The sequence below is a fragment of the Mixophyes fleayi genome, chromosome 4 (assembly GCF_038048845.1).
Source record: "Mixophyes fleayi isolate aMixFle1 chromosome 4, aMixFle1.hap1, whole genome shotgun sequence".
Lineage (NCBI taxonomy): Eukaryota > Metazoa > Chordata > Amphibia > Anura > Limnodynastidae > Mixophyes > Mixophyes fleayi.
The window spans coordinates 29,121,514-29,193,602 of NC_134405.1; the positions used below are offsets into that span (position 1 = coordinate 29,121,514).

Sequence of the window (72,089 nt, forward strand, 5' to 3'; positions counted from 1 at the left end):
AGAATTCATTTTTCGGTCAAGGTACCAATGGTTCCCTAGGTGTTGTGAATCTACAAGCCCCAGCATGCTTTGCCAATAGCTCTGCCAGCTCTTAGCTGGCATGGAGAGCCACAGATTGTCCATGTCTTGTAGAGGCAACACAGCATATTGTTACACAAGATTCCCGGGGCAACTGGAAGCACGTAACAATATCCAGCAACAGGACATGATCACCAACCAATAAATTCAGTAGAAAATGGTACACAACGCGTTTCAGAGCTTCAGATCTTTCATCAGACATAATAGTCCATTACAGCAACCATTAAAGTACTAACAGTTCAATTAATCAAATAAAACAAATGCATAGTAATAAAACATCATTTAAAAACAATAAACCTAACAAAAATGGGAGAGATGGCATGTAAAACATACAGGTAGAAAATCTGTAAAATAAGTATTTAAATAGTATATATGTTTTCCTTTTTTGCCCTTTTGTTAATTCAAAACGGACAAATCAAGTACCCAGTTTAAACCTTTATGGGACACGGTCTCAGCAAAAAAGTCCTTAAAGATTCCCTTTGCATAGTTTTTGAAGCAGGAATGAGCATCATGTTTATTGGAATTATGTTTGATCTCCACTAAGTTATGGAGCTTGGATCTGCCTACATTTTCTATTACAGAGCTACATCTTAATAAATAATTAACAAAGTGTGTGCTATAATTTATTTTTATTTAATTTATAAACATTACTATTTTATTTCCAATTTATTTGCACATGCAACTTCCCTTGTACCACACGTATTGCAACAATTAAGATGGGCACTGAGCCAAGATATACATACAGGTTTTTCCCTAAGAAGCATCAGTTTGCTGGGTGAGTGTTTGCTTTTAGCAAATGAATACTGCAGAAATTCATCATAGGTCAAGATATTCCATGGTCTAGCAATAATAGCCTGAAATAATATAGCAGAGTTAAGTCAAATGTTACAACTCAATTATTTTTTTAAAGCAGCAGTTACGTGACAAAAATCAGGTATGTAAATCACTGTGACAAGCTGTAAGAAGAATATTGATATTTGCCGTGTCCCCCTTGTTTTTCCCTTCAGGCTACTGTTAAAGGTTTATGATTCTTGGTATCATGGCAACCACAGTCACATTGCACTTGAGCAGAGAGGCGTTAGAACATCCCTTTTAGGTCTATCTGCACTATAACATCTTTCTCCCTCCCTTTGTCATCACATGACATGTTGAGATCTTTGAGTTTGTGTCTGTGCAAAGAGCTTTTGAAGAGGAAAAAATGATTTGTTGGAGAATAACTAAAAAAAATAATTCAGATACTTTTATTGCTTCTTAAACATTAGCATGCATATCTTTGATATAAACAAATCACAAAGGGATCTGTGGATTACCTGTTGTGCCCCATCAAAAAAAGAAGGTTACTAACGCGTTTCTGTTCTGCTGCATTGTCATTGATGGCATTAAGATATTACAAATATTTTTAGTATATTGAAAATTAGATTGGATATGCTACTAAGTTTTGTAATGAATAAAGATTGCTGTGGAACATCATCTATTGTTACACTTATGCCCTATGTGATATCTGTGCCTTCCCAAGTGCATTTGAAATTAGATACTCTGGGTATCTCATTTCATTTTAACATACCTTTCCACTGAACTTCAAAGTCTACAGTTGAAAAAGACATTGGTATTTTACTTAATTGACCAAAGGGTATTTTTAAACATAATTAAATATTAAATATGACTACCTAAATACGTGATTGTCCAGTTCGATCGCTGTGGTTTCAAAGCCCAAATACTATTTATTAAGATTTGAGGGGATCACACACTCAAAACAAACAGATTTTCCAATACTAATCAAATTACAAGAAAAAATGGTAAAATAAACAGAACAAAAATATCACCTAGACTGGTATGCGTAGCTAGTTAGCACAAGAGTTTCACAAGGATACTCTGTCTTCCAATGGGTGAGAGTAGTACAAATATTAACTGAGATAATGTCATAAATTATATTATTGCCAGCATCAGGTTTCAGGTACACAGGTCATACAAGGATGATGGTCATTGTTACAATGTTGGTTTTAGGATAAGAAGTAGGGAATTTAGCACAGACACAGACAATGAGAATAGTTTACTAACCAAGTCCAATGTTGAATGTAGAATAGTGAGAGGCAATAGAGAATGTTTGAAATCCAAAGGCAATGTTGAATCTGGACAAAGACTCAGTAAATGAATATTGGTACAGCTTAAGTATATCTAATGTCTATGTTAGTATTGCCTTGGTATTGATTGTTTTTGAGTAATTACCACATTCAATGCAAGAGCAATTCTCACTGTCCTCAGACCTCTTTGATGAATGGGAACCTTGTTATTAGTAATGCCTATGCATAGTCTATTGTAAAAGGAGTCTCTATTGGAATATGATGGAACAGTGATATTAATACAACAAGCAATGCAGTTATCTCACTGCTGCGAAGCAATTACCCACGACTGCATTAGAACTGATATGCAATCGATGGTCTCCTCAAATTGCAATCACATCGCACACAGGGAAAACAATTTATAAGCAATTCATATTGATTGATTTGACCGATATTTTAATTTATCTTTAGCAATCTTTTGTAAGTTTCTTATCTTTCCACTTAGTGATTTAATTTTGAAAGGTGGCAACATGTTGTCGTATTCTTTTATCCCACCTAGCAAACACTGCATAAACCTTTCAAACTCATTTTGTACAGAGTTAGAGGTAGATCTTGCAGAGGGCTGCTTTTGGTGTGAACACCGCCACACATCAGATGCATTTTCAGTTCCGGAGGACCATCAACAGTGGCATTACTAATCAGATATGGATTAGGGGTACTTCTATTTATTTATGTAACTGCAATTTATCACTGGAGGAACCACTGTCTTGTGGCACTATAAGTGCAAGAATGCACCTTTGACCATGTTCCACAAGGGCGTACACTTTATTACTGTGACAGGATGAACCACCTATGCCACCCTGTCTGTTGTGTTGCTGGGGACTGGTTGGGCTTGCCTTGACATCGTCCCCTTTCTTTATCCCTCTCTGTATGTGTGTGTGTAAATTAGGGAATTTGGACTGTAAGCTCCAAAATGCAGGGACTGATGTGAGTGAGTTCTCTGTACAGTGCTGCGGAATTAGTGGCACTATATAAATAGCTGATGATTCATAAATATAAATATATACACACTGACAATCTCATAAATACTAAATATACCCATTCTGGCATATACTCACAAAGTCAGTCACTCACATATATACACAACATAAAGTAACTGATACACACTCATTTACTCGGATTCAACACTTTACACACAGACATTCATGCTGTACACATAAACACTGATACACACAACCACAAATGCTTACTATACACACACAGCCACTGACATACACTCTCACTCTTCCCACTCTTCCTATTGGAAAATTCCCCTTTCTGTAAGTAACTAACTAAATTCCCCTAACTGTAAGGCCCGGAGAGGATGAGACGCTTAGTTTTTCATTTTGTTTAAAATTACTCTTTTTAAAATGTAAAGTGTTAGAAAGGTATACTGTGCAAAATGTACAACAATGATACATTTCATTCACTGTCACAGCAAAGTAGCTAAACTTCAGAATGAATGATTAACCCATAATAGTTGTGTGTACATTCTTTTTCAATTTCCAGGCTTGCATTATAACATTTCCTTAGCTTACCGTAGTTTAGGGCCTCAGTGACTGAGAAAGCTTCATGAAAATTTGTTCGCAAACTACAAAATAACAGTGTGCCTAAAATATATTTAATTGATGAAGAATCCTCTGCTTAGTTTGGTTTTCAGTGAGCAATGTTTGCCATTATATTTTCTTACAAAGGTCCAAGCTGATTTAACATCAATTTAAAGGTACATAAAGCCAACAAGTCTTTAGCAGAAAGTCTTTTATTAGTAAATTGCACAGCAATGTCTAGCCTCTGTCGTACAATTACTGCTAGCAAGCAAGACAAATTGAACAAGGCTGCACACCAATGGCTGAAGACGATAATCCTTTTGTGTTCAATTGCTTTCATTGCTGGTTACGGTTGAACAAGATTTTGACTGTTATTGGTTAATTCTGAACACAACTACATCTCCATTATTAAAGGACTTGCATGCTTTTGCAACCGTGGTACTGTAGGTTTTTATTTTCACTTTTTCCTAAGAAAAAAATAATCTATTTTTCACTTGAATTTTGTTAGTTGCAAGGTCACATTAACTGCAATTTTAATAAGGGGGTATAAGTTCATTTTAGTCACTGTATACAACTTCAACAAATACACACATGTGCATCAATTAAACAGCTTTGGAAAAATCTACATTAAAAATTTGCTATGACTGCATTACTATACCATAAACAAGAATTTACTAACATAAAAACACTAGCATACTGGATATCAGAATAAAATATAGTGACAAGCTAGCAAAGACGGTGAATCTATTTAGTGCAGAGCTATATAAAGCATACTTAAACCAGATGGCAACTATAAAACTATATTTATAATATGGATTGGCATGATTTTCACTTTTATCAGCTGACACCATCATTTAAAAGAGTGATTTTTTTTTATATGTACATATTATTAGTTCACTTAAATCATAAAGTAATATAACAAACCTTCAATCTGTCAAATTGATAACCCTGTAAAACGTGATCTAGAGTTTAAAAGCACATGACTCCGTCAACACAATAATTAACCCTATTTATCCCAACAAAGGTCATGCTGTCTAACAAGATCAGATTGCTTCATGGCTGTGATCAGTGTAGCCTTCCGTTAACAAATGCATGCGCATCAATTAAGCAACTTGGGCATATATACACATAAATAAGTAGCTATAGTTACTATTATAATCATAAACAGGTATATGCTAATGCTTTGTTATGATTAACTAATACTTCATCATCATCACCATCTTCATTTATTTATATAGCGCCACTGATTCCGCAGCGCTGTACAGAGAACCCACTCACATCAGTCCCTGCCCCATTGGGGCTTACAGTCTAAATTCCCTAACATGCACACACAGACAGAAAAAGACTAGGGTCAATTTTAATAGCAGCCAATTAACCTACCAGTATGTTCTTGGAGTTTGGGAGGAAACCGGAGCACCCGAAGGAAACTCATGCAAACACGGGGAGAACATACAAACTCCTCACAGATAAGTCGATGGTCGGGAATTGAACTCATGACCCCACTGCTGTAAGGCGGAAGTGCTAGCCACTGAGCCACCGTGTTGCCTGCTCTCCGGAATTTCGGGGAGTCCTCCTAGACTCCCTGAATAGTAGGCAAACCTCCCAAAATTCACTGCATGGAATAGCGGGAGTGGGGCTTAATCACGTCATTAAGCCCTGCTCCCGCTATTTAATACCGTGCATGATCTGTACTCCGATCTCCCGGAGTACAGATTTTAAAATTTGGCAAGTATGGATTAACTGTGTAACAACTGATAAGAAGACGGAAGGAAGTGAAAAATGTTACAGTTTATTTATGTTTGAAGATACAGAAAAGGGAGAAGTAGTGGAGCACAGCAAATACAATGGTTAACAGTATATACAGTCCAGGCTATCATAGGAATAGTGGAATAGCTTCGATAGTGCAGGTGTAATCTTTGGTAGCAGTATAATAAAAACACAAAGTAGCACAATAAGGATATAGCGGGTAGGATATCCATAAGATCTGAAGAGCAGGTAATACACAATGATCAGCAGGAAAGATCAAAGGAGCAGCCAGACACAATGCTGGAAGTTTGGTATCTCAGGTTTAATGGATAATAAGTAGAGATGGTCACTGACCCCCGTGTTTTGGTTTTGTATTCGGTTTTGGATCTGGATAACCTTCGTGTTTTGGTTTTGGTTTTGCAAAACCGCCCTTTCGTGTTTTGGTTTTGGTTTTGTTTGGTTTTGTTTTGCTATTTTTGAAAAAAATAAAAAAATTTTGGTCTAAAATAACCTAATTTAGTGCTCCACCAGTTTCTTAGATAAGTGAGGTAATTCTAAAGCTAATAAATTATGAAAAAAACTGTTTAATCCCAGGTAGGCCGTCCTTAATTCGAACACTTGTCTGCAAATTATACAGACAAACCTGGTTGTCTACCTCCTCCATCTTTGATTATTGGCAATGTAGCCATCGTCTTTGGGTGTATATTACACCCTCCACTTGTAGTTGAATATTAAAAAAAGCAGCCTGCACAGACTGTGGAACTAGAAAGTAAAATTAAATGGACCACGGTAGTTTGGTGGCTATCTATGCCCCCCCCCCCCCTCCCCGCCCTCAACTTGTAGTTGAATATAAAAAAAGCAGCCTGCACAGACTGTAGAACTAGAGATTCGAATATACAAAGAAATGGACAAGGCCATCTGTCTGCATCAGACCCCCCTTCCCCTTCCACTTGTAGTAAAATAGAAAAAAAAGCAGCCTGCATTGACTCTAGAACTAGAAATTTGAATATACAAAGAAATGGACAAAGGCAGTTTGGTATCTGTCTGCATCAGATCCCCTCTCCACTAGGAGTAAAATAGAAAACTATTCAGCCATTATATAATCTAGAATATAAATAGAAATTGAGAAAGGCAATTTGGTATCTGTCTGCATCATAATCATCAACATCCTCATTAGCGCCCTCGTCACCTCCACAAATCTCCCCCTCATCCTCTTCTATTTTCAAAGTGGCAACCTCAATTTGTGTATCATCGGCTACACTCGGGCTGTTAAGGCACACATCAGCAGAACTGCTGAAAGGGCCTTTCTTTATGGGTACACTAACAGAATGCTCATGATTAGACATACCACTGTTGGATGGACTCTCCACAGGGATTGGTGTCATTTGTGTTTCAGAGCAAACATTACCCTCTAATGCCTTACTGTTCTCTTGCAGCTCGGCTTTGACCAATAACAGTGGTTGTGCACCAATTGTAGGCTCGGTAACTTTTTGGGATCTGCCACTAATAGCCAAAGGTGAAGGCCTCATTCTCTCTTTGCTTAGCACTGGGGAGTGCTAAAAATTAGTTGGTAGATACTGCTGACAAACAGTAATTTTGACAGCCAGAAATATTTATGCACAATTATGGGGGACACCCCAAAAGCACTGGGGAGTGCTAAAAATTAGTTGGTAGAGACTGCTGACAGATAGTAATTTTGACAGCCAGAAATATTTATGCACAATTATGGTGGACACCCCAAAAGCACTGGGGAGTGGCAAATATTGAAAAGAAAAAAACATGTATCCTGCTCTCTTCTCTAGCGATTTTTGTTACAACAATTGGAATCAGAATATTGGATTCTCTGTCCCTGCTCTAATCAGCCTGTGACTACACCCTGCTCTCTCCCTCTGTCAAATGGCGATGGATTGCTGTGGAGGCGTGTATTTATAATCTTGAAGTATCGCGAGAACTGAGCCCCGAGATCCGACGACGCCACAATGACGTTCGGCCTCGATTTGGATTCGGAGCGAGCGGGAGAGTACCGAGCTACTCAGCTCGGTACTCGGATACCCAAAGTTCGGGTGGGTTCGGTTCTCGGGGAACCGGACCCGCCCATCTCTAATAATAAGGTTGCTGGAGAAAATACCTCATGCTGGAAGTTGCAGACCAATTCTGAACTTTTGATCACAGGAACACAAGGGAAGCAGAATACTGAAATGCAGAATGTCCACAACACAGGAACACAGACAGGAATAGCTGGAGGCTGGGTCTAACAGCATGACACTGTTCTCAGGTAATGATCAATGACCAGCACAGCACAGCGTGAGAGATAGGAATATAAAGCCATAGAAGCAGGTAATTAGGAAAGGGAAGGAGTTTATCTTCAACAGATAGTGTTACAAAGTCCACAACTGCAGCACCTCTGGTAGAACAGAGAAAATGCAAGAACGACACAATAAAGTAATAAAATACTAACACATAAAAAAAGGAATAACTATAATATATCAAAATATAATAAAAAAAAACAACAAACTGTGCAAATCATTAATTCTAAAAATCACCTTTATTTGGTTAATGGAGACTGCTGTAAGGTGGCTTCTACCAGTATATAACTGTGAAGGGCAGCATGGTGGCTTAGTGGTTAGCACTTCTGCCTCAGAGCACTGGGGTCATGAGTTCGATAAACTGCATAACCACAGTAAATTAGAAACCACATCAAAGGGAGAACATAGCTGCAACATGAATAAGCGATAAGGACAGTTAGTTTATTTAGTGCACAAATATTGACATTTTAAATACGTCAGTAAAACTTACTTTAAACAAATGACAACTATAAAACTGTATGTTTATAAAATACAGGGGCATAAGTGTCAATTTTTATGGTTGACTGCATTTCAAAAGCATAGTTGCTGTTTTTTCTTCGCTCCAAAAAATCGATTCACCGTGAATCGCGTCATGGAGGCACCCGTCCTGCCCACTTTACTAGGAAGTGGGCACAATGCAGGAGAATTGCCTGCTCCCCCGGGAGTCCGTGTAACCTATCCGGAATCTGGGAGTGTCCTGGATTTTCCGGGAGAGTGGGCAAGTGATATATCAAGCCAATAATCTGTCAAATGCATACTTTTGCAGAGGGAAGGTCATGTTGTGACAGGGGTATAAGAGGGGCGTGGTGCATCAACGAGGGCCCACCCCCTGCTAGGAAATAGCCAAATTAATAACATTTATTTATTAGCAATGCAAATTTGCATCATTAAGCCCCGCTCCCCAAATTTGGGAGCCTCCTGGAAATTCCTAAAGAGTAGACAAGTATGGTCCAATGTGATCACCCAAACAGTAAAAATCTACTGCAATTCATTGTGACAGTAGCACAATCAGTTCTGTATAATTCCAATTCAAATACCACTATGGTCTAAACCACTGGCGTAAAAAAAAAAAAATCTAATAGACTGGAGGATTTTATTGAGTGCGGTACCAGTGCTAATATCATGACAGTGACCCCCCAGCTTCAAAACAATATTGTGATATTGGGCATAGGTATGTGTAATTTGATGAGCACAATCAGTTATAAAATATTGGATATATAATAGAATAATGTGATGGGCAAAAACTGATGAAAGTTGTTCTTCAAGTTCCTGCGTGTTCTGGCAGGCATGAGTATCCTGACGCTTGGAGATCTACAAGCGTCACCATACCGTAACACTTAATATTAGGACTTGCAGTCACCTGTAGTTTACAGCAACAAAACACTTTGATCTTCATTATTTTATTAACCCACACTCACTGCACCAAGGGTGTGGTAAGATCCCTAGTATTTTCAACATAGGACTGGGTAGGGGTGAATCTTTTTTTTGGGTGTGGGGGGGATTTTCCAAGGGAATTCAGCCCTGTGCTGAGCAAGCTAGCACTGGTTGACATTATGGTAGGTGGACCCCAAACTGTGGGTTTCCCTGCTATAGTGTAACCAGCGCTACCTGTAATAATAACGGACTGCTAGCAGTGGCTTTTTTGGGTAGACCTCACAATGGTTGTTCCCCCCAATTTCGCTGCTACCAGCCCCTTTGGGATCAATCTAGATTTCTCATCACCCGCAAATCCACGATCAGTCTGATAGAGTTGACTGAAAATTGTAATGTTTTCAGCGGCGCGAATGTTTATATTCTGAGTTCGCAAGGATATAATGTTGAAAACAATTATTCATTGGTACATTCTCCCTCAGAGAGTTAATACAATTCAAAATACAGTTTATACAATTATGACCAGAATATATCCTAAATTTGCACATGTGATTCAAGGTTTCATATATCAATCATGCAAACCTCTTTAATTCTATAGTTCAATATAGTCCAAACTATTTAAATAGAGTCCAGTACTGGAAAAAGTCAGTCCTTTTATACGTGGATAAGTGGTGAAATGCTATTATATTCTGTTCAAATTAAGTGAATGTTGGTTCCATAATAGCATTCTTTGAAATCCCTTTAGATCCTAGGTGTCGACGGTATGCACAAATTTCCAGAAAACAACTCAGGAACATGCACTTACAGTTTGCTGTCAGATCAAGTTTTATTCCCTTCTGCCATTCTTCCTCTTACCTCCCCTGTAGCAGTCGGGGGACGAAGTGTCATCAATTTAGAAGTTGTGTAGTCCGTGTCTCAAAGTGCTGTCTTTACTGATGCACAGTCCGTCCGTTCTCGTTCCAGCTGTTCTTTCAGACAGAGCAGTAGCCCTTTGAGTTTTAGGATCTGCATAAATATGTAGCAGTACTGGGTTTGAATGCTAGTGACATCTTAGGTAAATCTTTATTGTCTTTTTACATTTTTTTATGTAATTTGTCAACATGTTTCGCCCTTATAAATAATGGGCCTTCCTCAGGTAAATGTTACCTGAATAGAATAACCTTTAGTATACGAACTGCTGGCAGCATTTGAAGGAATGATATATCAGTCAAAACCAACATATTATCGGCATTCCTCCAATCATTAGTGAGAACATTCCACTTGGGATCAGCCCATTAACCAATCAGCACTGCCCACAAAATTGGCTCAAATTTTAAAAGACCAGAAGGTGTAATGTACAGCAATAACATTTCCCCGAGGTAGGACCATTATCTATAAGCGCGAAACGCGTTGGATTATTGCATCAAAAATTCTAAAAAAGAAAATAAAGACCTGTCTAAGACGTCAGTAACATTCAAACCCAGCACCGCTACATATTTCACCATTTATATCGCCTGTCTGCACATCTTAAAATTCAAGTGGCTACTCCCCTGTCTGAAAGAACAGCTGGAACGGGCACGGCCAACTGCGCATGCTCAAAGACACCACTTTGAGACACCGACTGCAGGACTTCTAAATTTATGACACGTCACCCCCGGACTGCTACAGGGGATGTAAGAGGAAGAATGGCAGAAGGGAATAAAACAGTTTATTTTTATTTATTTTTGCATATTGAATTTTATTCATTCTCTGAGGGAGATTGTATCAATAAATAATTGTTTTAAACATTATAGCCTTTGAAACTCAGAATATAAACGTTTGTGCCAGAGAAAACAATACAGTTTTTAGTCATCTCTTAGGGGGATGGAATCCCTCTCCATACCATTTCCCTATTTGACAGCATTACTGACTTTGTGATAGGAACCCCTCTAGCCGGTACAGCACAACCCGGAGTCTGCTCTACCAGTCAGGTGTTCACTGGAGCCCCTAGTGGTAGGGACAGACTTGGCCGCAGACTAGCAGAGGGTCGTGAAGTGTGTTACGGCTAGGGAGAACCCAGGAAAGCGGAGTGAAGTCCAGGAGGCAAGGGTCAAGGGCCGGCCGCAGGCAGCGAATCCAATAGACAAGCCAAGGTCAGAGGTCACTGGCACGGTAGCAAGGTCCAAGATACAGGCAAGAAAGGTCAGGGTCACGAGCAAACAGGCAGGGTCCAAAATCCAGGCAAGGGGTCATACACAGGCAATTTAATCCAAATATCCACAGGACAGAACAAGGAGCAGAGCAGGTCAGCAGAACAGGTAACTGAAAGCTATAACCGGCAGGGAGGCTAAGCCCTTCCTGCCTTATACAGTGACATGGGCAAATCAGGGGTTAGCCCTGTAATGATTGACAGGGTGGGGGCCAACTGAATCAGGCTTGATTAGCCTGTAATTAACCAATTAGCGCCTGCGCCCGGCCTCAGTGCTTGTCGGGGCGCCGCGCTTCATACACTCGGCGTCCGGCCGCTGCCTTGACAATAGTCGGGCCCGAGTAACAGGAAATGACGTCCCGGCCATCTCCATGACGACCGGGACGCTCGTCGGGCCAATAAATGAGTCGCGACGGTGCCCACGGCCGCCGCAGCTCCTAACACTTTGAGAGCAGAAAGCGCAGTTAACCTATCATCATCATCATCATCATTTATTTATATAGCGCCACTAATTCCGCAGCGCTGTACAGAGAACTCATTCACATCAGTCCCTGCCCCATTGGAGCTTACAGTCTAAATTCCCTACTATAGACACACACTCACACACAGACAGACAGAAAGACAGACAGAGAGGGAGAGACTAGGGTCAATTTTTGATTGCAGCCAATTAACCTACCAGTATGTTTTTGGAGTGTGGGAGGAAACCGGAGCACCCGGAGGAAACCCACGCAAACACAGGGAGAACATACAAACTCCACACAGATAAGGCCATGGTTGGGAATCGAACTCATGACCCCAGTGCTGTGAGGCAGACGTGCTAACCACTAGGCCACTGTGCTGCCCATACCTATGAATGTTTGCTATTATCTATTAGACTGATAGAGTTAATCAGATGTTGGAACAGTTCCTAAGATACCATACTTCTCAGCTTAAAGAAGATTGGACGTAACAGTTACCCTGGGCAGAGTTTGCCAATAACAATTCTCCACACTCCAGAATCTCACCATTTTACTGTAATTATGAGTTACATCCTAAGGTCCACTCATATTCTGCTCCTGATATGGTCAGTTCATCTGAGCTTCTCTAAACTGCCAAAAATCTTAGTTATGTCTGGAGAGATTGTCATAAAACTCTGTCTCTTGCTGCAGGTCAGGCTAAAAATATTTTTTAATCCACATCACACACCTTCTAAATTCATGATTGGTGACTTTGTTTTTTTTTTACCAGGATCATTTGAATTCGCCATCGAACTGCCAAATTGGGTCCCAAGTTGACTGGCCTATATAAGATCATTAGAACGATTTAGGTTGTTGTAGTGCAATTTACCCAGGACATTGAAAATTCCATTCTCATTCAATTGTTCTTTCCTTAAACCCACTTATAGATTCAGAGTCTTCAGGAGAAGGTTGTCTGACAAGTTTCCACCGCCTATCCTGGTGGATGCCACTGCTGAATATATTGTGGAAACAATTCTGGATTCCATGAAAGTTCAATGACAAACCCAGTACCTTGTCTATTTGAAGGGCTTATGGGCCTGAAGAAAGGTTGCTGACAGAAATGAATGCTGATTTTCACCAGTTATTTCCAGGTAAACCTCATTAGGGATATAACTGATGATATTTGGCATCTATACCACATGATTGTGAGGGGGTGGTGTCTACAAAGGCTGAACAGCCTACTGAGTTCCCCTGTACGTGGGTAAATACTTCCACCCAGACAGATATCCAACTTAACCAATGGTAGCTTTTATAAATGGAACAGCAACAACAGGCACAAAACCAACATATGTTCAGGAGTAACAATTACAGGTATGCACATTGGACACTATCGGTCCTATTATGGTCACCTTGAGAATTCCGACTATTGGCTTATGCTTTGTTACCAGCTCCTTCTACACTCCTTAGCACCATTCCTGGGAGTCTAAAGGCCCAGTGACTGCCAGCAAGGCAACGGTCCGGCTTCACTGTGATCTCGCTTTTGGCAAGCACACAGATTCACAAGACCTGGGGTAACTTATCCAAAGGGAGAGGAACAAGAGTCCTCGCAGTCCTTCTCCCGATCTCTGTCCTCCGTCAGCTGCCAGGAACCATACCTCCTAGACCAGCCTGATCTTTCCGCCATCATTTCCCGACACTCCACTGTTCTTTCTTATACCCACAGAATAGCCTCAAGCTGTAGGGGTGTGTTGACTGTCTGCTGTGTCTTAGGATATTAAGGCATAGGAATACAATACACATTTTCCTAATTAAGGTGCTTAAATCAGACACAGAAAGCCACCATGTCTGGCCATCAATTGCCAGAGATAAAAGATAATAATAATAATAATAATAATAATAATAATAATAATAATAATTAGTGTTTCCTACTGTAGTGTCTTAGTTCTGTAACCTGATTACCTTCCTGTAAATTCTGACTTTGACCCTGGATTTGGATATTGGTCATTTCTAGCTCTGACCACTGACTTGCATATCAGTGACTTCTGGCTCTGACCACTGACTTGGATATCAGTGGCTTCTGGCTCTGACTACTGACTTGAGTATCAGTGATTTCTAGCTCTGACCACTGACTTGGATATCAGTGACTTCTGGCTCTGACCACTGACTTGCATATCAGTGGCTTCTGGCTCTGACTACTGACTTGGGTATCAGTGATTTCTAGCTCTGACCACTGACTTGGATATCAGTGACTTCTGGCTCTGACCACTGACTTGGGTATCAGTGACTTCTGGCTCTGACTACTGACTTGGGTATCAGTGATTTCTAGCTCTGACCACTGACTTGGATATCACTGACTTCTGGCTCTGACTACTGACTTGGATATCAGTGACTTCTGGCTCTGACTACTGACTTAGGTATCAGTGATTTCTGGCTCTGACCACTGACTTGGATATCACTGACTTCTGGCTCTGACTACTGACTTGTATATCAGTGACTTCTGGCTCTGACCGACTTGAATATCACTGACTTCTGGCTCTGACTACTGACTTGGATATCAATGACTTCTGGCTCTGACTACTGACTTGGGTATCAGTGATTTCTGGCTCTGACCACTGACTTGGATATCACTGACTTCTGGCTCTGACTACTGACTTGGATATCAGTGACTTCTGGCTCTGACCACTGACTTGGGTATCAGTGAATCTGGCTCTGACTATTGACTTAGATATCAGTGACTTCTGGCTCTGACTACTGACTTGGATATCAGTGACTTCTGGCTCTTACTACTGACTTGGATATCAGTGACTTCTGGCTCTGACTTGGATATCACTGACTTCTGGCTCTGACCACTGACTTGGATATCAGTGACTTCTGGCTCTGACCACTGACTTGGATATCACTGACTTCTGGATCTGACTACTGACTTGGGTATCAGTGATTTCTAGCTCTGACCACTGACTTGGATATCAGTGACTTCTGGCTCTGACTACTGTCTTGGATATCAGTGACTTCTGGCTCTGACCACTGACTTGGATATCACTGACTTCTGGCTCTGACTACTGACTTGGATATCACTGACTTCTGGCTCTGACCACTAACTTGGATATCACTGACTTCTGGCTCTGACTACTGACTTGGGTATCAGTGACTTCTGGCTCTGACCACTGACTTGGGTATCAGTGAATCTGGCTCTGACTACTGACTTGGATATCAGTGACTTCTGGCTCTGACCACTGACTTGGATATCACTGACTTCTGGCTCTGACTACTGACTTGGATATCACTGACTTCTGGCTCTGGCTACTGGCATGGTTTAACAACGATTTCTGGCTCGGATTATTTGGCTTGTGTACAGACTACTCCTTCTCAGCAGCACGCTACAGATAGTCTTAATTTCTCTACACTATGTGTTTATTAGGTGTGTGGACTCACCTGCTTCACACAGAGGGTCTTTGGGCCAGTCTAGCATGACAAATACCTCACATAGTACTGTGCATATTGAACGCTGCTGGCTTGGCTTGGCTCAGAAACAACGGACTGTCTTACTTGCATGCCAGCTTACTGTGCCATACATCATCTGTGCCAAGTGTTTTTTGCCATACCGCGCCATTAACCATCTCTATCAGCAACTGATTTATACTGTGTCATTTATTATGTGCCCCAGTCACTTACCATGGTTTACTACCCTTCCATTTACCTACAGCAATATAGTCATCATCATCATCATCATCATTTATTTATATAGCGCCAACATATTCCGTAGCGCTTTACTACTTCAATAGTCATTGTTTCATTGTGATTATATCATATTACTTTGCCTATTTTCATATCTACTAAGTGTCTTTCCTGTTTTGGTAATATCTGCATTCATTGTACATATTGAACTACTTCAATAAATCTAATGTTCAGTTCACAACTGATTGATATTTCCTGTCTACAACAACCTAACACAATCTTTAGGAACATGTGTCTTTTTTTCCATGCAATTTAAGTCTGTTTTTTAAATAAATAGTCTATCAATCCTTCGTTCAGTGTGTAATCCATTTTAAATCACTTCTAGTGGACATTTTGCAGCTTCCCAGAAAATTTGGGCCAAAAATCTTGGAGATTATCCCGGCAGAGCAGTTTAGTATCAAACAACCACATTAATAAATATAAATATATATAGGCATGAATTTTTTTCCTTGCTGAATGTCTTAAACCATTTTTTTTTTTTTTACTTTCAATGTACACTTATAGGAAAATACAGTAGCAATAAACTGTATTACAAATGGGCTTGTCTGTACAAGATGTGCTAGTGCTTGTCGTTGACAATCAATCTAACAATATCATCAGTAGTAGATTGTTTTTTTTATTAGAAACATTGTTGATAAAGTCACAATTTTAATTACAGAAAAACGAATAAATTACATCAGTATTAACATATTTAACTTAAACAGGGTAAAGTGACTGAAGTATATGATACTGCATGGAGGAGGTAGATAATACAGTCAAGTTATTAAGGTCATTCACAGGGAAGATTTAGTGAGGTCAGAGGAGAGAGTATGATGAGGAGACACGTCCTCTGCTGTTTCCTCTTTCAGGTGTTTCTATCCTGTCTATTATGAGGATTATTCTTTATTATGGGTTTATTATTCCATTTGTAATGAACAATTGAGTTAGGTTCTTTCTTAATGATCAATAGAAGGGAAGAGCCTGGATGTCGCTCTTCTCCAAAAGCAGAGGATGGGTCACTCTCCTGGAAGCAGAGCTCAGGTCAGCATTTACCTGGAAGACCTTATTGCTTAATGACCTCGGGGTGTACAAATTTCACCTGTGCAAGAAAAGGAATCAGATATGCAAATGAGACAAGGACAATGAGTACAGTATGGATAGGAGAAATGAACTGCACATAGTCAGTAATATGGAACAAATTTAACAGACATGGAAAGAAAGGGACAGGCTATAAGATGATACAGATCATTATATACCTGGATAGATGTATCAACTTTGTCCAGTGCGGGTTTAAAGCTTTCTTTCCTGGCCGTGTATCTTTCTGTATAAGAGACAATGTAGTATTATGATGAGAAAAGGAAGTTAAATTTATATTACTGTGCGGTGACACAGTGACATAGATGAAAGGGAGCTATGAGTCTGTCCCTCCCCCTGCAGGGTGACACAGACAGAAGGGAGCTATGAGTCTGTCCCTCCACCTGCAGCGTGACACAGACAGAAGGGAGCTATGAGTCTGTCCCTCCCCCTGCAGGGTGACACTGACACAGACAGAAGGGAGCTATGAGTCTGTCCCTCCACCTGCAGCGTGACACAGACAGAAGGGAGCTATGAGTCTGTCCCTCCCCCTGCAGGGTGACACTGACACAGACAGAAGGGAGCTATGAGTCTGTCCCTCCCCCTGCAGGGTGACACAGTGACACAGACAGAAGGGAGCTATGAGTCTCTCCCTCTTCCTGCAGGGTGATACAGTGACACAGACAGAAGGGAGCTATGAGTCTCTCCCTCTTCCTGCAGGGTGACACAGTGACACAGACAGAAGGGAGCTATGAGTCTGTCCCTCTTTCTGCAGGGTGACACAGTGACACAGACAGAAGGGAGCTATGAGTCTGTCCCTCTTCCTGCATGGTGACACAGTGACACAGACAGAAGGGAGCTATGAGTCTGTCCCTCTTTCTGCAGGGTGACACAGTGACACAGACAGAAGGGAGCTATGAGTCTCTCCCTCTTCCTGCAGGGTGATACAGTGACACAGACAGAAGGGAGCTATGAGTCTCTCCCTCTTCCTGCAAGGTGACACAGTGACACAGACAGAAGGGAGCTATGAGTCTGTCCCTCTTCCTGCAGGGTGACACAGTGACACAGACAGAAGGGAGCTATGAGTCTGTCCCTCTTCCTGCATGGTGACACAGTGACACAGACAGAAGGGAGCTATGAGTCTGTCCCTCCCCCTGCAGGGTGACACAGTGACACAGACAGAAGGGAGCTATGAGTCTGTCCCTCCCCCTGCAGGGTGACACAGACAGAAGGGAGCTATGAGTCTGTCCCTCCCCCTGCAGGGTGACACAGACAGAAGGGAGCTATGAGTCTGTCCCTCCCCCTGCAGGGTGACACAGTGACAGATGGAATGGAGCAATGAGCCTTTTTCTCCCCCTGCAGGGTGACATACATCATACTTGCCAACTTTGGCAGGTAAGCAACTATCATCATTATCTATTTATTTTTTATAGCGCCACTAATTCCACAGCGCTGTACTCGCTCACATCAGTCCCTGCCCCAATGGAACTTACAGTATAAATTCCCTAACATACACACACACACACACACACACACAGAAAGAGACAGACTAATTCTGATAGCAGCCAGTTAACCTACTAGTATGTTTTTGGAGTGTGGGTGGAGACCGGATATACATTGTAGGAAGCTGCGCATGTATTTCTACTACAGCAGGGTTACATACTATTAAAAAGTCCATTAACACCCTTTTATTCTTCTAGAAATGACAGAGATTAATATATACATATTGCTTCATCCTAAACTTCCATATGTCCTATAATTTACAATATTGTGTAATCCACTTACCACTCTGATATAGAGATTCATTATCCATAAATCTGATTCCACTGGATACACTCCATTTATCTTCATCATCGAACCAGCTGTCAGTTTGATGGTCAGAAAAGAGATCCCTGTGACAGGAAGTAACAGTCAATAACACATTACTACAGAATACTAAACGCAAACACCATATGCTGCAATACAAGCATAGCACCACGATACAGACACGGTAAAAACATCAGTAGCAACAAAACATCTTACTCAGATTCAAAACTCACATAGTTTTTACCTAGTACTATTAATAAGCACAATGGGACCTTACCATGTGTGTAAGTGCTGCTTTCTGTATAATAAATAGGCAACTGTGAGAATGATAATGAACAGCAAAGCAATGGTCGCTCCCACACCGCCATAAACACCGGCCTTTAACACCTTCCCTTGGCATTGCGTTGACATGTACATGTAAATGTTTGTGTCCGGGCATCTGTGGAGTGATGTAGAGTTAACCGAGTTAATACATTGACCATTGATTGGATGTGTACATATGTTCTAAGAACAAATTATTTAAAAATAAGATGGATTTCTAAACTTTTGTCTTATAGAGGTGTGTTTAACCTACAATCTCAGAATCTGTTGGTGGAACACGTCTTCCTCCACTATCTAAGTGTCAGACTGTGACTTCCTGGTTGTCACCATTCCCTACATCATATCATGACGCTGCCCCTGTTACATGCAGCCCTGTCCTCACTAACACGTTACTCACCTCCTGATATACTCAGTGCTGCTGGGTACCCTGCTCCTTTCACTATATAGCTCTCAGTCTGTGACTTCCTGGTCGCCTCCATTCCCTACCTCATGATGCTGTCCCCCATCACATGCTGCCCTCTCCGGACTTACATAATTACATGAGTGGACCTGTCACTGCCTCACACAAGACCATCTCCTGTAGCAGTGACTGTTCTGATGATCTGAGCTAGAATTTATTCTATCTCCGCTACAGATGAGCAAAATATTCACCTGCATTTGACTGCAAAATTTTGCTGGCAGAATTTGACCTTAAGTGTGCCCAGACACCCCACACTGCCAAATTAATTGACTGGCTTTGCCCAAGATCTTATCATGGACTATAAATTTCACGAAATGTAAAGTTACAAGTACAGAGCATATGCCATTCTGCGAAAGTGGGCACACGCATTATGCTCCGAAGGCCGATTCTGCCACTTATGCAAGGTTTGGGGAGGTGGGACGGGGAGGCCAAGTACATTATAGGCATGTTTACACAAATGCAGGCGTGCAAAAACACACATATGCACCTGTATATCTTTTGTACATACTACAGGTAAGGGGCTGAGGATGATGATGACGTGTTGTAAAGCAGGTCCATATACTGCTGATGCCGAGACGGATGCATGGCCAGATATGTCCGACACTACATATGGGCAGAAATACGTTATTTGTATGTGCATTTATGCTAAGAGTAATTTACTCTCATTTTTGCAACCAACTCTGCATCAGTCCCAACGACTGAATACAATAAGGTGCTGAGACCCTAGTTTAATGCTCTTTACATAAATATATCTATACAATTAGAAAACATTAGTGCTAGTGAGATTCCATTATATGAATCTTGTCATATATGGAAAACATTGATTTGCTGCTGGTAGTAAAACGGTTTGTGCTTGTAAGTAATAAAAAAACAGAGGCAGAGTGGTATATAGAGTTATCCAAGCCATTGTGTTTGTCCAATCACCATATTAGTGATGATACACCTACCAGGAAAAATAGGGGCTTAATTAAGAATATGGGGCAAGTATGAAATATGAAGCAAATGACTATGAAAGCAAATTAAAATAAAATAATTGCCTTCCTTCCTACCCTCCATACACTTATCGACACTGCCCTAAATATTTACCTTTTCTTTTACTGTATGATAATTTGCACCTGGTACTGTGGTAGAACATCACCATTAGAGAATATTCTGATTCAGGTAGTTTTAATAAGCAAGTAAATCCATATTTAACATTAATACATTTATACATTTATATATGAAAGGTCCTTTACTACAGAGCTGAATAATATGTATGAAATAACATTTGTACTTTTAGTTAACTAAATATATCCACTAACTATGATCGAGCCTGATCGATATGTTCGAGCTGGTTTACACAACATCAAGCCGGTACACTACCGTGTTTTGAATGGTGAACTTCGAAACATAGTAGTGTTTGAGGTTCAATTAAAAAAAAAAAAAAAGTTTTTTTATTAATTAAAAATATTGTTCAAAAAATATTAATAAATAAATAAATTACATTTTACCGTGAACTATAACCTGTAATTGTAATTCGTGACCCTGAAATGGGATCAGAGAGTGAGAACGACCAATTCAAGCCACAAATTGCAAACCACAACTTAGAATTGTAGTGTATTAACTATTTTATCGCAAACCTGTTTGTGGCCATTGAACCACTGAAATTCAATCGAATTTCAAACTGGTTCAAAACTTTCTAGCATCTCTAACCGCCATGCTCTACTTCATTCCTCTACAGCAGGTTGGTATGTTAGGAATAATATACTTCACTAACTAGGCAGGCAGAGCTTGACTGACAATTTTGTAGACTTGCTCTGCAGAAATGCACTGTGTGGATTGATGGATTCCGGGACAGTAATGTCCCAGTAATTGAGATAACTGCTTTATAACCTGCATTAAATCCCATCAGAACATTGTCCTAAAAATGCAGGCAGAGATTCAGCTGCCTGGAATAGAGTGGGAGTCATTAATTTACACGTCAGCAGAGCTGCAGCAAAATATCAGGATAACAATATAGATGCCTGCACATGTTTGAAAGTGGTTCTCAAAGTGGCTTGTTGAATCAACTTTAAAGTTCAAAAGTTTGCCAACCATCTTCAAATTTTAAATGGATGAAAACACTTGACCTAAATTTCAGCAGGATCAACAGGTTCAACCGTTTACGAGACAGTTTGACCATGTTCGAGCTGGTTTGAACATCTTTGAACTGTTTTGCACATATTAGACTTAATGGTTACATTGTATAGTATTTGTACGTTTCCCAATCCAGCGAACTTCAAACCTTGAACGCAAACTGTGAACCTGGATCTCCGAGCAGAGTAATGTCTGCTATTCAAATTAAAACATGTTAAAAAATAATTTAAAATGTAGCCATATGAGCTCAAACAGACAACATGCCCTTGTTATTTTAACATATATATATATGATCGAATCGGACAATTCAGTCAAATTTTGAATCAGTATGAATTATTTAGCTATATCTAACAATGTATTTTTTCACTAGATGGCCTTATCTGAAAATTTGGATTTTGAGGTTCAGTGGCCCTTTAATAAATAGAGGTGTGACCACGCAGTAAAACAAGATGGCTGCATACTTACAAGCATCGGGGACCAGTCATGTTCAGTATCTGGCAGCTGCCAATGTAGCAGTTCAGATATTTTGGGGATAATTCATTGCAGTGAGAGACACAGGTCAAAACACCGTCTTTCATATAGGGGGTGTAAAAATTCTCATAACCAACTGGAGTATTTGTTATGCAGGTTTCTGAGGGAAAAAGTCAAAATAAAAATGTTAAACAGATTAATAAGGAGACGACTTCCATACTCGTTAAAGGGCAATGCTAACTGTTAAATATTCACAGGAATTTATTACTGGCTTGTATGTGAATAGAATTATTTTATGAAGTTAAAAATAAAATTAAGAAAACTTTAGGCATACCACACATTTAATTTGCCCTTATCGTCTTGTTACAGTAGGTGCGTATTTCAGCTCTGCATGTTTTTACAGACAGGTGAACAGAATAGTGGGGCAAGGTGGTATCACTAGTGAGATGAGCACATTTTTGTTTCTTGTTTTGAAGAAGGTGTCAGAGGTAGAACGCAGAAAATCGGAATGTTCCGTGGACTTGTGTTAGCAGGTGTCCAGAGAACAGTTTTATCCGTACAGAATGGCCAGATTTTTAAAGCAGGTGGGGTAATTGAAAGATCTGTTGGACTTCTTTTGAAACATGTCAGTGGAATAAATTATATCTCTGCATTAATAGGTGCACATAAACCAATCTAAAATGTAATTAATATTTATGGAATGATGTGACACTTGAGATAAACTCTGATGACCACTTACTTCAAACAGCAAACTATTAGGTAAAAAAATAAAGTTACTCCATTAAGGAGGTGATATGACTGTGTTAATATGCAGTACATTGAGGTGAAACCCGCCAAAATGGCTGAACAGACAGACATCACAAAGAAGACAGCCGTATGTGCCCAATGAGGCTCTGACTGTGTCACTGACTATGCCAGTGTGGATTTGCCATATTTAATGTCCTGCTGCTGTTAGCGGGGATCAGACTGGCTCTGATCAGCGCAGAAGGCAGATTAACTTTTCCTTCTTTATGTTTGCATGGCTGCCCTCCTGTTCTTCCCTTTTTCTCTCCTCTGTTCCACTCCTTCTTTTTCCTCCCCTTTCTTTCCCTTATCTTCCTCCCCTTTTCTTCACTTCAGCTCCTTTTACTTCCCTTCCCTCCACATAAGCCATCCCCTCAGACCATTCAGCAGAGGAGTATGACACACACAACATTCAAATTACGAAGTGGGGTATTAATTTCATGTGGGATGGGATATTAATGTAATATAGGGGGAGTATTTATGTTATATAGTAGGTTTATTAATGTAATGTGAATGCTGGTTGGGACTGTTAAAGTAATGTGGGAGCTATTCATTCACTGTGACAGCTGGTGGCTCTGTTAATCTATTGCTAGGGGTTTTAATGTAATTGTGATGAAACGAGGGCTAAATTTTTTCCTAACTTTACTGTGCCTCATTTATCACAAGTCAGAGGTACTTTTTGCTCCTTCGGTTTTCCAGAGCCCAGGTTACAGAAGGCATATTGAAATAAAGGATATTCCCACAGAGGCCAAATCTCCTAGGGATATATCCAAATTCTGTGTTTAAGAGCTGCCTTTTAATATATATAGTGTGTACTATAATTTATGTACAACATGGTTTAACTGTGTCTTTAAAGGACTACTCAGCCAGAGAACAATAATCTAGTTTAGCAATGCAGGGATAACCTGGAACAATGGTCTTGTTAATTACATGTCCAGTTATTAGACTCCTTTATGGACAATGCCTTATTAATGATATCACCATTGATTAGTTTTGATTTAAGTGTTTGCTTTATGTTATTTAAATGTAATATTGTTTAAGAGTGGAAAGGAGGTACTATTTACAGTTGATGCAACTTTTTATTCAATAAAAATCGCCTTGTTGTGGATTGCGTTTCCACGGCCATGATACAGTAAAAGGGCATCGGGCTGATGGTAGTAAGTGTTAAACTAGAGTGGAAAACATTGCTAGTTATCCCAGGCACACACCCCTCTGGTTAGCCAGGGCAAATAGCCTGTGGGTACCCCAGTAATGTGATAGTAATGTTGCATTTCTGCCTCACAACACTGGGGTCATGAGTTCGATTCCCGACCATGATTTATCTGTGAGTTTGTATGTTCTCTCCATGTTTGCATGGGTTTCCTCTGGGTTCTCCAGTATCCTCCCACTCTCCAAAAACATACTAGTAGGTTAATTGGTTTCAGACAAATTGAACCCTAGTCTGTGTGTGTTTGTTAGGAAATTTAGACTGTAACCTCCAATGGGACAGGAACTGATGTGAAGGACAAATATTATCAGTACAGTCCTGCATAATTGGTGGCGCCATATAAATAAATGGTGATGATGATGACTAGTGTAATGTATATACTGTGAGGGCTATTTATTCATTGTGGCAGCAGATTAGGCTATTCATTTAATATAGGGTCTCTTCATTAAAGGTTGGGCTATTAATGTAATGTGCGTTTGATGGGGGACATTTATATATTGCGGAGACTATTAATGCAATATGGGTTCTCCATATCAAATGTAGGGACTATTGATTTTATGACAGAACTAGTTCGGGGGAATTATGCCTATACTACTGGGTACTACAAATTTAATGTCAGTGCTGGTTGGGGGGGGGGGGGGGGAGTTCTAGCTGTGGTGAACTATATTTCCCAGCATGTCATATCAGTAGCTGTGATTGTAAACAAAGTACAGCAATACATGATGATTATCTCATTCAGTTGATTAGATTGTATGTAGTATAAATTGAGAATGATTAATTATAGCTTAAATGTGAGAGAAGTGTAACAATGTGGTATTTGTATTGTGAAGATCTCCAAAATGTAGTGTGACAGCCCTTTAGGACTCCTGTAACAATTTTCACGGAAAAATTAAAAAAAAAGTGTTTTTTTTACTTGCCTTCTTCAGTTGGTAAAGGTTTAGTGTTGACTATAGGGTCTTTAGCTCCATCTACACACAGTCCTGCAAGAATAAAAATCAAGAATTTAAGACAGATAGTCTTTGTGTTACATTCGTTCTTCATTCCAGAGTTAGCAATTCGGCCCTATAGTTGCTATAGGGCTGAATTTTCTTTGGAATAGAGTTAAGTCAAGGATTATTAAATAATTCTACTCTGTGATGTGGTTGGGGTAGAAGTAAGCGTTACAAGAGTTATAACTGCAGCAGCTAAAATTCATCAATTGCTCTTAATTTATTGTACCATGATTAATACTACCAGCACATTTTATCATTTTGTATCCCAGAAAAATGACTACACTGGTTATCATTTTTGCCTCCTGGCTAGAGACTAACGCATACCTGCCTACTCTCCCGGAATTCTCGGGAGGCTCCCGAATTTCAGGGAGTCCTTACAGACTCCCGGAAGAATAGTCAAAACTCCCAGAATTTGTCGAAATTCACAGCAGTGAATGGAGGGGTTGGGGCTTAATCATGTCATTGAGCTCTGCCCCCTCCATTCAATGCCATGAATTTCGGCTTTTTTATAGTGGGGGCGGGGCTATGGTGACAGGAAATGTCACCACGCCCTCCTCCTACCCCATGTCACATGGAATAACGCACCCATTGATCACTGTGAGAATTGCTCTTTTCTTGATCTGGGACATTTCATACTTATCGCTTTTGTGTAATTATTAATAATACAATAGTGGACAGTCAATGTTCACTCTTTCAGAATCCTATTCTGAGGCTGATGATTATGTTCCTGCATGCTTATTTAAGATTAACAGGACTGTTAAGAGAAATAAGAGGAATCATTGACTGAAATTTAAATACAGTAATCACTCAATAGGATACAGCAGTTGTACTGGTAATTTGAGCAGTCTTAACAGATAAATGATGAGGAAAATAGTCCTGCGGAAATGAGCCTCACAAATTTTATGGAAAAAAAAAGAATGACGAGCAGTGGCGACTACTCATGAAAGTAAGAAGCATTTAATGTCCCTATGTAGCGTCTCTGTTGATCTTGACATAAACTCTGAATGTCCAAAAACATCAGCTTTTGGCCAAAAAGCAAGACTTTTACTAGTGTCAAGCCTAAACAAGCTGTACATTTCATTGATACAAAGAGAAAGTTAACAGCATTAGCATCTGAAAGTGTACAAATCCTAATTTCATTATAGGTTTTATATATATATATATATATATATATATATATATATATATATATATATATATATACAAGTTAACCCGTGCATGATACTCATGCATTCTAGTCAAATCAAGCTACTTAATGTGTCAAAAAGGTTCTTGTCATGTATTTGGGCCTAGCCCAGGCCTCCTCAGGGGAAGAGCGTTACTTCCCGACGCAAGCGCCCTTTTTTAACGTGGTTTTGTCCACATGTCACCACCTCATCATTTTTCATCATCACCTCATCCTTCATCTTCATCGTCACATCCTTCATCAAGCTACTTGAGGTGTTAAAAACTCCCCACTGTCACCCCTGGCAACCACCAACCACTCCCAACTGTCACTTCTCCTTCAAGAAATATATAGGTCAGTGTACAACTCTGCCCAGCAGGTGGCGCTGCAGCTTGTTTTTTTCACACACGCCACTAGGCATTTATATAGTATATATATATATATATATATATATATATATATATATATATGTATATTTGCATTTAAATACATATCTATAATATAAAAGCCTAGTGGCGTGTGTCTGTGTGTAAAAAAAAAAAACCAAGCTGCAGCGCCACCTGCTGGGCGGAGTTATACACTGACCTACTAAATTCTTAGTGTGTGTGGAAAAAAAAACTCAGAATCGGCTAAAATTTGGTATACTAAAATGTTTTTAATTTGTTCATTTAATTTGTTAATTGTTAAAAGTGTTTATAAAGATTTTACAAATATATATATATATTTCTTGAAGGAGAAGTGACAGTTGGGAGTGGTTGGTGGTTGCCGGGGGTGACAGTGGGGAGTGGTTGGTGGTTGCCAGCGGTGACAGTTGGGAGTGGTTGCCGGGGATGACAGTGGGGAGTGGTTGGTGGTTGCCGGGGGTTACAGAGCGAGAGGAGTGTGATACTCAGGACCGCTGAGAGAGATCCCTGTGTCTGGATAGACATCTGGATAGATGTGGCGATAAAGATGAAGGATGAGGTGATGGAGAAAAATGATGAGGTGGTGACATGTGGACAAAACCACGTTAAAAAAGGGCGCTTGCGTCGGGAAGTAACGCTCTTCCCCTGAGGAGGCCTGGGCTAGGATCTGATTTAAAAGATTATAGGGCAAATAAAATATTTTGTTGAGGGGGAGAATATATCACTTACATTTGACAATGAGGCATTTCAGGAGAGGCAAGTGACAACCTTAGAATAACTATGCACGCTTCCCTAATAGGGACAAGCAGTTATCCTTCTTGAGGTACACTTTAGTTCAATACGGATAACACTCATTTTTAATGGTATACCTTAGAACGTTTTATTCATTATATGTGAGGGTTAATTAATATGTCTAAATTCTACTACTTATGATTTTTTCTTTATTATTTCATACTAGCTAAAGTACCCGGCATTGCCCGGGTTTAAATCTTCAAGTTATTAAGTTAACAATGAGTAGGATGTAACTATCAACATTTTAAAAATAATTAGCAGCTTAGCAGCTCTTCCAACACACCCATGAGGTGGCTGATCAGTGTAATTTTTGTTTTTAGATTGAATATCATCCAAATCCATCCAGTGGAAAGCCCAGAACAGGTTTCCTGTGGCAAAGTTCTGGCTAGTGTACACCAACGGGAGCACTGACCGGAACATCAACCCCCTGCTATGTCTTCTGGGATGCAAGGTTACCAGTCTGTGAAACTTTTGTCCAAATCCATCAAGTGGAAGGCTCAAACAGGCTTCCTGGGTCAAAGTTCTGCCCAGTGCACACCAACGGGAGGTCCGACCGGGACCCTAACCTCCCCCTAAAGCCTGGCCTGGATCTAAGTGGACCATCTCGTGTTGGCTTCATCCCAATCGGTGCAGGGGGGTCGAAGATATTCGCCAAACACAAACAAACTTCTTTATATATATATATATATATATATATATATATATATATATATATATACGATTAACCACTTATCATTGCTAACCATAGTCTCATAAAATTTTACCCATAATTAATTAAATATGAAGGAGAAGATTCCTGGGTATTGCCAACTACTCCATGTTGCATGCTCAGACTCAGTGACAGGATTAGCAAGGGCAGCCTTTAAACTACATGGTGAGGAAGGAGTGACAGGGGTAACTCTCAATTCATTCACTTCTACAGCACCAGAGGCAATGTAGGGTCAAGTAATTAAAAAATTAGCATCACTAATACCTATGGTTACTTCACCACAAACATGTTAATAGCCATTGAAGTGAAACTCACACACCTGGGATCCAAAGCCCGGGAGACAGTAGAATAGACCCTGACCATACTACAAATTTACACACACACCCACTCTCCACAGCCATGCCCTCCCGCTGGTATTAAAAAAAAGTGGTGGTTCAGTTACTTCATGACCCCCAGAGGATCAGTCCTCCAGCTGGCAAGGTCTGAATGATGGTGTTGGATATGGTGTCAAATAGTCACTATCTGCACTCAGCATATATCTGCTCTATTCTTAGAGCCATAGAGAGGACTATTCAAACTTTGTCAAAGGAATAATTAAGACAATCTTTTTTTTGTTGACATAGTTTATACTTGTGTTTCTTGGTATTAGTTGATTTGTGTTATGCTTTTTAGATGCGAAGGTATGTACTAAGTAATGTTAAATAATATGTTGTATTTTTAACCTGGTGACTAGAAGTAATATCATTTTTACAAAATACAAAATACAACATCCAAGTTCTAGTAACAATAACAAATATTGTCTATTGTCTAGGCTTAGGGTATTTCACACTAGAAAGGCTTCTATGTGTTTTCGGGAGGCAGTAGCTCTTCAGAAGAACACCTTGTAAACGTGGAAACATCCATTCTCCTATGATTTTAGTCCGGCCCTTTCATTAAATGATACTTTTCAGTTTTTCTCCTAAATACTACTATGTTTATTGTGATTTATGGCTTGAATTAATCTTGAGGTTGAGGAGACCTTGGAACTGTTTTTATTATTTGTGTCAGCTTTGTGTGCTCGAATATTTGTTTTATATGGAAGTGCACCTGCAAATATTTTTCTCCACCATTTGAAATGCAAAATGATTGTAAAAGATGAGACCGGATCACAAGAAGTGGAAACTTCCCTCAAAAATTCCCTCTTCCCACCCCTTAATCTCAGTTCAGTAATCTAGCTCCACAAAATCAAATCTTGTTTTTACACTGCTCTGTAAATCTAGGAGCACCATTGCGTCTACTCCGTACTTTGCAAAGAAAGCTGTCACTCAAATACAATGAAATAATTTTCCAAACCCAAGCACTTTGTCAGACATCTAGGTCTACTTGTGCAAATAGAGTGCATGGCACCACCAAAGAGGTTTTTGCTCCACACCTCAGTTGTTTTATACTTTGGGATTGAGCTCAGTGTATGCAGACTTTTTTTCCAACACCACCTACCAATTCACTAGGAGCCAGTGACATCATAGAGGCAGTTTGTGAGGTCACTGGTATTTAGTGAATTGATTGGTCTCATGGCAGTTGAGTTAGCTCAGAGAATGGCGGCGCCGTTCTTTAACATTTGGGACAGAGAAAGACATCATTATGATAAGGAATTACCACTGTTCTTATATTTTACTCCCTAATGTTGTGGTCATAGCAGGAGTGGATCTGTAATAGATAATTGGATGTACAGTACTGATGTAAGAAATAATGAATCTGAGAAGAGAGGACTTACCTGCATTGCTAGTATTTAATAGACTGCCTCTGGTTACTGATTTGAACTTTGCATTTTCAGCTGCTGCAAGAATAAAACAGGATTATGTCTCGGCAAATAAGCTCTTATAGTCAGTGCAAGAAAAAAAATAAAGCATTAAAATGTAGCGAGGAGAGATGTGGTTTTATATAATCATAGTATTCGTCTAAGTTTTGTTTCTTCCTTTCCATGTTCCATTATTCATTCATTATTTCATTCTAAGTGCCTGAGTCATTAAGGAGAACAAAGCAGAAAAAGGAGTAAATTTGCTCTGGACAAAACATGTTACAATACAAGGGGAGCAAATTAGTTTATTATTTTTCACGTAATGAAAATACTGGCTGCTTTTCTATGTAGCACACACATACTTGATAGCTTTATTTTTACACTGACATTAAAAGATGATCTAGGACATGCCCTACCCCAACTATAAATCTGTCCCCACATTATAATATTTACCTCCCCCTTCAATGCAACATGGTTTTGTGCAAAGTTACTCCTTTTTATGCATTGCTTTCCTTAACTTGACTCAGGCCCTTAGTCTCTAGTCCAGTGGTTCCCAAACTCTTGCAGTTCGCGGCACCCTTAGAGTCTCCATAATTTTTTTAAGGCACCCCTCCAAAATAATTACCGAGCAGTCCTGTTTTAGAAGTAGTTGGGTCAAAAAATTGTAATAAGTATTTAGGTCAGTACAGAAATGCTTATTTAGTTGTATGCAAAAATGCCCCCTTTGCATCCAGATACTCTGCCCTCTCTCACGCTGCCCCCTCTGCCCTCTCTCATGCTGTCCCCCCTCCTCTGCCCTCTGTCACGCTGTCCTCTCTCCTCTGCCCTCTGTCACGCTGTCTCCCTCCTGTCGCGCTGTCCCCCTCCACTGCCCTCTCTCACGCTGCCCTCTGTCACGCTGTCCCCCCTCCTCTGCCCTCTGTCACGCTGTCCCCCCTCCTCTGCCCTCGTTCACGCTGTCCCCCCTCCTCTGCCCTCGTTCACGCTGTCCCCCTCCTCTGCCCTTTGTCACGCTGTCCCCCCTCCTCTGCCCCTCTCACGCTGTCCAGCTCCTCTGCCCTCTGTCACGCTGTCTCCCTCCTGTCACGATGTCCCCCTCCACTGCCCCTCTCACGCTGTCCTCCTCCTCTGCCCACTGTCCTCCTCCTCTACCCTCTGTCACGCTGTCTCCCTCCTGTCATCCTGTCCCCCTCCACTGCCCCTCTCACGCTGTCCCAGCTCCTCTGCCCTCTGTCCCAGCTCCTCTGCCACGCTGTCCCCCTCCTGTCACGCTGTCACTCTCCTCTGTCCCCCTCCTGTCACGCTGTCCCCCTCCTGTGCCCTCTGTCACGCTGTCCCAGCTCCTCTGCCCTCTGTCCCAGCTCCTCTGCCCTCTGTCACAGCTCCTCTGCCACGCAGTCCCTCTCCTCTGTCCCCCTCCTGTCACGCTGTCCCGCTCCTCTGTCCCCCTGCTGTCAAGCTGTCACTCTCCTCTGTCCCCCTCCTGTCACTCTGTCACTCTCCTCTGTCCCCTCCTGTCACGCTGTCACTCTTCTCTGTCCCCTCCTGTCACGCTCCTCTGTCCCCTCCTGTCACGCTGTCACTCTGCTCTGTCCCCTCCTGTCACTCTGCTCTGCCCCCTCCTGTCACTCTGCTCTGTCCCCTCCTGTCACGCTGCTCTGTCCCCTCCTGTCACTCTGCACTGTCCCCTCCTGTCATGCTGTAACTCTGCTGTGTCCCCTCCTGTCACACTGTCACTCTCCTCTGTCCCCTCCTGTCACGCTGCTCTGTCCCCTCCTGTCACGCTGTCACTCTTCTCTGTCCCCTCCTGTCACGCTCCTCTGTCCCCTCCTGTCACGCTGTAACTCTGCTCTGTCCCCTCCTGTCACTCTGCTCTGTCCCCTCCTGTCACGCTGCTCTGTCCCCTCCTGTCACTCTGCACTGTCCCCTCCTGTCATGCTGTAACTCTGCTGTGTCCCCTCCTGTCACACTGTCACTCTCCTCTGTCCCCTCCTGTCACGCTGCTCTGTCCCCTCCTGTCACGCTGTCACTCTCCTCTGTCCCCTCCTGTCACGCTGCTCTGTCCCCTCCTGTCACTCTGCTCTGTCCCCTCCTGTCACGCTGTCACTCTGCTCTGTCCCCTCCTGACACGCTGTCACTCTGCTCTGTCCCCTCCTGTCACGCTGCTCTGTCCCCTCCTGTCACTCTGCTCTGTCCCCTCCGGTCACGCTGTCACTCTGCTCTGTCCCCTCCTGTCACGCTGCTCTATCCCCTCCTGTCATGCTGTCACTCTGCTCTGTCCCCCTCCTGTCACGCTGTCACTCTGCTCTGTCCCCCTCCTGTCACGCTGTCCCTCTCCTCTGTCCCCTTCATGTCACGCTGTCACTCTCCTCTGTCCCCTTCGCGTCACGCTGTCACTCTCCTCTGCCCCCCTCCTGTCACGCTGTCCCTCTCCTCTGTCCCCTCCTGTCACTCTGCTCTGTCCCCCTCCTGTCACGTTGTCACTCTGCTCTGTCCCCTCCTGTCATGCTATCACTCTCCTCTGTCCCCTCCTGTCACGCTGCTCTGTCCCCTCCTGTCACTCTGCTCTGTCCCCTCCGGTCACGCTGTCACTCTGCTCTGTCCCCTCCTGTCACGCTGCTCTATCCCCTCCTGTCACGCTGTCACTCTGCTCTGTCCCCCTCCTGTCACGCTGTCACTCTGCTCTGTCCCCCTCCTGTCACGCTGTCACTCTGCTCTGTCCCCCTCCTGACATGCTGTCACTCTCCTCTGTCCCCCTCCTGTCATGCTGTCCCTCTCCTCTGTCCCCTTCCTGTCACGCTGTCACTCTCCTCTGTCCCCCTCCTGTCACGCTGTCCCTCTCCTCTGTCCCCTTCATGTCACGCTGTCACTCTCCTCTGTCCCCTTCGCATCACGCTGTCACTCTCCTCTGCCCCCCTCCTGTCACGCTGTCCCTCTCCTCTGTCCCCTCCTGTCACTCTGCTCTGTCCCCCTCCTGTCACGTTGTCACTCTGCTCTGTCCCCTCCTGTCATGCTATCACTCTTCTCTGTCCCCTCTTGTTACGCTGTCACTCTGCTCTGTCCCCCTCCTGACATGCTGTCACTCTCCTCTGTCCCCTCCTGTCACGCTGTCCCTCTCCTCTGTCCCCTTCCTGTCACGCTGTCACTCTCCTCTATCCTCCTCCTGTCACGCTGTCACTCTCCTCTGCCCCCCTCCTGTCACGCTGTCACTCTCCTCTGTCCCCTCCTGTCACGCTGTCCCTCTCCTCTGTCCCCTCTTGTTACGCTGTCACTCTGCTCTGTCCCCCTCCTGACATGCTGTCACTCTCCTCTGTCCCCTCCTGTCACGCTGTCCCTCTCCTCTGTCCCCTTCCTGTCACGCTGTCACTCTCCTCTATCCTCCTCCTGTCACGCTGTCACTCTCCTCTGCCCCCCTCCTGTCACGCTGTCACTCTCCTCTGTCCCCTCCTGTCACGCTGTCCCTCTCCTCTGTCCCCTTCCTGTCACTCTCCTATGTCCCCTCCTGTCACGCTATCACTCTCCTCTGTCCCCTCTTGTCACGCTGTCACTCTGCTCTGTCCCACTCCTGACATGCTGTCACTCTCCTCTGTCCCCTCCTGTCACGCTGTCCCTCTCTTCTGTCCCCTTCCTGTCACGCTGTCACTCTCCTCTGTCCTCCTCCTGTCACGCTGTCACTCTCCTCTGTCCCCCTCCTGTCACGCTGTCACTCTCCTCTGTCCCCTCCTGTCACGCTGTCACTCTCCTCTGTCCCCCTCCTGTCACGCTGTCACTCTGCTCTGTCCCCTCCTGTCACGCTGTCACTCTCCTCTGTCCCCCTCCTGTCACACTGTCACTCTCCTCTGTCCCCTCCTGTCACGCTGTCACTCTCCTCTGTCCCCCTCCTGTCACGCTGTCACTCTGCTCTGTCCCCCTCCTGTCACGCTGTCACTCTCCTCTGTCCCCTTCCTGTCACGCTGTCACTCTCCTCTGTCCTCCTCCTGTCACACTGTCACTCTCTTCTGTCCCCCTCCTGTCACGCTGTCACTCTCCTCTGTCCCCTCCTGTCACGCTGTCACTCTCCTCTGTCCCCTCCTGTCACGCTGTCACTCTCCTCTGTCCCCCTCCTGTCACGCTGTCACTCTCCTCTGTCCCCTTCTGTCACGCTGTCCCTCTCCTCTGTCCCCTTCCTGTCACTCTCCTCTGTCCCCCTCCTGTCACGCTGTCACTCTCCTCTGTCCCCTCCTGTCACGCTGTCACTCTCCTCTGTCCCCCTCCTGTCACGCTGTCACTCTGCTCTGTCCCCTCCTGTCACGCTGTCACTCTCCTCTGTCCCCCTCCTGTCACGCTGTCACTCTCCTCTGTCCCCTCCTGTCACGCTGTCACTCTCCTCTGTCCCCCTCCTGTCACGCTGTCACTCTGCTCTGTCCCCCTCCTGTCACGCTGTCACTCTCCTCTGTCCCCTTCCTGTCACGCTGTCACTCTCCTCTGTCCTCCTCCTGTCACACTGTCACTCTCTTCTGTCCCCCTCCTGTCACGCTGTCACTCTCCTCTGTCCCCTCCTGTCACGCTGTCACTCTCCTCTGTCCCCCTCCTGTCACGCTGTCACTCTCCTCTGTCCCCTTCTGTCACGCTGTCCCTCTCCTCTGTCCCCTTCCTGTCACTCTCCTCTGTCCCCCTCCTGTCACGCTGTCACTCTCCTCTGTCCCCTCCTGTCACGCTGTCACTCTCCTCTGTCCCCCTCCTGTCACGCTGTCACTCTCCTCTGTCCCCTCCTGTCACGCTGTCACTCTCCTCTGTCCCCCTCCTGTCACGCTGTCACTCTCCTCTGTCCCCTCCTGTCACGCTGTCACTCTCCTCTGTCCCCCTCCTGTCACGCTGTCACTCTCCTCTGCACTCTCTCACTTTGTCCCCTCTGCCGTGCGCCAGCTATAAAACAATCAAACAGAAACACTTACCAATCCGCGCGGCGCCGGGACCCAGCATCCTCCTCTCTCACGCAGCAGCTGTCACTGTCACTGATATGACAGCTGCATTAGAGAGGATGCTGGGTCCCGGCGCCGCGCGGATTGGTAAGTGTTTCTGTTTGATTTTCTTATGGCTGGCCCGCGGCACCCCTGAGACACAGTTTGGGAACCGCTCTAGTCCCTTACATAATATGATAACTAGTTTTGGGTTCACTGTACACAGCTGATTTCCCAGGACTCTTACTCTTTACACTAGTACGCTTTCTCTATCACTCCTATGATTTGTTCAAAGACAACATGAGAGTAAATGAGCATTTAGAAATATTTAAAAAGTAGTAATAAAGAAAAGGCATATTATAAAGGGGGCTGTCAGCATGGACACAGGCAGTTGTTTGCATATAGCTAGCTACACATAGACAATCCCATTTTATCTCTGCAAATGGGGTGTTTCTTCACAATCTGAGGAGTGATCTGGGCATTATTTGGTTGGATTTGAACAGGGTTTGATTGGATCTAGGCAAGATTTGGATGGATCAGGGTATGATTTGGGTGGATCCATGCATGGTTTGTTTGGATCTGGGTGCGTTGTGGTTGGGTTGGGGGATGATTTGATTGCATGTGGGCTTGATTTGGGTATAACTGGGTGTGATTTGGTTGGGTATTGGCATGTTTTAGTTAGAAATGGTTGTGGTTTGGGTAACTCTGGGTATGATTTGGTTAGATCTTGTCCCAAATTTCAAATTGTGAATCTTGGCAGGTATGCAGTTATTGCTGGCATGTACTTACTATATAGTTTTGTGCAATTCTGTGCTTTGAGCTCATTCAGATATGTCTTCAAATCCTGGACTATCTTCTCGTAATTCTGTGCAACATTTACTTCTTCCTTGTATTCTATCTCCACAATCACTTCATGATCCACAACGACGCTGCCCTTACTGCCAGAAACAAACTTGAATTAGGTAGTGCCCTGCAAATATGCTAAGAGCAAACAGATGTAAAGTAATACTTCCACTCTGGCTGGCACACAGAAGGGGATTTAAAGACTTTATTTGATAGCTCAAAATAGAGTACTTCTAAAAGGAAACCCGCCTGCGTTTGTGCACATTATTCGTAAACATTTGTGGAACAAGCTGAATATAAATTCATAATGCTGCACATTTGGTCTGATCTCATCAGAAGCTGCCTCTGAAGAGTACAAAATGGAGCAACGAACCAGCTTGACAGTTCTATAACACATGGTAACATAAATAGAGTGAGCACCAGCAACACCTCTTCTCTACTGGCCAATCAGACACAGAGGTGCGCTCAGATCCCCCTCACTCTGGGCTCGAGGGAGAGATTGGAGAGAGTTGGAAGGTGTGAAGGGTAATGAAAGAGGTTACAATGGAAAGAGAAAAAAAACGATGTGGAAAGAATCAGTTACAGAGAAGTGACAGACAGTGCTCCTATAATTTCAAAAGAATGTAAATACACTCAAGATATAGATCTTAAAAAATAGCAGAAAGTAATGTACCAAAATTGCTCCTCATTTATACTCATAATCAATAATTCATGATCACTGTAGGCAGGTGAACAGAGAGTGCCATTTAAAGCTACTCCCTTAAACCCAGCCACATGATATCTAAACTCAGGCTGTTGTAGTAGGATTTTAAGGCCGTAACTTTATTATTGTCACCATTGGACTTGATTCTTATATGCTGCCATTGTAAATAATAGTAATTCTATGCTCTTTAAACAATATCAAAGTGGCGATTGTTTCTGACATTGATGGCGCTGATATGTGTGTTTAATAAGCCAGTCCAGTTAAACAATCAACTTTAGTGGAGTCAGCAGCGTGCGCGGCTTAATAAAAATACAGCTCCCATTTGAGCAAATTATTTGTTGTTTGTTTTTTGCAGGGTTGTTCTGTGTGTGTTTTTTGTGTTTGTATATAATACTTTCCTACTCTCCAAGAATGTCCGTGAGACTCCCGGAATCCCGGGAGAGTAGGGCATTCTCCCACATCTGCCCACTTACTAGTGAAGGGGGCAGGATTTGAAGCCTCCATAACACGATTCTTGGGGCCAAATTATGCCATTTGCCACACCCCATCCCCACACGCCCCCCTCCCTTTTGGGATCTTCCGGAGGCCAACGTTGAAAAGTTGGGAAGTGTGGCGTATATTTTGTGCGCACTACATGAATGGTTGCATCCTGGATGGAAGGGTTCCACCATATAGGTTGAAAAATACACTCCTTCTCCACCATATATAAGATTTTGGCCAGCCCTCCTACAGAGTAATAATAAACAAATGATCACAATGTACAAAGCAGAAACACTTACCTTAGAGAAAGGATTATCACATCCTTGTAACCTGGGATGGCAGAATAGATTGTTCCCATCTGTGCAAAGATATAGAATTGACAGCCGTGTATGACCTCATGCAAGATCTGATATAGTAAATGATGTTTAATAAAGTAATACTGAGATATAATTATGTGTTCATGTTCTCACCTCTTGTTTGAACTCTGCCTCAAACTCTTTATACTCCTCAGTTGTGTCATCAGTCAGAGCCTCGGTAAACTCTCTGTTAGTGATTACCAGTATCACATCCACTTTGGTCTCTACAGCTTTTGGGGAAACAAATATATATTACATTCATTGTGCATAATGTGGTATTTATGAGCAGTTAAAGCTGCTAGTCTGACAACAGACATGTTGAATGGAAGTATCTGTCACAAGGCAGCGGCAGTATGTGCACAAGAAGGGGCACTGGACCTCACCCCCTTCCACCCAGGTAAAAACACAATTAGGGGGGGGCCTACCTTCTAACTGATGTGGAATCGGGGGAAAAATCCTGATCTGCTGGGAAGTGGACAGTTCCCTCAAATCGGGACTGTCCCAATTAAAGCTATGTATTCAGATGTGTTTCAAATAATTTCCAGGGACAGTCCCAGGTATCAAAGGTTTGTACATGGGAATATTGTCCGTAAAAAATATCACTATTTTTCAATATTGACCAACTCTCTAGGATAATGTCTCTACCCTGTCTCTACCCCGCTGGGGGCTCTCACCTCTAATCTAGCTGTTCATTGAGCTTCTGAGTTACTGTGATTTCTGTTAACTGTACTGTGCTGTCTCACCCTGTATCGTGTTTCTGTCTGTCCCTGTACGGCGCTACGGATACCTAGTGGCGCCCTATAAATAAAAATTAATAATAATAATAATAATAATAATAATGTAACTTATTTTGCATATTAGATGCATTTGTCACCATCAAATTTTAATTCCCTAGACTTTATAAATACAGGCTGCACTTACAACCTAATGAAGAGTTACTAACATGACCCTCGCCCTAGCCGTAGCTCTGGGAGCTGAGACATGGGGCGTTTTGTCCCAGATTCTCAGGTTCATGGAGAGGCGGATTCTTGTCATGTTAAGCCTGCCAGAACCCACTCTCCTTCAGATCAGTCACTCACGTATTCCACGTAAGAATATGTTAAATATAATGGAGCTGTTGAGAGTTGGGCGTAACAATGGGAGTAAATTACTCTTAAAAAAAATAGCACAGAAAAAATAATGTATTTCCACCCACATCTTGAGCTGTGTCCTCCTCCACATTGGCGGCATATGCATCCAGTTTCCGATAAGTCATCATCACAAGCGAGTATTTGCGCAGGTGTCAAAGAATGTGCCTTCTAAAATGTATATATGCATGTTTCTGCAGATCTGCATTGGCCCCATTTGCATGAATATGCCTTTACTGTACTTGGAGTAGAAGTTCCCTTCTTTCCCCTGACCCACTTATCCAGGTGCAGCAGGGAGAAAGTGCCAGGATCCTGCAATTCCCCACAGGCACATTTGCGTGTGTCCACTTTCTTGGCATGCACAGAGCAATTTCATGTAAAATACACTATGCAAACTTGCATAAGTCCCACAAAGTATCAGCCCTAATGTGTTTAAAAGGTGTCTCCATGTACAGTATGTATTGATACTATATCTGTAAAAGAGCTGGAGCATCTCTAAGGAGAGACTGATCCTACAAAGACTACTCCGAGAGCAGTCTGCACCATAGGTGCATTAAGTGCCGGCACAATATGAAAAGAGGCTTGATGGTGCAGTTGGCTGCAATAAAAGTGGGCGGGTCAATTACATGATCAAGCCCTGTCAACCACAATACACAACGAGTGGCTGGGGTGCAACATGATGCAACACTAAGGGCCTGAGTCATTAAGGAGAGCAAAGCATAAAAATGGAGTAACTTTGAACCTGGGCAAAACCATGTTGCATTGGAGGGGGAGGTATATTTAAAATGTGAGGACAGATTTTTTTGTTAGAGTAGGGCATAGCCTAGATCCACTTTAAATTTCAGTGTAAAATTAAAGCTATCAAGTATTTTTGTGCTAAATGAAAAACAGACAGTATTCTAAATGTTTGCTGAGATGAGCAGAGCTTGTTGATGAAGTTTGGTTCATGGCCCCGTCCACCTTGAGACTTCTAAATCGTCCTAAGAGACTTGTTTACTCTCTGAGAGATCTGGAAGGTCTTCCCCTAGTTCTGGAGTCTCCCAGACGTTTGGAGAGAGCAGGTGACTACACCTTAAATATATTCAGTTCTGATAAGCCCCTGAGCTTGTAAGCCACCTCATGAGCAAGGCCCTCTCTAACCTTTGTTTTCATGTCTGCATTAATTTTGTTTACCTTTTATTTCCCTGTTTTATGCATGTTCTCTTCAGTGCTGTGGAGCATTGTGGCGCCATGTAAATCAGCAATAATAATAATATGTTGTACTTCCCAACTGTCCTGATTTGAGGATAGTCCTGATTCTAAGGTCTTCTCAACAGTGCTTGTTCCGACTGTTGGGAGGTATGCTCCGCTTACCACAACTCTGCAGTCCAGTGGTACGTGGGTGCCGTATGCACCAGTATAAGGTGCGTGCAACAGTGAAAGGGTGGTTTTTGGGGGACAGAAGGGGGTTGGGGGGCTTCTAAGTGCTTCAGATGTATTAGACATGCCACTGGAGTTGATATAGCCATATACCCTTATGATGCGATGGTGTGGATTATTGGGAGATACAGTATATAAGTGCGTGGATGTTATTAGTTGCTCATTAATAAAATACAACTTGAAGGTTAGGTTAAGTGATCCTTTAAACCATTCAAGCCACTGAATTTTTAAATATGTACTGAATTCTTTTTTACCTTTCATGCTTTCCAGTCATCTATTATGACATAAAAATTAATTGCTGATTGTATGCAAATTTACTGTATCCTTAAACACATGTTTTCATGATTCTGAGACTTATTTATAAACAATTTCTCAAAATGTACACAAAATCAAAAAATCTGCAAGTTCATCATTAAATGCAATGTTAGGAAACCCAGTGAATGTTTAAAATATTTGATTTACTTCTGACATTGGTATTTAAAGTAGACCTGTCACCTGCACACAGGGAGTTGGCAGGTACTAATTACCAGGGCCTGGGCATGCCAGGATGCCCAGGCCCACACTGCAGACCACTAATTTAAATTTATTTTTTTTGCTTACCTTTTTTTTGTTCTGAGTTTTCCTGGGGGAGGGGGGGATATTTTGGGCTGCCTGGTGGCTCAGTGAGAAAGCTGTGCAGGCAGTCTATGCAGTCTGCATACTACTAAATGCAGCCGTGTCATTGATCCATAGAATAATGTACTACAGCTTTTAGTACAATAGTCTTTAAATGGATTATGCGGCTGCAGCGAGTATTATATAATGTGATAGCCTATGCACAGACCGCATAGGCTGCTTGCACTGCATCTCTTATAAGGCAGTAGCTAGATCTCCTTCACAGTGTGACATCACCAGGTCATGTGGCTGCAGCAGTCACATGGTACATAGTGCAGCAGCTATTGGAAGTAACTGGTAAGGAAAAGGGCAGGAAGAAGGGGTACTGTGATGGGAAGGTAGACATGTAAAGCTGCTGGGCACAGGGAGCATGTATGGGTAAAGCATGTGGACAGAGGAGACATGTATGAGTAAAGTATGTAGGCACATGGGACATGTATGAGTAAAGCATGTGGGCAGAGGGGGCATGCGTGTGTAAAGCATATTGGCAAAGGGGGCATGTGTGTTTAATGCATGTGGGCAGAGGGGGACATATGTGCATTAAGCACGTGGGCACAGGGAACATGTATGCGTAAAGCTGCTGGGCACAGAGGGCATGTTTGAGTAAAGCATGTGGGCATTTCTGTAATGACAGTGCTACAGGGCTCTTTCCCTGGGCTGCGGGAGCCCTGTAGCATCAAATTACTGTATCCTCTAATAAGGATCTATTAAATTATTCTTTGCTTTGCACTTTTCACCTGCTAGACATGCCCCCAATTATGCCAACCAATGCCCCAATGATATGACCACACCCATTTTACATACTATTCGACTATAGGGGAGCCCCATGAAGTTGCTGTACTGGGTCCCAAAATTCCACTTAGCGGCCCTGCCTACACACAACTCATACTTGCCAACTTTTCATTTCTCCGGTGGCAAGTATGGGGGGGAGCATGGTGACGTTTCAGTGTCACCGTAATCATGCCCTCCGTATAGATTTGCGGCAGTGTGTGGCATAATGATGCCAATCACTTCATTATGCCCTGCCACCATCAGGGATCTGGCACGGTGATCTGCTCTTCTCCCCTCTCCCCACATGTAATGTCTGTTACCGTCATAAAACTTCTTTAAATTCATCTTTCTACATGTCTGAATGAAAGTTCATGGAATTTAAAGAGAGAGTACTAGGGGGAGTAGGCTAAATCTGCTCCTAGGACACTTCCTATCACATCATCACACTGTAGGAAAGTTCACAACTCTCAATATACCCACAAATCTCTATCCCACAGCCACACCAGTCATAAAATAGTGAGGGGCAGAGTATTTATAGCTTATTATTTATACCAGGGATGGTGCTGTTGGGGTAACTCAGCATTTCTGATGATGCTGAAGTACATTCAGTAAAGGTGAGAAGATAAGGGATGCGTTTGGGGGGGTTTTACTCACAAGGTGTAATCCTGTCTATGATGTTCTCACACAGAGGCCCATAGAAACTCTCCAGACACAGGCATTTATTTCCATTATCGGTGCCTCCATTTTGACATTTATTTCCTGAAAGACATGAGAAAATAATGGTTACCCTGGGTACATAGTATTTCAATAAGTTGTTGCCGACTGTATGATGTTAGGGGTGCACTTCCGGGGGGGGGGGGGGTGTCCCAATTGCCCAGAGACCGCCTACACGCGAATCACTGGGAAATGGCTTCTAGGATTCTCCTCCTCCTCTCTGCATTAAAAAAAACACACTCTAAGAGTCTGCAGTCTGAGACCCATTTTTTGGGGGATCTGTCTATGTATTAATGAACTGTGGCTTCAACAAAATGGCCACTGTGATTATTTTCACTGTTAGCTCCAGTGTATCTGTGACTTTAGAGAAATGGAAAATGCAGTAAAATTAAGTTACTTGTAATATTATGTTGTTTCTTGGCTGCTGAGAGCGATGTCAAAGTACAGGTAAGTAACTAAGTCTAATTATATTTTTTTCATTATTTAATTGGATGTCAGGGGAGATTAGTATTCAATTTGTTGTATTACTTTACAAGGTATTATTTTGGGAAGATAGTCAAGAATAATTTATTGAAAGGAGATTAATATTATTAATGTGGGTGTTTTAATGTACTGCTTACTTTATTGTTTGTTATTATTATTATTGGAACCCTCTACTCTCAAACCCCCATCTAGAAATCCTGCATTTGCCTCTGTTTGCCAATGGTTTAGTGACTTATTCTGTGTTACTGCAAAATCCATAGAGTACCTTCCAACATTTAAACTGGGAAAATTGGGACAAAATAAGCCATGCAATATCCACCCAAACCACTCCCACATTCTGTGAAACCACACCCATTTGACAATAAGACCCACCCATTTCAGGAGGTTGGCTACGTTAGTCCAGAGTTCTATGCTTTTACAGTTTGTATCCTGTGAAAAGATGCACTGGTGGCCTGGTAGAGGATGAAACAATTACAGCACAAAAGCCATTTTTTGTATTTTGTGATATCATGGGGTAAATGTATCAAGCTGCGGGTTTGGAAAGTGGAGATGTTGCCTATAGCAACCAATAAGATTCTAGATAGCATTTGTTTAGTACATTCTACAAAATGTTAGCTATAATCTGATTGGTTGCTATAGGCAACATCTCCACTTTCCAAAGCCGCTGGAAACTCACAGCTTAATACACTTACCCCCATGTCTCTTTTGTGCACTTATACTTATACAGGCACACATTAGCATGGCAGGGTGGTGACGGGAGAGCATTTTGCTACTCTTTATGGGAGGATAGTGGGATAATAGATTTTATTAGAACAGGTGGGTGATGCACAGTCATGTGTCTGCTGAATCCAAGCACAAAAACGTGATTTGGGTGTAAGGGGGTATTCTCTATACAAAACACCTCGGGAGGCTACAGAATGTTATGTATATAAGATGTAACTAGTGGAAGGCACAAGAATAATTCATGCAGAGTATTTAATGAAAACACCAATTAAATAAAGTGTTGATTTTATTTGGTTTTTTTTTTATCACCCGACCAAACAAATCAGAACAGATGGGATCAAGTCTCCAGAACTGTACCCACCTCCTTGCCCAAGACTCTTTGCACCTGAAAATAAGCTGTGTCCAAACTGTCATTGCAGCTGATTGGACAGACCGTGCCGTTTATACCCAAATCTTCATAAAAAAGTATACAATGAAAATGAAAACAATTTATTATTAAGTTTCTGGGCTCTAAGTCAGGCCTGGTGTTGTGTAACTACAAATCCCAGCATGCTTTTCCAGTAGATAGCCGGCCGATATTTGTCAGGGCATGCTGGGACTTGCAGTGTCACAACACCTGGAGAGCCACAGGTTGACTAGGCCTCTCTATGAGGTTCAGTACATTTATTAAAGGGCAAAAATCCATTTTGCTGGCAAAATGTCCTTGATTAACTTATCTTTATCTAATAGGGGGATTACCGCCATTAATGACATATTAACTGAGCAGTGCCAATTGTAGTGATTGTCTCCACCATCCATTCCCTTTATACTTGGAATAAATCTATTATTTAATGCTGTAGTGTTTGCATCATTTTTATAGAAAATAAAGCTTATTAATTTAATTTAAACAAAACTATATATATATATAGTTAAATATTGTATATAATGTTTAAGCGTAAGTTTGTGTTTTTTTTCAATACGTTTATTTTATTTGTATTATTTTTTTATATTCTGAAAGTCCAAATCTGGCAGGCCGGCTCACGCCTTCACAAAAAAATGGGGACTTGGCCAGCGAAACGGTAACCAACGCTTCCTGCCCTAGGCAATATCGCCATACCAGCTAAGTTATCAAATGCCTTGATGATAATATATCTGCCACATGGGGGTGAAATGTAGATTTTTTTCACACCAATAAGCAACAATGAAGAGTTCAGTTATGATCATGATAAGTCCAATTTTAGTAAATAATCCCCTAACCCTGAGAGAAATAGCAGATGCTGCAGACAGAATAAGTTATTGCCTATAGTAAAGATAACCGGTAAAAGACTTACCTACAAAGGCTCCATGAGTTGTTGATATGGTAGTAGTAGACGTAGTAGTTGAAGGAGTTGTGGTGGGTAGTTTAGTGGTAGGAGAAGTTGTGGCATAGGTAGTTGTGTGAGGTGGAGTAGTGGTTTGTGGACTGCTTGGGGTAAATAAGGTAGTTCCTTTTAAGCCTGTGGATTGTGCAGCAGTTGTTAGATTTGCAGTGGAAGAGTATTCTTTAGCTGTTGACTTATTTCCCTCAGTAATAATAGAGGTTTGTACTATTAGTGTGGTTTGCACTGTTGCAGAGATGGATCCTGGAATGTTTGTTGTTTTTATTGTGGTTTGTAGTGCTTCTGTTGATCCAGGAATACCAGTTGTTGTTTCTTCTCTTTGTGCAGTGGATTGTGCAAGAGTTGTCTCTATGGTAGTGGAAGAGGGGACTTTAGTTGTGGACTGTTGGCTCTCAGTATTAATAGAGGTTTCTGCTAAAGTTGTGGTTTGTACTGTTGCAGATATGGATTCTGGAAATTTTGTTGTTTGTATTGTGGTTTGTAGTGCTTCTGTTGTTCCAGGAATACCAGATGTTGTTTCGTTTCTTTGAGTAGTGGATTGTGCAGCAGTTGTCTCTATTGCTGTTGATGACACTGCTTTTGTTGTGGATTCCTGTCCCTCAGTATTAAGAGAGGTTTGCTTTAATGATGTGCTTTGTACTGTTGTTGATATGGATTCTGGAATGCTTGTTGTTTGTATTGTGGTTTGTAGTGCTTCTGTTGTTCCAGGAATACCAGAAGCTATTTCTTCTCTTTGAGAAGTGGATTGTGCAGCAGTTGTCTCTATTGCTGTTGAAGAGACTGCTTTTGTTGTAGATTCCTGTCTCTCAGTATTAATAGAGATTTGTTTTATTGATGTGCTTTGTACTGTTGTAGCTATGGATTCTGGAATGCCTGTTGTTTGTATTGTGGTTTGTAGGGCTTCTGTTGTTTCAGGAATACCAGATGTTGTTTCTTCTCTTTGAGTAGTGGATTGTGCAGCAGTTGTCTCTACTGCATTAGAAAAGTATGCTTCTGTTGTGGATTTCTGTCCCTCAGTGGTAATAGAGGTTTGTTTTAATGATGTGCTTTGTACTGTTGTTGATATGGATTCTGGAATGCTTGTTGTTTGTATTGTGGTTTGTAGTGCTTCCGTTGTTTTAGGAATCCCAGATGTTGTTTCTTCTCTTTGAGTAGTGGATTGTGCAGCAGTTGTCTCTATTGCTGTTGAAGAGACTGCTTTAGTTGTGGATTCCTGTCCCTCAGTATTAATAGAGGTTTGTTCTAATGTTGTGCTTTGTACTGGTGTAGATATGAATTCTGGAATGCTTGTTGTTTTTATTGTGGTTTGTGGTGCTTCTGTTGTTCCAGTAAGACCAGATGTTGTTTCTTCTCTTTGAGTAGTGGATTGTGCAGCAGTTGTCTCTATTGCCATTGAAGAGACTGCGTTTGTTGTGAATTCCTGTCCCTCAGTATTAAGAGAGGTTTGCTTTAATGATGTGCTTTGTACTGTTGTTGATATGGATTCTGGAATGCTTGTTGTTTGTATTGTGGTTTCTAGTGCTTCTGTTGTTCCAGTAATACCAGATGTTGTTTCTTCTCTTTGAATAGTGGATTGTGCAGCAGTTGTCTCTATTGCTGTTGAAGAGATTGCTTTAGTTGTGGATTCCTGTCCCTCAGTAGCAATAGAGGTTTGTTTTAATGATGTGCTTTGTACTGTTGTTGATATGGATTCTGGAATGCTTGTTGTTTGTATTGTGGTTTGTAGTGCTTCTGTTGTTCCAGTAATATCAGATGTTGTTTCTTCTCTTTGAGTAGTGGATTGTGCAGCAGTTGTCTCTATTGCTGTTGAAGAGACTGCTTTTGTTGTGGATTCCTGTCCTTCAGTAGTAATAGAGGTTTGTTTTAATGATGTGCTTTGAACTGTTGTAGATATGGATTCTGGAATGCTTGTTGTTTGTATTGTGGTTTGTAGTGCTTCTGTTGTTCCAGGAATACCAGATGTTGTTTCTTCTCTTTGAGTAGTGGATTGTGCAGCAGTTGTCTCTTTTGCTGTTGAAGAGACTGCTTTTGTTGTTGATTCCTGTCCCTCAGTAGTAATAGAGGTTTGTTTTAATGATGTGCTTTGTACTGTTGTAGATATGGATTCTGGAATGCTTGTTGTTTGTATTGTGGTTTCTAGTGCTTCTGTTGTTCCAGTAATACCAGATGTTGTTTTTTCTTTTTTAGTAGTGGATTGTTCTGCAGATGTCTCTATTGCTGTTGAAGAGACTGCTTTTGTTGTGAATTCCTGTCCCTCAGTATTAAGAGAGGGTTGCTTTAATGATGTGCTTTGGACTGTTGTAGCTATGGATTCTGGAATGCCTGTTGTTTGTATTGTGGTTTGTAGGGCTTCTGTTGTACCAGGAATACCAAATGTTGATTCTTCTCTTTGAGTAGTAGATTGTGCAGCAGTTGTCTCTACTGCATTAGAAAAGTATGCTTCTGTTGTGGATTTCTGTCTCTCAGTGGTAATAGAGGTTTGTTTTAATGATGTGCTTTGTACTGTTGTTGATATGGATTCTGGAATGCTTGTTGTTTGTATTGTGGTTTGTAGTGCTTCTGTTGTTTCAGGAATACCAGATGTTGTTTCTTCTCTTTGAGTAGTGGATTGTGCAGCAGTTGTCTCTATTGCTGTTGAAGAGACTGCTTTTGTTGTTGATTCCTGTCCCTCAGTTGTAATAAAGGTTTGTTTTAATGATGTGCTTTGTACTGTTGTAGATATGGATTCTGGAATGCTTGTAGTTTGTATTGTGGTTTCTAGTGCTTCTGTTGTTCCAGTAATACCAGATGTTGTTTCTTCTCTTTGAATAGTGGATTGTGCTGCAGCTGTCTCTATTGCCGTTGAAGAGACTGCTTTTGTTGTGAATTCCTGTCCCTCAGTAGCAATAGAGGTTTGTTTTAATGATGTGCTTTGAACTGTTGTAGATATGGATTCTGGAATGCTTGTTGTTTGTATTGTGGTTTGTAGTGCTTCTGTTGTTCCAGGAATACCAGATGTTGTTTCTTCTCTTTGAGTAGTGGATTGTGCAGCAGTTGTCTCTTTTGCTGTTGAAGAGACTGCTTTTGTTGTTGATTCCTGTCCCTCAGTAGTAATAGAGGTTTGTTTTAATGATGTGCTTTGTACTGTTGTAGATATGGATTCTGGAATGCTTGTTGTTTGTATTGTGGTTTCTAGTGCTTCTGTTGTTCCAGTAATACCAGATGTTGTTTCTTCTCTTTGAGTAGTGGATTGTGCTGCAGATGTCTCTATTGCTGTTGAAGAGACTGCTTTTGTTGTGAATTCCTGTCCCTCAGTATTAAGAGAGGTTTGCTTTAATGATGTGCTTTGTACTGTTGTTGATATGGATTCTGGAATGCTTGTTGTTTCTATTGTGGTTTGTAGTGCTTTCGTTGTTTCAGGAATTCCAGATGTTGTTTCTTCTCTTTGAGTAGTGGATTGTGCAGCAGTTGTCTCTATTGCTGTTGAAGAGACTGCTTTTGTTGTTGATTCCTGTCCCTCAGTAGTAATAGAGGTTTGTTTTAATGATGTGCTTTGTACTGTTGTAGATATGGATTCTGGAATGCTTGTTGTTTGTATTGTGGTTTCTAGTGCTTCTGTTGTTCCAGTAATACCAGATGTTGTTTCTTCTCTTTGAGTAGTGGATTGTGCAGCAGTTGTCTCTACTGCATTAGAAAAGTATGCTTCTGTTGTGGATTTCTGTCTCTCAGTGGTAATAGAGGTTTGTTTTAATGATGTGCTTTGTACTGTTGTTGATATGGATTCTGGAATGCTTGTTGTTTGTATTGTGGTTTCTAGTGCTTCTGTTGTTTCAGGAATTCCAGATGTTGTTTCTTCTCTTTGAGTAGGGGATTGTGCAGCAGTTGTCTCTATTGCTGTTGAAGAGACTGCTTTAGTTGTGGATTCCTGTCCCTCAGTATTAATAGAAGTTTGTTTTAATGATGTGGTTTCTACTGTTGTAGATATGGATTCTGGAATGCTTGTTGTTTGTATTGTGGTTTTTAGTGCTTCTGTTGTTCCAGGATTACCAGAAGCTGTTTCTTCTCTTTGAGTAGTGGATTGTGCAGCAGTTGTCTCTATTGCCGTTGAAGAGACTGCTTTTGTTGTGAATTCCTGTCCCTCAGTATTAAGAGAGGTTTGCTTTAATGATGTGCTTTGTACTGTTGTTGATATGGATTCTGGAATGCTTGTTGTTTGTATTGTGGTTTGTAGTGCTTTTGTTGTTTTAGGAATCCCAGATGTTGTTTCTTCTCTTTGGGTATTGGATTGTGCAGCAGTTGTCTCTATTGCTGTTGAAGAGACTGCTTTAGTTGTGGATTCCTGTCCCTCAGTAGCAATAGAGGTTTGTTTTAATGATGTGCTTTGTACTGTTGTTGATATGGATTCTGGAATGCTTGTTGTTTCTATTGTGGTTTGTAGTGCTTCTGTTGTTCCAGTAATACCAGATGTTGTTTCTTCTCTTTGAGAAGTGAATTGTGCAGCAGTTGTCTCTATTGCTGTTGAAGAGACTGCTTTTGTTGTAGATTCCTGTCCCTCAGTATTAATAGAGGTTTGTTTTATTGATGTGCTTTGTACTGTTGTAGCTATGGATTCTGGAATGCCTGCTGTTTGAATTGTGGTTTGTAGGGCTTCTGTTGTACCAGGAATACCAAATGTTGATTCTTCTCTTTGAGTAGTGGATTGTGCAGCAGTTGTCTCTACTGCATTAGAAAAGTATGCTTCTGTTGTGGATTTCTGTCTCTCAGTGGTAATAGAGGTTTGTTTTAATGATGTGCTTTGTACTGTTGTTGATATGGATTCTGGAATGCTTGTTGTTTGTATTGTGGTTTCTAGTGCTTCTGTTGTTTCAGGAATTCCAGATGTTGTTTCTTCTCTTTGAGTAGGGGATTGTGCAGCAGTTGTCTCTATTGCTGTTGAAGAGACTGCTTTAGTTGTGGATTCCTGTCCCTCAGTATTAATAGAAGTTTGTTTTAATGATGTGGTTTCTACTGTTGTAGATATGGATTCTGGAATGCTTGTTGTTTGTATTGTGGTTTTTAGTGCTTCTGTTGTTCCAGGATTACCAGAAGCTGTTTCTTCTCTTTGAGTAGTGGATTGTGCAGCAGTTGTCTCTATTGCCGTTGAAGAGACTGCTTTTGTTGTGAATTCCTGTCCCTCAGTATTAAGAGAGGTTTGCTTTAATGATGTGCTTTGTACTGTTGTTGATATGGATTCTGGAATGCTTGTTGTTTGTATTGTGGTTTGTAGTGCTTTTGTTGTTTTAGGAATCCCAGATGTTGTTTCTTCTCTTTGGGTATTGGATTGTGCAGCAGTTGTCTCTATTGCTGTTGAAGAGACTGCTTTAGTTGTGGATTCCTGTCCCTCAGTAGCAATAGAGGTTTGTTTTAATGATGTGCTTTGTACTGTTGTTGATATGGATTCTGGAATGCTTGTTGTTTCTATTGTGGTTTGTAGTGCTTCTGTTGTTCCAGTAATACCAGATGTTGTTTCTTCTCTTTGAGAAGTGGATTGTGCAGCAGTTGTCTCTATTGCTGTTGAAGAGACTGCTTTTGTTGTAGATTCCTGTCCCTCAGTATTAAGAGAGGTTTGCTTTAATGATGTGCTTTGTACTGTTGTTGATATGGATTCTGGAATGCTTGTTGTTTCTATTGTGGTTTGTAGTGCTTCTGTTGTTCCAGTAATACCAGATGTTGTTTCTTCTCTTTGAGTAGTGGATTGTGCAGCAGTTATCTCTATTGCTGTTGAAGAGACTGCTTTTTTTGTGGATTCCTGTCCCTCAGTAATAATAGAGGTTTGTTTTAATAATGTGCTTTGAACTGTTGTAGATATGGATTCTGGAATGCTTGTTGTTTGTATTGTGGTTTCTAGTGCTTCTGTTGTTCCAGTAATACCAGATGTTGTTTCTTCTCTTTGAATAGTGGATTGTGCAGCAGTTGTCTCTATTGCCGTTGAAGAGACTGCTTTTGTTGTGAATTCCTGTCCCTCAGTATTAAGAGAGGTTTGCTTTAATGATGTGCTTTGTACTGTTGTTGATATGGATTCTGGAATGCTTGTTGTTTGTATTGTGGTTTGTAGTGCTTTTGTTGTTTTAGGAATCCCAGATGTTGTTTCTTCTCTTTGGGTATTGGATTGTGCAGCAGTTGTCTCTATTGCTGTTGAAGAGACTGCTTTAGTTGTGGATTCCTGTCCCTCAGTAGCAATAGAGGTTTGTTTTAATGATGTGCTTTGTACTGTTGTTGATATGGATTCTGGAATGCTTGTTGTTTCTATTGTGGTTTGTAGTGCTTCTGTTGTTCCAGTAATACCAGATGTTGTTTCTTCTCTTTGAGAAGTGGATTGTGCAGCAGTTGTCTCTATTGCTGTTGAAGAGACTGCTTTTGTTGTAGATTCCTGTCCCTCAGTATTAAGAGAGGTTTGCTTTAATGATGTGCTTTGTACTGTTGTTGATATGGATTCTGGAATGCTTGTTGTTTCTATTGTGGTTTGTAGTGCTTCTGTTGTTCCAGTAATACCAGATGTTGTTTCTTCTCTTTGAGTAGTGGATTGTGCAGCAGTTATCTCTATTGCTGTTGAAGAGACTGCTTTTTTTGTGGATTCCTGTCCCTCAGTAATAATAGAGGTTTGTTTTAATAATGTGCTTTGAACTGTTGTAGATATGGATTCTGGAATGCTTGTTGTTTGTATTGTGGTTTCTAGTGCTTCTGTTGTTCCAGTAATACCAGATGTTGTTTCTTCTCTTTGAATAGTGGATTGTGCTGCAGTTGTCTCTATTGCCGTTGAAGAGACTGCTTTTGTTGTGAATTCCTGTCCCTCAGTATTAAGAGAGGTTTGCTTTAATGATGTGCTTTGTACTGTTGTTGATATGGATTCTGGAATACTTGTTATTTGTATTGTGGTTTCTAGTGCTTCTGTTGTTCCAGTAATACCAGATGTTGTTTCTTCTCTTTGAGTAGTGGATTGTGCAGCAGTTGTCTCTATTGCTGTTGAAGAGACTGCTTTTGTTGTAGATTCCTGTCTCTCAGTATTAATAGAGGTTTGTTTTATTGATGTGCTTTGTACTGTTGTAGCTATGGATTCTGGAATGCCTGTTGTTTGTATTGTGGTTTGTAGGGCTTCTGTTGTACCAGGAATACCAAATGTTGATTCTTCTCTTTGAGTAGTGGATTGTGCAGCAGTTGTCTCTACTGCATTAGAAAAGTATGCTTCTGTTGTGGATTTCTGTCTCTCAGTGGTAATAGAGGTTTGTTTTAATGATGTGCTTTGTACTGTTGTTGATATGGATTCTGGAATGCTTGTTGTTTGTATTGTGGTTTGTAGTGCTTCTGTTGTTCCGGGAATACCAGATGTTGTTTCTTCTCTTTGAGTAGTGGATTGTGCAGCAGTTGTCTCTATTGCTGTTGAAGAGACTGCTTTAGTTGTGGATTCCTGTCCCTCAGTATTAAGAGAGGTTTGCTTTAATAATGTGCTTTGTACTGTTGTTGATATGGATTCTGGAATGCTTGTGTTTTGTATTGTGGTTTGTAGTGCTTCTGTTGTTCCAGTAATACCAGATGTTGTTTCTTCTCTTTGAGTAGTGGATTGTGCAGCAGTTGTCTCTATTGCTGTTAAAGAGATTGTTTTAGTTGTGGATTCCTGTCCCTCAGTAGCAATAGAGGTTTGTTTTAATGATGTGCTGTGTACTGATGTTGATATGGATTCTGGAATGCTTGTTGTTTGTATTGTGGTTTGTATTGCTTCTGTTGTTCCAGTAATACCAGATGTTGTTTCTTCTCTTTGAGTAGTTAATTGTGCAGCAGTTATCTCTATTGTTGTTGAAGAGACTGCTTTTGTTGTTGATTCCTGTCCCTCAGTATTAAGAGAGGTTTGCTTTAATGATGTGCTTTGTATTGTTGTTGATATGGATTCTGGAATGCTTGTTGTTTGTATTGTGGTTTGTAGTGCTTCTGTTGTTTCAGGAATACCAGATGTTGTTTCTTCTCTTTGAGTAATGGATTGTGCAGCTGTTGTCTCTATTGCTGTTGAAGAGACTGCTTTAGTTGTGGATTCCTGTCCCTCAGTATTAATAGAAGTTTGTTTTAATGATGTGGTTTGTACTGTTGTAGATATGGATTCTGGAATGCTTGTTGTTTGTATTGTGGTTTGTAGTGCTTTTGTTGTTCCAGGAATACCAGAAGCTGTTTCTTCTCTTTGAGTAGTGGATTGTGCAGCAGTTGTCTCTATTGCCGTCGAAGAGACTGCTTTTGTTGTGAATTCATGTCCCTCAGTATTAAGAGAGGTCTGCTTTAATGATGTGCTTTGTACTGTTGTTGATATGGATTCTGGAATGCTTGTTGTTACTATTGTGGTTTGTAGTGCTTTCGTTGTTTCAGGAATTCCAGATGTTGTTTCTTCTCTTTGAGTAGTGGATTGTGCATTAGTTGTCTGTATTGCTGTTGAAGAGACTGCTTTTGTTGTAGATTCCTGTCCCTCAGTATTAATAGAGGTTTGTTTTATTGATGTGTTTTGTACTGTTGTAGCTATGGATTCTGGAATGCCTGTTGTTTGTATTGTGGTTTGTAGGGCTTCTGTTGTACCAGGAATACCAAATGTTGATTCTTCTCTTTGAGTAGTGGATTGTGCAGCAGTTGTCTCTACTGCATTAGAAAAGTATGCTTCTGTTGTGGATTTCTGTCTATCAGTGGTAATAGAGGTTTGTTTTAATGATGTGCTTTGTACTGTTGTTGATATGGATTCTGGAATGCTTGTTGTTTGTATTGTGGTTAGTAGTGCTTCTGTTGTTTCAGGAATACCAGATGTTGTTTCTTCTCTTTGAGTAGTGGATTGTGCAGCAGTTGTCTCTATTGCTGTTGAAGAGACTGCTTTAGTTGTGGATTCCTGTCCCTCAGTATTAAGAGAGGTTTGCTTTAATGATGTGCTTTGTACTGTTGTTGATATGGATTCTGGAATGCTTGTTGTTTGTATTGTGGTTTCTAGTGCTTCTGTTGTTCCAGTAATACCAGATGTTGTTTCTTCTCTTTGAGTAGTGGATTGTGCAGCAGTTGTCTCTATTGCTGTTGAAGAGACTGCTTTTGTTGTCGATTCCTGTCTCTCAGTATTAATAGAGGTTTGTTTTATTGACGTGCTTTGTACTGTTGTAGCTATGGATTCTGGAATACCTGTTGTTTGTATTGTGGTTTGTAGGGCTTCTGTTGTACCAGGAATACCAAATGTTGATTCTTCTGTTTGAGTAGTGGATTGTGCAGCAGTTGTCTCTACTGCATTAGAAAAGTATGCTTCTGTTGTGGATTTCTGTCTCTCAGTGGTAATAGAGGTTTGTTTTAATGATGTGCTTTGTACTGTTGTTGATATGGATTCTGGAATGCTTGTTGTTTGTATTGTGGTTTGTAGTGCTTCTGTTGTTTCAGGAATACCAGATGTTGTTTCTTCTCTTTGAGTAGTGGATTGTGCAGCAGTTGTCTCTATTGCTGTTGAAGAGACTGCTTTAGTTGTGGATTTCTGTCCCTCAGTATTAAGAGAGGTTTGCTTTAATAATGTGCTTTGTACTGTTGTTGATATGGATTCTGGAATGCTTGTTGTTTGTATTGTGGTTTGTAGTGCTTCTGTTGTTCCAGTAATACCAGATGTTGTTTCTTCTCTTTGAGTAGTGGATTGTGCAGCAGTTGTCTCTATTGCTGTTGAATAGACTGCTTTAGTTGTGGATTCCTGTCCCTCAGTATTAAGAGAGGTTTGCTTTAATGATGTGCTTTGTACTGTTGTTGATATGGATTCTGGAATGCTTGTTGTTTCTATTGTGGTTTGTAGTGCTTCTGTTGTTCCAGTAATACCAGATGTTGTTTCTTCTCTTTGAGTAGTGGATTGTGCAGCAGTTGTCTCTATTGCTGTTGAAGAGACTGCTTTTGTTGTGGATTCCTGTCCCTCAGTAATAATAGAGGTTTGTTTTAATAATGTGCTTGGTACTGGTGTAGATATGGATTCTGGAATGCTTGTTGTTTGTATTGTGGTTTGTAGGGCTTCTGTTGTACCAGGAATACCAAATGTTGATTCTTCTCTTTGAGTAGTGGATTGTGCAGCAGTTGTCTCTACTGCATTAGAAAAGTATGCTTCTGTTGTGGATTTCTGTCTATCAGTGGTAATAGAGGTTTGTTTTAATGATGTGCTTTGTACTGTTGTTGATATGGATTCTGGAATGCTTGTTGTTTGTATTGTGGTTAGTAGTGCTTCTGTTGTTTCAGGAATACCAGATGTTGTTTCTTCTCTTTGAGTAGTGGATTGTGCAGCAGTTGTCTCTATTGCTGTTGAAGAGACTGCTTTAGTTGTGGATTCCTGTCCCTCAGTATTAAGAGAGGTTTGCTTTAATGATGTGCTTTGTACTGTTGTTGATATGGATTCTGGAATGCTTGTTGTTTGTATTGTGGTTTCTAGTGCTTCTGTTGTTCCAGTAATACCAGATGTTGTTTCTTCTCTTTGAGTAGTGGATTGTGCAGCAGTTGTCTCTATTGCTGTTGAAGAGACTGCTTTTGTTGTCGATTCCTGTCTCTCAGTATTAATAGAGGTTTGTTTTATTGACGTGCTTTGTACTGTTGTAGCTATGGATTCTGGAATACCTGTTGTTTGTATTGTGGTTTGTAGGGCTTCTGTTGTACCAGGAATACCAAATGTTGATTCTTCTGTTTGAGTAGTGGATTGTGCAGCAGTTGTCTCTACTGCATTAGAAAAGTATGCTTCTGTTGTGGATTTCTGTCTCTCAGTGGTAATAGAGGTTTGTTTTAATGATGTGCTTTGTACTGTTGTTGATATGGATTCTGGAATGCTTGTTGTTTGTATTGTGGTTTGTAGTGCTTCTGTTGTTTCAGGAATACCAGATGTTGTTTCTTCTCTTTGAGTAGTGGATTGTGCAGCAGTTGTCTCTATTGCTGTTGAAGAGACTGCTTTAGTTGTGGATTTCTGTCCCTCAGTATTAAGAGAGGTTTGCTTTAATAATGTGCTTTGTACTGTTGTTGATATGGATTCTGGAATGCTTGTTGTTTGTATTGTGGTTTGTAGTGCTTCTGTTGTTCCAGTAATACCAGATGTTGTTTCTTCTCTTTGAGTAGTGGATTGTGCAGCAGTTGTCTCTATTGCTGTTGAAGAGACTGCTTTAGTTGTGGATTCCTGTCCCTCAGTATTAAGAGAGGTTTGCTTTAATGATGTGCTTTGTACTGTTGTTGATATGGATTCTGGAATGCTTGTTGTTTCTATTGTGGTTTGTAGTGCTTCTGTTGTTCCAGTAATACCAGATGTTGTTTCTTCTCTTTGAGTAGTGGATTGTGCAGCAGTTGTCTCTATTGCTGTTGAAGAGACTGCTTTTGTTGTAGATTCCTGTCCCTCAGTATTAATAGAGGTTTGTTTTATTGATGTGCTTTGTACTGTTGTAGCTATGGATTCTGGAATGCCTGTTGTTTGTATTGTGGTTTGTAGTGCTTCTGTTGTTCCAGTAATACCAGATGTTGTTTCTTCTCTTTGAGTAGTGGATTGTGCAGCAGTTGTCTCTATTGTTGTTGAAGAGACTGCTTTTGTTGTTGATTCCTGTCCCTCAGTATTAAGAGAGGTTTGCTTTAATGATGTGCTTTGTACTGTTGTTAATATGGATTCTGGAATGCTTGTTGTTTGTATTGTGGTTTGTAGTGCTTCTGTTGTTTCTGGAATACCAGATGTTGTTTCTTCTCTTTGAGTAATGGATTGTGCAGCTGTTGTCTCTATTGCTGTTGAAGAGACTGCTTTAGTTGTGGATTCCTGTCCCTCAGTATTAATAGAAGTTTGTTTTAATGATGTGGTTTGTACTGTTGTAGATATGGATTCTGGAATGCTTGTTGTTTGTATTGTGGTTTGTAGTGCTTTTGTTGTTCCAGGAATACCAGAAGCTGTTTCTTCTTTTTGAGTAGTGGATTGTGCAGCAGTTGTCTCTATTGCCGTTGAAGAGACTGCTTTTGTTGTGAATTCATGTCCCTCAGTATTAAGAGAGGTCTGCTTTAATGATGTGCTTTGTACTGTTGTTGATATGGATTCTGGAATGCTTGTTGTTACTATTGTGGTTTGTAGTGCTTTCGTTGTTTCAGGAATTCCAGATGTTGTTTCTTCTCTTTGAGTAGTGGATTGTGCATTAGTTGTCTGTATTGCTGTTGAAGAGACTGCTTTTGTTGTAGATTCCTGTCCCTCAGTATTAATAGAGGTTTGTTTTATTGATGTGCTTTGTACTGTTGTAGCTATGGATTCTGGAATGCCTGTTATTTGTATTGTGGTTTGTAGGGCTTCTGTTGTACCAGGAATACCAAATGTTGATTCTTCTCTTTGAGTAGTGGATTGTGCAGCAGTTGTCTCTACTGCATTAGAAAAGTATGCTTCTGTTGTGGAGTTCTGTCTATCAGTGGTAATAGAGGTTTGTTTTAATGATGTGCTTTGTACTGTTGTTGATATGGATTCTGGAATGCTTGTTGTTTGTATTGTGGTTTGTAGTGCTTCTGTTGTTTCAGGAATTCCAGATGTTGTTTCTTCTCTTTGAGTAGGGTATTGTGCAGCAGTTGTCTCTATTGCTGTTGAAGAGACTGCTTTAGTTGTGGATTCCTGTCCCTCAGTATTAATAGAAGTTTGTTTTAATGATGTGGTTTGTACTGTTGTAGATATGGATTCTGGAATGCTTGTTGTTTGTATTGTGGTTTTTAGTGCTTCTGTTGTTCCAGGATTACCAGAAGCTGTTTCTTCTCTTTGAGTAGTGGATTGTGCAGCAGTTGTCTCTATTGCCGTTGAAGAGACTGCTTTTGTTGTGAATTCCTGTCCCTCAGTATTAAGAGAGGTTTGCTTTAATGATGTGCTTTGTACTGTTGTTGATATGGATTCTGGAATGCTTGTTGTTTGTATTGTGGTTTGTAGTGCTTTTGTTGTTTTAGGAATCCCAGATGTTGTTTCTTCTCTTTGAGTATTGGATTGTGCAGCAGTTGTCTCTATTGCTGTTGAAAAGACTGCTATAGTTGTGGATTCCTGTCCCTCAGTAGCAATAGAAGTTTGTTTTAATGATGTGCTTTGTACTGTTGTTGATATGGATTCTGGAATGCTTGTTGTTTCTATTGTGGTTTGTAGTGCTTCTGTTGTTCCAGTAATACCAGATGTTGTTTCTTCTCTTTGAGTAGTGGATTGTGCAGCAGTTGTCTCTATTGCTGTTGAAGAGACTGCTTTTGTTGTGGATTTCTGTCCCTCAGTAATAATAGAGGTTTGTTTTAATAATGTGCTTTGTACTATTGTAGATATGGATTCTTGAATGCTTGTTGTTTGTATTGTGGTTTGTAGTGCTTCTGTTGTTCCAGTAATACCAGATGTTGTTTCTTCTCTTTGAGTAGTGGATTGTGCTGCAGTTGTCTCTATTGCCGTTGAAGAGACTGCTTTTGTTGTGAATTCCTGTCCCTCAGTATTAAGAGAGGTTTGCTTTAATGATGTGCTTTGTACTGTTGTTGATGTGGATTCTGGAATGCTTGTTGTTTGTATTGTGGTTTGTAGTGCTTTCGTTGTTTCAGGAATTCCAGATGTTGTTTCTTCTCTTTGAGTAGTGGATTGTGCAGCAGTTGTCTCTATTGCTGTTGAAGAGACTGCTTTTGTTGTAGATCCCTGTCCCTCAGTAATAATAGAGGTTTCTTTTAATGATGTGCTTTGTACTGTTGTAGCTATGGATTCTGGAATGCCTGTTGTTTGTATTGTGGTTTGTAGGGCTTCTGTTGTACCAGGAATACCAAATGTTGATTCTTCTCTTTGAGTAGTGGATTGTGCAGCAGTTGTCTCTACTACATTAGAAAAGTATGCTTCTGTTGTGGATTTCTGTCTCTCAGTGGTAATAGAGGTTTGTTTTAATGATGTGCTTTGTACTGTTGTTGATATGGATTCTGGAATGCTGGTTGTTTGTATTGTGGTTTGTAGTGCTTCTGTTGTTTCAGGAATACCAGATGTTGTTTCATCTCTTTGAGTAGTGGATTGTGCAGCAGTTGTCTCTACTGCATTAGAAAAGTATGCTTCTGTTGTGGATTTCTGTCTCTCAGTGGTAATAGAGGTTTGTTTTAATGATGTGCTTTGTACTGTTGTTGATATGGATTCTGGAATGCTGGTTGTTTGTATTGTGGTTTGTAGTGCTTCTGTTGTTTCAGGAATACCAGATGTTGTTTCATCTCTTTGAGTAGTGGATTGTGCAGCAGTTGTCTCTACTGCATTAGAAAAGTATGCTTCTGTTGTGGATTTCTGTCCCTCAGTGGTAATAGAGGTTTGTTTTAATGATGTGCTTTGTACTGTTGTTGATATGGATTCTGGAATGCTTGTTGTTTGAATTGTGGTTTGTAGTGCTTCTGTTGTTTCAGGAATACCAGATGTTGTTTCTTCTCTTTGAGTAGTGGATTGTGCAGCAGTTGTCTCTATTGCTGTTGAAGAGACTGCTTTTGTTGTGAATTCATGTCCCTCAGTGTTAAGAGAGGTCTGCTTTAATGATGTGCTTTGTACTGTTGTTGATATGGATTCTGTAATGCTTGTTGTTACTATTGTGGTTTTTAGTGCTTTCGTTGTTTCAGGAATTCCAGATGTTGTTTCTTCTCTTTGAGTAGTGGATTGTGCATTAGTTGTCTCTATTGCTGTTGAAGAGACTGCTTTTGTTGTAGATTCCTGTCCCTCAGTATTCATAGAGGTTTGTTTTATTGATGTGCTTTGTACTGTTGTAGATATGGATTCTGGAATGCCTGTTGTTTGTATTGTGGTTTGTAGGGCTTCTGTTGTACCAGGAATACCAAATGTTGATTCTTCTCTTTGAGTAGTGGATTGTGCAGCAGTTGTCTCTATTGCTGTTGAAGAGACTGCTTTTGTTGTGGATTCCTGTCCCTCAGTAATAATAGAGGTTTGTTTTAATAATGTGCTTTGAACTGTTGTAGATATGGATTCTGGAATGCTTGTTGTTTGTATTGTGGTTTCTATTGCTTCTGTTGTTCCAGGAATACCAGATATTGTTTCTTCTCTTTGAGTAGTGGATTGTGCAGCAGTTGTCTCTATTGCTGTTGAAGAGACTGCTTTTGTTGTGGATTCCTGTCCCTCAGTTGTAATAGAGGTTTGTTTTAATGATGTGCTTTGTACTGTTGTAGATATGGATTCTGGAATGCTTGTTGTTTGTATTGTGGTTTCTAGTGCTTCTGTTGTTCCAGTAATACCAGATGTTGTTTCTTCTCTTTGAGTAGTGGATTGTGCAGCAGTTGTTTCTATTGCTGTTGAAGAGACTGCTTTACTTGTGGATTCCTGTCCCTCAGTATTAATAGAAGTTTGTTTTAATGATGTGGTTTGTACTGTTGTAGATATGGATTCTGGAATGCTTGTTGTTTGTATTGTGGTTTTTAGTGCTTCTGTTGTTCCAGGATTACCAGAAGCTGTTTCTTCTCTTTGAGTAGTGGATTGTGCAGCAGTTGTCTCTATTGCCGTTGAAGAGACTGCTTTTGTTGTGAATTCCTGTCCCTCAGTATTAAGAGAGGTTTGCTTTAATGATGTGCTTTGTACTGTTGTTGATATGGATTCTGGAATGCTTGTTGTTTGTATTGTGGTTTGTAGTGCTTTTGTTGTTTTAGGAATCCCAGATGTTGTTTCTTCTCTTTGAGTATTGGATTGTGCAGCAGTTGTCTCTATTGCTGTTGAAAAGACTGCTTTAGTTGTGGATTCCTGTCCCTCAGTAGCAATAGAAGTTTGTTTTAATGATGTGCTTTGTACTGTTGTTGATATGGATTCTGGAATGCTTGTTGTTTCTATTGTGGTCTGTAGTGCTTCTGTTGTTCCAGTAATACCAGATGTTGTTTCTTCTCTTTGAGTAGTGGATTGTGCAGCAGTTGTCTCTATTGCTGTTGAAGAGACTGCTTTTGTTGTGGATTCCTGTCCCTCAGTAATAATAGAGGTTTGTTTTAATAATGTGCTTTGAACTGTTGTAGATATGGATTCTGGAATGCTTGTTGTTTGTATTGTGGTTTGTATTGCTTCTGTTGTTCCAAGAATACCAGATATTGTTTCTTCTCTTTGAGTAGTGGATTGTGCAGCAGTTGTCTCTATTGCTGTTGAAGAGACTGCTTTTGTTGTTGATTCCTGTCCCTCAGTTGTAATAGAGGTTTGTTTTAATGATGTGCTTTGTACTGTTGTAGATATGGATTCTTGAATGCTTGTTGTTTGTATTGTGGTTTGTAGTGCTTCTGTTGTTCCAGTAATACCAGATGTTGTTTCTTCTCTTTGAGTAGTGGATTGTGCTGCAGTTGTCTCTATTGCCGTTGAAGAGACTGCTTTTGTTGTGAATTCCTGTCCCTCAGTATTAAGAGAGGTTTGCTTTAATGATGTGCTTTGTACTGTTGTTGATGTGGATTCTGGAATGCTTGTTGTTTGTATTGTGGTTTGTAGTGCTTTCGTTGTTTCAGGAATTCCAGATGTTGTTTCTTCTCTTTGAGTAGTGGATTGTGCAGCAGTTGTCTCTATTGCTGTTGAAGAGACTGCTTTTGTTGTAGATCCCTGTCCCTCAGTAATAATAGAGGTTTCTTTTAATGATGTGCTTTGTACTGTTGTAGCTATGGATTCTGGAATGCCTGTTGTTTGTATTGTGGTTTGTAGGGCTTCTGTTGTACCAGGAATACCAAATGTTGATTCTTCTCTTTGAGTAGTGGATTGTGCAGCAGTTGTCTCTACTACATTAGAAAAGTATGCTTCTGTTGTGGATTTCTGTCTCTCAGTGGTAATAGAGGTTTGTTTTAATGATGTGCTTTGTACTGTTGTTGATATGGATTCTGGAATGCTGGTTGTTTGTATTGTGGTTTGTAGTGCTTCTGTTGTTTCAGGAATACCAGATGTTGTTTCATCTCTTTGAGTAGTGGATTGTGCAGCAGTTGTCTCTACTGCATTAGAAAAGTATGCTTCTGTTGTGGATTTCTGTCTCTCAGTGGTAATAGAGGTTTGTTTTAATGATGTGCTTTGTACTGTTGTTGATATGGATTCTGGAATGCTGGTTGTTTGTATTGTGGTTTGTAGTGCTTCTGTTGTTTCAGGAATACCAGATGTTGTTTCATCTCTTTGAGTAGTGGATTGTGCAGCAGTTGTCTCTACTGCATTAGAAAAGTATGCTTCTGTTGTGGATTTCTGTCCCTCAGTGGTAATAGAGGTTTGTTTTAATGATGTGCTTTGTACTGTTGTTGATATGGATTCTGGAATGCTTGTTGTTTGAATTGTGGTTTGTAGTGCTTCTGTTGTTTCAGGAATACCAGATGTTGTTTCTTCTCTTTGAGTAGTGGATTGTGCAGCAGTTGTTTCTATTGCTGTTGAAGAGACTGCTTTACTTGTGGATTCCTGTCCCTCAGTATTAATAGAAGTTTGTTTTAATGATGTGGTTTGTACTGTTGTAGATATGGATCCTGGAATGCTTGTTGTTTGTATTGTGGTTTGTAGTGCTTCTGTTGTTTCAGGAATACCAGATGTTGTTTCTTCTCTTTGAGTAGTGGATTGTGCAGCAGTTGTCTCTATTGCTGTTGAAGAGACTGCTTTAGTTGTGGATTCCTGTCCCTCAGTATTAAGAGAGGTTTGCTTTAATAATGTGCTTTGTACTGTTGTTGATATGGATTCTGGAATGCTTGTTGTTTGTATTGTGGTTTGTAGTGCTTCTGTTGTTCCAGTAATACCAGATGTTGTTTCTTCTCTTTGAGTAGTCGATTGTGCAGCAGTTGTCTCTATTGCTGTTAAAGAGATTGCTTTAGTTGTGGATTCCTGTCCCTCAGTAGCAATAGAGGTTTGTTTTAATGATGTGCTTTGTACTGATGTTGATATGGATTCTGGAATGCTTGTTGTTTCTATTGTGGTTTGTAGTGCTTCTGTTGTTCCTGTAATACCAGATGTTGTTTCTTCCCTTTGAGTAGTGGATTGTGCAGCAGTTGTCTCTATTGTTGTTGAAGAGACTGCTTTAGTTGTGGATTCCTGTCCCTCAGTATTAATAGAAGTTTGTTTTAATGATGTGGTTTGTACTGTTGTAGATATGGATTCTGGAATGCTTGTTGTTTGTATTGTGGTTTGTAGTGCTTTTGTTGTTCCAGGAATACCAGAAGCTGTTTCTTCTCTTTGAGTAGTGGATTGTGCAGCAGTTGTCTCTATTGCCGTTGAAGAGACTGCTTTTGTTGTGAATTCATGTCCCTCAGTGTTAAGAGAGGTCTGCTTTAATGATGTGCTTTGTACTGTTGTTGATATGGATTCTGGAATGCTTGTTGTTACTATTGTGGTTTGTAGTGCTTTCGTTGTTTCAGGAATTCCAGATGTTGTTTCTTCTCTTTGAGTAGTGGATTGTGCATTAGTTGTCTCTATTGCTGTTGAAGAGACTGCTTTTGTTGTAGATTCCTGTCCCTCAGTATTAATAGAGGTTTGTTTTATTGATGTGCTTTGTACTGTTGTAGATATGGATTCTGGAATGCCTGTTGTTTGTATTGTGGTTTGTAGGGCTTCTGTTGTACCAGGAATACCAAATGTTGATTCTTCTCTTTGAGTAGTGGATTGTGCAGCAGTTGTCTCTATTGCTGTTGAAGAGACTGCTTTTGTTGTGGATTCCTGTCCCTCAGTAATAATAGAGGTTTGTTTTAATAATGTGCTTTGAACTGTTGTAGATATGGATTCTGGAATGCTTGTTGTTTGTATTGTGGTTTCTATTGCTTCTGTTGTTCCAGGAATACCAGATATTGTTTCTTCTCTTTGAGTAGTGGATTGTGCAGCAGTTGTCTCTATTGCTGTTGAAGAGACTGCTTTTGTTGTGGATTCCTGTCCCTCAGTTGTAATAGAGGTTTGTTTTAATGATGTGCTTTGTACTGTTGTAGATATGGATTCTGGAATGCTTGTTGTTTGTATTGTGGTTTCTAGTGCTTCTGTTGTTCCAGTAATACCAGATGTTGTTTCTTCTCTTTGAGTAGTGGATTGTGCAGCAGTTGTTTCTATTGCTGTTGAAGAGACTGCTTTACTTGTGGATTCCTGTCCCTCAGTATTAATAGAAGTTTGTTTTAATGATGTGGTTTGTACTGTTGTAGATATGGATTCTGGAATGCTTGTTGTTTGTATTGTGGTTTGTAGTGCTTCTGTTGTTTCAGGAATACCAGATGTTGTTTCTTCTCTTTGAGTAGTGGATTGTGCAGCAGTTGTCTCTATTGCTGTTGAAGAGACTGCTTTAGTTGTGGATTCCTGTCCCTCAGTATTAAGAGAGGTTTGCTTTAATAATGTGCTTTGTACTGTTGTTGATATGGATTCTGGAATGCTTGTTGTTTGTATTGTGGTTTGTAGTGCTTCTGTTGTTCCAGTAATACCAGATGTTGTTTCTTCTCTTTGAGTAGTGGATTGTGCAGCAGTTGTCTCTATTGCTGTTAAAGAGATTGCTTTAGTTGTGGATTCCTGTCCCTCAGTAGCAATAGAGGTTTGTTTTAATGATGTGCTTTGTACTGATGTTGATATGGATTCTGGAATGCTTGTTGTTTCTATTGTGTTTTGTAGTGCTTCTGTTGTTCCAGTAATACCAGATGTTGTTTCTTCTCTTTGAGTAGTGGATTGTGCTGCAGTTGTCTCTATTGTTGTTGAAGAGACTGCTTTAGTTGTGGATTCCTGTCCCTCAGTATTAATAGAAGTTTGTTTTAATGATGTGGTTTGTACTGTTGTAGATATGGATTCTGGAATGCTTGTTGTTTGTATTGTGGTTTGTAGTGCTTTTGTTGTTCCAGGAATACCAGAAGCTGTTTCTTCTCTTTGAGTAGTGGATTGTGCAGCAGTTGTCTCTATTGCCGTTGAAGAGACTGCTTTTGTTGTGAATTCATGTCCCTCAGTATTAAGAGAGGTCTGCTTTAATGATGTGCTTTGTACTGTTGTTGATATGGATTCTGGAATGCTTGTTGTTACTATTGTGGTTTGTAGTGCTTTCGTTGTTTCAGGAATTCCAGATGTTGTTTCTTCTCTTTGAGTAGTGGATTGTGCATTAGTTGTCTCTATTGCTGTTGAAGAGACTGCTTTTGTTGTAGATTCCTGTCCCTCAGTATTAATAGAGGTTTGTTTTATTGATGTGCTTTGTACTGTTGTAGATATGGATTCTGGAATGCCTGTTGTTTGTATTGTGGTTTGTAGGGCTTCTGTTGTACCAGGAATACCAAATGTTGATTCTTCTCTTTGAGTAGTGGATTGTGCAGCAGTTGTCTCTATTGCTGTTGAAGAGACTGCTTTTGTTGTGGATTCCTGTCCCTCAGTAATAATAGAGGTTTGTTTTAATAATGTGCTTTGAACTGTTGTAGATATGGATTCTGGAATGCTTGTTGTTTGTATTGTGGTTTGTAGTGCTTCTGTTGTTCCACGAATACCAGATATTGTTTCTTCTCTTTGAGTAGTGGAATGTGCAGCAGTTGTCTCTATTGCTGTTGAAGAGACTGCTTTTGTTGTTGATTCCTGTCCCTCAGTTGTAATAGAGGTTTGTTTTAATGATGTGCTTTGTACTGTTGTAGATATGGATTCTGGAATGCTTGTTGTTTGTATTGTGGTTTCTAGTGCTTCAGTTGTTCCAGTAATACCAGATGTTGTTTTTTCTCTTTGAGTAGTGGATTGTGCTGCAGTTGTCTCTATTGCTGTTGAAGAGACTGCTTTTGTTGTGAATTCCTGTCCCTCAGTATTAAGAGAGGTTTGCTTTAATGATGTGCTTTGTACTGTTGTAGCTATGGATTCTGGAATGCCTGTTGTTTGTATTGTGGTTTGTAGGGCTTCTGTTGTACCAGGAATACCAAATGTTGATTCTTCTCTTTGAGTAGTGGATTGTGCAGCAGTTGTCTCTACTACATTAGAAAAGTATGCTTCTGTTGTGGATTTCTGTCTCTCAGTGGTAATAGAGGTTTGTTTTAATGATGTGCTTTGTACTGTTGTTGATATGGATTCTGGAATGCTTGTTGTTTGTATTGTGGTTTGTAGTGCTTCTGTTGTTTCAGGAATACCAGATGTTGTTTCATCTCTTTGAGTAGTGAATTGTGCAGCAGTTGTCTCTACTGCATTAGAAAAGTATGCTTCTGTTGTGGATTTCTGTCCCTCAGTGGTAATAGAGGTTTGTTTTAATGATGTGCTTTGTATTGTTGTTGCTATGGATTCTGGAATGCTTGTTGTTTGAATTGTGGTTTGTAGTGCTTCTGTTGTTTCAGGAATAGCAGATGTTGTTTCTTCTCTTTGAGTAGTGGATTGTGCAGCAGTTGTTTCTATTGCTGTTGAAGAGACTGCTTTACTTGTGGATTCCTGTCCCTCAGTATTAATAGAAGTTTGTTTTAATGATGTGGTTTGTACTGTTGTAGATATGGATTCTGGAATGCTTGTTGTTTGTATTGTGGTTTGTAGTGCTTTTGTTGTTCCAGGAATACCAGAAGCTATTTCTTCTCTTTGAGTAGTGGATTGTGCAGCAGTTGTCTCTATTGCCGTTGAAGAGACTGCTTTTGTTGTGAATTCATGTCCCTCAGTATTAAGAGAGGTCTGCTTTAATGATGTGCTTTGTACTGTTGTTGATATGGATTCTGGAATGCTTGTTGTTACTATTGTGGTTTGTAGTGCTTTTGTTGTTTCAGGAATTCCAGATGTTGTTTCTTCTCTTTGAGTAGTGGATTGTGCATTAGTTGTCTCTATTGCTGTTGAAGAGACTGCTTTTGTTGTAGATTCCTGTCCCTCAGTATTAATAGAGGTTTGTTTTATTGATGTGCTTTGTACTGTTGTAGATATGGATTCTGGAATGCCTGTTGTTTGTATTGTGGTTTGTAGGGCTTCTGTTGTACCAGGAATACCAAATGTTGATTCTTCTCTTTGAGTAGTGGATTGTGCAGCAGTTGTCTCTATTGCTGTTGAAGAGACTGCTTTTGTTGTTGATTCCTGTCCCTCAGTTGTAATAGAGGTTTGTTTTAATGATGTGCTTTGTACTGTTGTAGATATGGATTCTGGAATGCTTGTTGTTTGTATTGTGGTTTCTAGTGCTTCAGTTGTTCCAGTAATACCAGATGTTGTTTTTTCTCTTTGAGTAGTGGATTGTGCTGCAGTTGTCTCTATTGCTGTTGAAGAGACTGCTTTTATTGTGAATTCCTGTCCCTCAGTATTAAGAGAGGTTTGCTTTAATGATGTGCTTTGTACTGTTGTTGATATGGATTCTGGAATGCTTGTTGTTTGTATTGTGGTTTCTAGTTCTTTCGTTGTTTCAGGAATTCCAGATGTTGTTTCTTCTCTTTGAGTAGTGGATTGTGCAGCAGTTGTCTCTATTGCTGTTGAAGAGACTGCTTTTGTTGTAGATCCCTGTCCCTCAGTAATAATAGAGGTTTCTTTTAATGATGTACTTTGTACTGTTGTAGCTATGGATTCTGGAATGCCTGTTGTTTGTATTGTGGTTTGTAGGGCTTCTGTTGTACCAGGAATACCAAATGTTGATTCTTCTCTTTGAGTAGTGGATTGTGCAGCAGTTGTCTCTACTACATTAGAAAAGTATGCTTCTGTTGTGGATTTCTGTCTCTCAGTGGTAATAGAGGTTTGTTTTAATGATGTGCTTTGTACTGTTGTTGATATGGATTCTGGAATGCTTGTTGTTTGTATTGTGGTTTGTAGTGCTTCTGTTGTTTCAGGAATACCAGATGTTGTTTCATCTCTTTGAGTAGTGAATTGTGCAGCAGTTGTCTCTACTGCATTAGAAAAGTATGCTTCTGTTGTGGATTTCTGTCCCTCAGTGGTAATAGAGGTTTGTTTTAATGATGTGCTTTGTACTGTTGTTGATATGGATTCTGGAATGCTTGTTGTTTGAATTGTGGTTTGTAGTGCTTCTGTTGTTTCAGGAATAGCAGATGTTGTTTCTTCTCTTTGAGTAGTGGATTGTGCAGCAGTTGTTTCTATTGCTGTTGAAGAGACTGCTTTACTTGTGGATTCCTGTCCCTCAGTATTAATAGAAGTTTGTTTTAATGATGTGGTTTGTACTGTTGTAGATGTGGATTCTGGAATGCTTGTTGTTTGTATTGTGGTTTGTAGTGCTTCTGTTGTTCCAGGAATACCAGAAGCTGTTTCTTCTCTTTGAGTAGTGGATTGTGCAGCAGTTGTCTCTATTGCCGTTGAAGAGACTGCTTTTGTTGTGAATTCCTGTCCCTCAGTATTAAGAGAGGTTTGCTTTAATGATGTGCTTTGTACTGTTGTTGATATGGATTCTGGAATGCTTGTTGTTTGTATTGTGGTTTGTAGTGCTTCTGTTGTTCCAGGAATACCAGAAACTGTTTCTTCTCTTTGAGAAGTGGATTGTGCAGCAGTTGTCTCTATTGCTGTTGAAGAGACTGCTTTTGTTGTAGATTCCTGTCTCTCAGTATTAATAGAGGTTTGTTTTATTGATGTGCTTTGTACTGTTGTAGCTATGGATTCTGGAATGCCTGTTGTTTGTATTGTGGTTTGTAGGGCTTCTGTTGTACCAGGAATACCAAATGTTGATTCTTCTCTTTGAGTAATGGATTGTGCAGCAGTTGTCTCTACTGCATTAGAAAAGTATGCTTCTGTTGGGGATTTCTGTCCCTCAGTGGTAATAGAGGTTTGTTTTAATGATGTGCTTTGTACTGTTGTTGATATGAATTCTGGAATGCTTGTTGTTTGAATTGTGGTTTGTAGTGCTTCTGTTGTTTCAGGAATACCAGATGTTGTTTCTTCTCTTTGAGTAGTGGATTGTGCAGCAGTTGTTTCTATTGCTGTTGAAGAGACTGCTTTACTTGTGGATTCCTGTCCCTCAGTATTAATAGAAGTTTGTTTTAATGATGTGGTTTGTACTGTTGTAGATATGGATTCTGGAATGCTTGTTGTTTGTATTGTGGTTTGTAGTGCTTCTGTTGTTTCAGGAATAGCAGATGTTGTTTCTTCTCTTTGAGTAGTGGATTGTGCAGCAGTTGTTTCTATTGCTGTTGAAGAGACTGCTTTACTTGTGGATTCCTGTCCCTCAGTATTAATAGAAGTTTGTTTTAATGATGTGGTTTGTACTGTTGTAGATATGGATTCTGGAATGCTTGTTGTTTGTATTGTGGTTTGTAGTGCTTCTGTTGTTTCAGGAATACCAGATGTTGTTTCTTCTCTTTGAGTAGTGGATTGTGCAGCAGTTGTCTCTATTGCCGTTGAAGAGACTGCTTTTGTTGTGAATTCCTGTCCCTCAGTATTAAGAGAGGTTTGCTTTAATGATGTGCTTTGTACTGTTGTTGATATGGATTCTGGAATGCTTGTTGTTTGTATTGTGGTTTGTAGTGCTTCTGTTGTTCCAGGAATACCAGAAACTGTTTCTTCTCTTTGAGAAGTGGATTGTGCAGCAGTTGTCTCTATTGCTGTTGAAGAGACTGCTTTTGTTGTAGATTCCTGTCTCTCAGTATTAATAGAGGTTTGTTTTATTGATGTGCTTTGTACTGTTGTAGCTATGGATTCTGGAATGCCTGTTGTTTGTATTGTGGTTTGTAGGGCTTCTGTTGTACCAGGAATACCAAATGTTGATTCTTCTCTTTGAGTAGTGGATTGTGCAGCAGTTGTCTCTACTGCATTAGAAAAGTATGCTTCTGTTGTGGATTTCTGTCCCTCAGTGGTAATAGAGGTTTGTTTTAATGATGTGCTTTGTACTGTTGTTGATATGGATTCTGGAATGCCTGTTGTTTGTATTGTGGTTTGTAGTGCTTCTGTTGTTTCAGGAATACCAGATGTTGTTTCATCTCTTTGAGTAGTGGATTGTGCAGCAGTTGTCTCTACTGCATTAGAAAAGTATGCTTCTGTTGGGGATTTCTGTCCCTCAGTGGTAATAGAGGTTTGTTTTAATGATGTGCTTTGTACTGTTGTTGATATGAATTCTGGAATGCTTGTTGTTTGAATTGTGGTTTGTAGTGCTTCTGTTGTTTCAGGAATACCAGATGTTGTTTCTTCTCTTTGAGTAGTGGATTGTGCAGCAGTTGTTTCTATTGCTGTTGAAGAGACTGCTTTACTTGTGGATTCCTGTCCCTCAGTATTAATAGAAGTTTGTTTTAATGATGTGGTTTGTACTGTTGTAGATATGGATTCTGGAATGCTTGTTGTTTGTATTGTGGTTTGTAGTGCTTCTGTTGTTTCAGGAATAGCAGATGTTGTTTCTTCTCTTTGAGTAGTGGATTGTGCAGCAGTTGTTTCTATTGCTGTTGAAGAGACTGCTTTACTTGTGGATTCCTGTCCCTCAGTATTAATAGAAGTTTGTTTTAATGATGTGGTTTGTACTGTTGTAGATATGGATTCTGGAATGCTTGTTGTTTGTATTGTGGTTTGTAGTGCTTTTGTTGTTCCAGGAATACCAGAAGCTGTTTCTTCTCTTTGAGTAGTGGATTGTGCAGCAGTTGTCTCTATTGCCGTTGAAGAGACTGCTTTTGTTGTGAATTCATGTCCCTCAGTATTAAGAGAGGTCTGCTTTAATGATGTGCTTTGTACTGTTGTTGATATGGATTCTGGAATGCTTGTTGTTACTATTGTGGTTTGTAGTGCTTTCGTTGTTTCAGGAATTCCAGATGTTGTTTCTTCTCTTTGAGTAGTGGATTGTGCATTAGTTGTCTCTATTGCTGTTGAAGAGACTGCTTTTGTTGTAGATTCCTGTCCCTCAGTATTAATAGAGGTTTGTTTTATTGATGTGCTTTGTACTGTTGTAGATATGGATTCTGGAATGCCTGTTGTTTGTATTGTGGTTTGTAGGGCTTCTGTTGTACCAGGAATACCAAATGTTGATTCTTCTCTTTGAGTAGTGGATTGTGCAGCAGTTGTCTCTATTGCTGTTGAAGAGACTGCTTTTGTTGTTGATTCCTGTCCCTCAGTTGTAATAGAGGTTTGTTTTAATGATGTGCTTTGTACTGTTGTAGATATGGATTCTGGAATGCTTGTTGTTTGTATTGTGGTTTCTAGTGCTTCAGTTGTTCCAGTAATACCAGATGTTGTTTTTTCTCTTTGAGTAGTGGATTGTGCTGCAGTTGTCTCTATTGCTGTTGAAGAGACTGCTTTTGTTGTGAATTCCTGTCCCTCAGTATTAAGAGAGGTTTGCTTTAATGATGTGCTTTGTACTGTTGTTGATATGGATTCTGGAATGCTTGTTGTTTGTATTGTGGTTTCTAGTTCTTTCGTTGTTTCAGGAATTCCAGATGTTGTTTCTTCTCTTTGAGTAGTGGATTGTGCAGCAGTTGTCTCTATTGCTGTTGAAGAGACTGCTTTTGTTGTAGATCCCTGTCCCTCAGTAATAATAGAGGTTTCTTTTAATGATGTACTTTGTACTGTTGTAGCTATGGATTCTGAAATGCCTGTTGTTTGTATTGTGGTTTGTAGGGCTTCTGTTGTACCAGGAATACCAAATGTTGATTCTTCTCTTTGAGTAGTGGATTGTGCAGCAGTTGTCTCTACTACATTAGAAAAGTATGCTTCTGTTGTGGATTTCTGTCTCTCAGTGGTAATAGAGGTTTGTTTTAATGATGTGCTTTGTACTGTTGTTGATATGGATTCTGGAATGCTTGTTGTTTGTATTGTGGTTTGTAGTGCTTCTGTTGTTTCAGGAATACCAGATGTTGTTTCATCTCTTTGAGTAGTGAATTGTGCAGCAGTTGTCTCTACTGCATTAGAAAAGTATGCTTCTGTTGTGGATTTCTGTCCCTCAGTGGTAATAGAGGTTTGTTTTAATGATGTGCTTTGTACTGTTGTTGATATGGATTCTGGAATGCTTGTTGTTTGAATTGTGGTTTGTAGTGCTTCTGTTGTTTCAGGAATAGCAGATGTTGTTTCTTCTCTTTGAGTAGTGGATTGTGCAGCAGTTGTTTCTATTGCTGTTGAAGAGACTGCTTTACTTGTGGATTCCTGTCCCTCAGTATTAATAGAAGTTTGTTTTAATGATGTGGTTTGTACTGTTGTAGATGTGGATTCTGGAATGCTTGTTGTTTGTATTGTGGTTTGTAGTGCTTCTGTTGTTCCAGGAATACCAGAAGCTGTTTCTTCTCTTTGAGTAGTGGATTGTGCAGCAGTTGTCTCTATTGCCGTTGAAGAGACTGCTTTTGTTGTGAATTCCTGTCCCTCAGTATTAAGAGAGGTTTGCTTTAATGATGTGCTTTGTACTGTTGTTGATATGGATTCTGGAATGCTTGTTGTTTGTATTGTGGTTTGTAGTGCTTCTGTTGTTCCAGGAATACCAGAAACTGTTTCTTCTCTTTGAGAAGTGGATTGTGCAGCAGTTGTCTCTATTGCTGTTGAAGAGACTGCTTTTGTTGTAGATTCCTGTCTCTCAGTATTAATAGAGGTTTGTTTTATTGATGTGCTTTGTACTGTTGTAGCTATGGATTCTGGAATGCCTGTTGTTTGTATTGTGGTTTGTAGGGCTTCTGTTGTACCAGGAATACCAAATGTTGATTCTTCTCTTTGAGTAATGGATTGTGCAGCAGTTGTCTCTACTGCATTAGAAAAGTATGCTTCTGTTGTGGATTTCTGTCCCTCAGTGGTAATAGAGGTTTGTTTTAATGATGTGCTTTGTACTGTTGTTGATATGGATTCTGGAATGCCTGTTGTTTGTATTGTGGTTTGTAGTGCTTCTGTTGTTTCAGGAATACCAGATGTTGTTTCATCTCTTTGAGTAGTGGATTGTGCAGCAGTTGTCTCTACTGCATTAGAAAAGTATGCTTCTGTTGGGGATTTCTGTCCCTCAGTGGTAATAGAGGTTTGTTTTAATGATGTGCTTTGTACTGTTGTTGATATGAATTCTGGAATGCTTGTTGTTTGAATTGTGGTTTGTAGTGCTTCTGTTGTTTCAGGAATACCAGATGTTGTTTCTTCTCTTTGAGTAGTGGATTGTGCAGCAGTTGTTTCTATTGCTGTTGAAGAGACTGCTTTACTTGTGGATTCCTGTCCCTCAGTATTAATAGAA

The 72,089-nt window shown here is 40.7% G+C and overlaps 1 protein-coding gene across 1 annotated transcript; it reads right to left on the bottom strand.

Annotated features, from left to right (window-relative positions):
- Positions 1-16,136: 16,136 nt before the first annotated feature.
- LOC142151160 (mucin-3A-like) lies at positions 16,137-44,743 on the bottom strand. Its single transcript, XM_075206519.1, has 12 exons — positions 44,104-44,743; positions 41,528-41,632; positions 37,017-37,132; positions 36,846-36,904; positions 35,310-35,458; positions 29,557-29,619; positions 24,659-24,721; positions 21,746-21,911; positions 18,662-18,823; positions 18,364-18,470; positions 16,761-16,825; positions 16,137-16,603 (listed from the first exon to the last, which is right to left on the bottom strand). The coding sequence occupies exons 4-12, from the start codon at positions 36,902-36,904 to the stop codon at positions 16,568-16,570; spliced, it is 870 nt and encodes a 289-aa protein (XP_075062620.1). The 5' UTR covers positions 37,017-37,132; positions 41,528-41,632; positions 44,104-44,743; the 3' UTR covers positions 16,137-16,567.
- Between the last annotated feature and the right edge of the window lie 27,346 nt (positions 44,744-72,089).

Excerpts from the sequence above, each read along its gene's own strand:
- LOC142151160 (XM_075206519.1), bottom strand. The coding sequence starts at position 36,904 with ATGGGAACAATCTATTCTGCCATCCCAGGTTACAAGGATGTGATAATC. Across the intron at positions 29,620-35,309 it reads GAATTGCACAAAACTATATA|CAGCTGAAAATGCAAAGTTC; the intron begins GTAAGTACATGC and ends TTATTCTTGCAG. Across the intron at positions 18,471-18,661 it reads AAGCAGCACTTACACACATG|GGATCTCTTTTCTGACCATC; the intron begins GTAAGGTCCCAT and ends TTCCTGTCACAG.